The following is a 63,085-nucleotide window of genomic DNA, read 5'->3' as shown; positions in this document are numbered from 1 at the left end:
TTCAAACACTGTTTGTTTAGAGAATTTAAGATGCAGATTGGAATTGAACAAGGATTCTAAATGTAAATTGTACAAAGATTTTGTCAACTGACATCTTCATAAGATTCTGTGATTGATGTTATTTCACCTGTACATGAAGTGTTAAGGTGAATGGTCACATCAACACAAATATTGCTGAAAAAGGAAAACTCATTAAAAGATACCAATACCTGGAGCTCTGCCTTATAGAGGTTGGTTTGTATGCTGACTTGAACACATTTTAATGTGATGTTTTTGTCATTCCAAATCAGTTACAGGTCTTTTACTGATTTTTTGTATGTATCGTTAGACGTAAGTAGTTCCCTCACTGGGGTGTGTCAGTTATAATATTCTGTTTTATTGCACCCAGATTTTGCATTTTAATGTTACAATAAAGTTTACTGATTGACTTCTGTGTGTTATTTGTGGTAATATCCCGATGTGCAGTGTATAATATTGGGTGTCCTTCATTAGGTTGGGCATTGCTGGTAATGTAATGGAACAGTGATCGTATTGACTACACACAGGTGGGTCAGAAATCTACATTGCTGCAAGATGCTATAAATAGCACATTTTTCCTGATCGGAAATATCTATGATAAAAGTTGATTCAAACCTGTGGCCACATACAGTTGTATGACAGATCAAGTTGAATCAATATACTTCTATTGGAATGAAAAAAATCCATGCAGTAGGTTTCTACAAATGTTTAAGGAAAAGAAAATCCAACTATTCGAAGTGCACCTCTTGTAATATTAAGGAAAGCTTTCATCATGTTTGTAAAGAATCTATGAAGTAGTTTTTAAGTTACAGGTTTCACATAAAAATATCTCTTTAGGAATGGATGGACAGATGTTGAGATTATCCCAAGGCAAATTCATGGTACACAGATGATTAGCACTATCATATGAAAAGAAGAATATATGACAAAAATATAAACATAAGAAAATAAGACACTATAACTACAATAAAAACATACAGGAATGGACATTTTGGTATTAAAAGTATGTGAACGTAAGGTATAACATGTATCACAGCTATAGTAAACTTGGATCAAAGGGATAAAGGAGGATAAGATTTGTGTATACCCAAGTATTAAAAATGCATCAAATGAAAAAATCGATAAAAAACTGACATGTATGATTTCTGGGCCCAATTTGTTTTCAGGATCGACATGCACAGTCAGCTGAGCTACCAGAAGACTGAAATATACAGCAGAAATTTGGCTCATTGTATTTATGATTTTATGTAAATATTTTATATTTATATAAACAAACAGGCTCCCACACCAGCTGTGGACATTACTCAGCCCTTACTCAGCAATGTCCCAGATAAAAGACATGCCTGTAAATAACAGTCCTAATCAAACAGCCCAGTGATCAATATTGTGAGCACCGATTTCCACCATCAGGGTATTTACTAACACTGTCAACCAAGTCATTCAACCTGACTGCCTTACCACTGAAGTTATCTCTGGCTTGGCACAAGGGATCAGATATAACATGAAATTCTGATGGGTTCAACATGTATAGATGCAAATAGAAGTTCATGGATATTTTGGGAGATTCTTTTAGCAAACAATTTCATTTTAACATTCCCTAACACATGATCCCAATTGGTTCCTCTTCAGTATTATAGAGAATGTTATATCTGTGTTCATAATATGTTTATGAATTCCTAAATGGCGCTAATTTCCAAGCAAGAGCAAGCGTTGTACACAGTATGAAATGGACATGAATATAATATTCTATTTATTTCAGAAGTTGTCAAATTGAGGAAAATATACCCATTCTAATATTGGACAGCTACCCATCATCATTGCATATAGAACAAGACATCACAGAAGAAACATGACGTCATTAGCATTGTTCATGATGTCACGTCAGCATGACAATGCGATTTTTTGCCCTAAAGCATTGTATGAAAAATATGAACCCAGGTAACAAATACTGTTACTAGCAGAATGTGGCACAGTAAACAGTGAAATAAGGATAGACAGCTATGCATGCACAGACTTATGTTCCACATACGCAGGTAACAAATACTGTTACTAGCAGAATGTGGCACAGTAAACAGTGAAATAAGGATAGACAGCTATGCATGCACAGACTTATGTTCCACATACGCAGGAAACTTGCAGAAGCATGCGGACATTACAATGATGACAACAATTATAAAGAATTCAAGTCTTAACTATTTTCAATATTCATTACATACAGATACTTGTTCATAAAAGCTTGAATCCATTATTAGACATGCATGACCACATTTACATTAAATTATCCTTCTTATGAAACATATTCATGTTTGCATGCACTTTATTTAAATTAAAACTGATTTATTAACTACATTCAGAAATCTGTTCACAATAGCATTGTCATGAAAGCTTATATGGATTAAACCATATTCAGTTTTCACAATGATGACATCTTACTGCATATTTATGAAATCATATTCTATGCTTATATCTTCATACATCAGTGTCTATATTTGCATGAGCTGCATACAAATTGATATTTTCTGTTTACATTAGAGCATCAGTGTCCATATTTACATTATCTACATCGAATGCATGGTTTGCGTTTAAATCCAAGCAACAGTGTCAATATTTAGTTAAACTGCATGGAACTTTATTCTGTTACAAGGGCTTGATTTATGAGGTGTTAACCTACTTGCACCTATTGCAACCAAAGATAAAAACCTAACTGCACCAGACAAAATTCCATTGGCAGTGCTTGTATTGTTTTATGGTAATGAAAGAAAAATGCTATAGGATTATTTAGATGTTTCATTCAGACATTTACTCACTCAAAAATTGACTTGCACATGGTGCAAGTTAGACGACAACTAGGTTGCATTTTGTACTAATGAGTTGCACCAGTGCAAGCAACAAAGCACCAAATCAAGCCTTGGTTACTATTACTATCATTGTCCATGTTTACATTAGCTGTCAAGAAATGGGTTATGATTTTCAACTTAATCCTAAACTCACCATCCATATTTACATCGGCTGTTCATAAATGGATATTGTATTTTTACATCCTAGCATCACATGTTCACATTTACATCATCTGTATATTTTGTAGCACATTTCTGTTCACTTCTTGGCATTAATGGCCATGTTTACGTAAGCTGCATATTGTCTGTTGTCCGTGCACATACTCACAATAACTGCTTGTAAACAAATACAACTGTCACATAGAAATGCACCTATCTGTTTACATCCTGGCCTCAGTGTCCATATTTACAATTGTTGCATAGAAATGCACACATCTGTCTACATCCTAGCCTCAGTGTCCATATTTACAATTGTTGCATAGAACTGCACACAGCTGATTACATCCTACCCTCAGCGTATATCTGTTTACATCCTATTTCAGTGTCCATATTTACAACTGTTACACACAAATGCAGATATCTGTTTACATCCTAGCTTCAGTGTCCATATTTACAACTGTTACACACAAATCCAGATATCTGTTTACATCCTAGCCTCAGCATCCATATTTACAATTGTTGCATAGAAATGCACCTATCTGTTTACATCCTAGCCTCAGTGTCCATATTTACAACTGTTGCATAGAAATGCACCTATCTGTTTACAATTTTTCCCTCAGTGTCCATATTTACAATCGTGGCATAGAAATGCACCTGTTTGTTTACATCCTAGTTCAGTGTTCATATTTACAATTGTTGCATAGAAATGCACCTATCTGTTTACATCCTAGCTTCAGTGTCCATATTTACAACTGTTACACGGAAATACACATATCTGTTTACATCCTAGCTTCAGTGTCCATATTTACAATTGTTGCATAGAAATGCACCTGTTTGTTTACATCCTAGCTTCAGTGTCCATATTTACAACTGTCACATAGAAATGCACCTATCTGTTTACATCCTAGCTTCAGTGTCCATATTTACAACTGTCGCATAGAAATGCAGATATCTGTTTTCATCCTAGCCTCAGTGTCCATATTTACAATTGTTGCATAGAAATGGACACAGCTGATTACATCCTACCCTCAGCGTATATCTGTTTACATCCTATTTCAGTGTCCATATTTACAACTGTTACACAGAAATACACATATCTGTTTACATCCTAGCTTCAGTGTCCATATTTACAATTGTTGCATAGAAATGCACCTGTTTGTTTACATCCTAGCTTCAGTGTCCATATTTACAACTGTCGCATAGAAATGCACCTATCTGTTTACATCCTAGCTTCAGTGTCCATATTTACAATTGTTGCATAGAAATGCACCTGTTTGTTTACATCCTAGCTTCAGTGTCCATATTTACAACTGTCGCATAGAAATGCACCTATCTGTTTACATCCTAGCTTCAGTGTCCATATTTATAGTTGTTACACAGAAATGCGCACAGCTGATTTCATCCTAGCCTCAGTGTCCATATTTACAACTGTCACATAGAAATGCACACAGCTGATTTCATCCTAGCCTCAGTGTCTATATTTACAAATGTTACACAGAAATACACCTATCTGTTTACATCCTAGCCTCAGTGTCCATATTTACAATTGTTGCATAGAAATGCACCCCTCTGTTTACATCCTAGCCTCAGTGTCCATATTTACAACTGCTACATAGATATGCACATATCTGTCTACATCCTTGCCGAAGTGTCCATGTTGACAACTGCTGCATAGAAATGCACATATATGCGTTCAGAGTTCACCAATTTTTCTTATTTTCATCATATACTGAATTCATGCCAATAATTGTATTACAACTTTTGACTCAAACTACACAGAACTAGACAGATAGTATTACAACTATTGACTCAAACTACACAGTACTAGACAGATTGTATTACAACTATTGACTCAAACTACACAGAACTAGACAGATAGTATTACAACTATTGACTCAAACTACACAGTACTAGACAGATTGTATTACAACTATTGACTCAAACTAAATAGTACTAGACAGATTGTATTACAACTATTGACTCAAACTACACAGAACTAGACAGCATTGCAGTTATTTACCAAAAATACATAGTACTGTTTCAAGTGCACATAAACAATATTTAGGAAATACTGCTTCATGTTTCTGTTTCAGCACATCATAGATTTCTTTACATTTGTTCAAAATTGTAAGAAATAGCAAATATTTGTTTGAGAATTTTAGTTTCTACAACCTGGTACATGTGTGAAGGTTGGTTTACTCTATCTGCTCTCTGAACATTTGAGATAATATAATTTTGTCTTACAATATCTTATTACTTGCAATGAAAACAATACAGACTTCAGCTGCAACAAAACCTTTTTGGGTTCAACTTTAAAACATAACATTTATGCAAAGATAGCTTTTCAGTGTCTTTAAGTCTCTATGTGCAAGCCAAAACACCAGCATCTGCATTTAACCAGCTATGATATGGACAAGAAATACAGTGGACAATTAGCTTGTCCTACTGCTATAACCACATTCTGTATTGCACATCTTCACATAACTGACGCATTCAGATTAAGTTGGATTAAGTGTATTCTGCAATAACAATATTTTGTTTACATCCTCATAACAGTGACCACATACACATTCATACATTACCATAACATTGACAAAAGCATATTCAATGGCATCCTGTGGTAAGTCTCTACAATTACACCTATGACATCAAACATTGTGAAAGTCTTAGTTTACAATATGAAAATATGAATGCATGCCATATTTTTACGGAAAACAGCTCCTTTATTCTTTAGATGAATTTCAGGGTTAATTATTGCTCCTTCATCGGGTGAATGTTAAGTCAGAGCACTGAGTGCAAAATTGCTTTATCTGTATCTATATACACCGACTGAACATTAACCTGATGAAGGAACAAGAATGAACTCTGAAACATCATATAGAAAGGAAGTTGTTATCCATGAAAATGTGTCATGCATTCATGTTCGTCCAGCTTCTAATGGCCTTTTTAGGACTTTCCTGTTTAAGTACATATATACTGGATACATGAATCACAATGTTGTGTATGTGTACCATTGTGAAGCAATACAGTGTTGTTTCTGGTATTCATTATCATACAGAATCAAAGGACACATAATGACCTCCTTGATCCAGCCTGACTGGGGTATACAATGTCTGTATGTATACAATGTCTGTATGTATACAATGTCTGTATCCCTTCCTCAGTGTATATCAGAGATAGTGGCAGTGGCCTGTAAGCAGACTCCAAGACAGATTTGCCATTTCTTCATTCTTCTCAGTTTGGTCTTCAGACTGTAACAGACATTGAACAAGCTCATTTTTCACATTTTGGTATTGAGTGAAATAGCTTTCTACAAGATAATGTTATGGGATGCCAGACAAATCTGAAGGTGTAATGTTCCAGTAGATCCTACACATTATGAGATAACAAATCCCTGTAGAGTGTGGAATGGGAAAACAGATGTGTTTTACTTGTTTGAAAAGAAATTGATAGTGCCTGAACTCAGAGAAAAAGTTTTATGCCTTGAAGAAGTGATCCAAAAATAATTCTGTCCCAAAGACAATTCCAAGCTACCCCAGGAGTATTCAGTGTTACTTTGTTTCAGCATTACTGGACAATTATCTCTTAGGTTGACAAAGTATTTCGTCTTTGGGTTTTTTTAGGTTACTGATGAATTTAGATAAGAAATGCAAACAGAACAAAGAATGCATACTTTGTCTACACTTTCCTGAAATCGTCTTCGCTTACAGGGGGGCCAGTCACCATCAACCATTTTCCCAATTGTCCTCTTTCTCCCAGAATAAGCATCATGTCTGATGGAAGAAAACACAGTCACATTCAAGAAGTCTAATTTGGTTGTCGATTATTCAAGACGTCAACACCAGTGATTAATAATCATTCAAAAAAATCTACCAAAACAGATTCAAAAGGGTTGGATAGTTATGGAGTTACAAAAAGTGAAAGGATAACTGAAAATCAGTGATGAGATCAGGCATTCATGAAAAGTCACAGTAAGCAAGTCTTGCTCTACCAGTATTACCTGCCACTCAAAAAACACAATCAATCAACAAGTTAAAATCATAAGCATTAATTCAGCTCTTCGACAATTAAACTGTGATACTGAAAAAATGTGGAATCTTATACTAGCCCAGATGTGAGTTGAAAATAATGGTGATTGTTTAGACTGTTTTGAATACCAACCAAGCTTGTCTGTAACTATACTGAGCGAAAAAATAAGTGATCACATGGAAGGACAAATGTTCCTTTATTTTCTACCAAGGTTTTTCAAAGAAATGTGGAAAAAACAAGGGAACACTTGCGCGTTTATGTGATCCTCTATTTTTTTTCCTCGGAATACATACCAGGTTTATGGTTTCATGTTGAAGGAATACTATACACAAAGCAGACATTGCTTACCTATTTGTCAAGTTATCGACAAGGTCCTGTCTTGCACACATGTCCACTGGGGTTCTGCCTTTTGATTCTCTGGCATTAACATCTGCGCCTGCCTTGACAAGCAGATCTATAGTGGAAGCCTGTCCTAAGAGGCACGCAAAATGTAGCGGGGTCATGTTCTTCTCATTCAGTGGTGAGACTTCAGCTCCACCTTGAAGCAGCGCAGCAACTACCTCCCAGTGTCCCTGCATGCATGCATTGTGGAGAGGAGTGTTGCCATAGCGATTTGGAACATCTAACCTGACTCTGGCTGTCATGAGCATCCTCACACACTGTGTATGTCCTTCCCAACAAGCCTCATGGAGTGGTGTGCGGAAGTATTTGTTTTGAAGACATACATTTGCACGTAGTGCTATCAACAATGACACAATTTCTGTACGTTTGTTCTCAACAGCATCAAATATTGGTGAACGTCCATGCTTATCTGTAACTTCAAAATTTGCTCCTACTTCCAAAAGCAATTGGACAATGTCTTTGTTACCATTTCTGCAGGCAATATGTAATGAAGACAGTCCATCTTTGTCTTGGGACCGTATGTCAGCTCCACACTCCACCAACAATTTCACAATGTCGGGAGCTTCTACTCTACAGGCAGTTAATAATGGCGTGTCCCCTGCCATGTTCTCATGATTCACATCAGCATTGTGCTGCAGTAAATGTTTGACAACGTTGAAGTGTTTCCATTCACAAGCCATATGAAGGTATTTACTGAAGTAAAGTGTATGGTTACACCTTGCTGAATCCATCTGAAAATTTGTTTGTCTTAGGTTTTCACGTACCCAAAGTCTGTTAAGCAGGATGCCTAAAATATCTGCATACCCCTTTTCACACACTAATTGCAATGGTGTTTTTCCTTCTTTGTTTTCAGAAAGGATGTCACATGTTAGTTTCAAAACCTTAATGATCATATGTTCAGATCCTCTTGAACAGACTACATGAAGAGGTGTTTCACCTACTACATTCTCTAGACCTGCACTGGCATCCCATTTCGCCAGCAGGCTGATCATTTCTTCATTGCTGCTAGCTGAGGCAACATGTAGTGGGGTGTTAAGATTCCTGTCCAGTGAGTTGACTCTGGCTCCAGCCTTCAGTAAAGCATCAGCAGCATCTGCAGACCCACTTTGGCAAGCAAGATGAAGTGGGGTTCTTCCATTGCATGATCTGGACTCAAGATTAGGTCCGTATGACAGAAGAAGAAGCATGATGTCCAGATGTCCCATCAGACTTGATATGTGCAAAGGTGTGTAACCTTCAGTATTAGAAACATCTATCTCTGCCCCGGATTTGAGCAATTCTGTAGCTGTCATGGTGTTTCCGTGGAAACAAGCAAAGAAAAGTGGTGTTTCTCCATGCTTGTTCGTAGCATTCACATTATATTCTTTTAGGAGAATCATTGTTACATCTTTGTTTCCAGACCCAGCAGCAACATGGAGAGGAGTGTTGCCATATTTGTTGGGTTTAATGTCTTCTGCAAGACATACTTGCACCATGTCAGAGATTCCTGATTTACATCCCAGATGCAGAACACTGTTTCCTGTATTATCTAGTGCTTGAATGCTACAACCACATTCCTTGAGATATGTGACAACATCCACATGTCCACAGAAGGCTGCTTCATGCAGTGCTGTTCTCCCTGTGTTGTTAACAGCCTTAGTATCTGCACCGTGTTGTATGACTATCTCCACCATATCCAGAAATCCTCTGTGACTCAAAATATGGAGTGGTGTGTTCCCTGTGAGGTCTCTTTCATCTACCTTTGATCCGGCCTGGAGGAGACAGTGAACAGCTGCCTTGTTTCCTTCAGTACATGCTATATGTAGAGCAGTTTGATTGACATTATTGCGTTCACAGACATCTGCAACTTTGATGAGATGACTAATTTCTTCTGACCAGTTTATGCATGCAGCAATATGTATGGGTGTGTTTCCTTCTAAGTCCTTACAACAAAGTGCTCGTTTCAAAATATTTCTATCAGCAACTGTTTCCAGAATGCCCCGAAGAACAGGTCTACCAGAGGCACATGCAATATGGAGCACCGTTTGTCCTTGTTTGTTAACTGAGTCTAGCATACCTCCATTAAGCAGTAGGAGTTTAAGAACCCCTACATGTCCATCTCGGCATGCATAATGCACTGGTGTGTCACCATTTATATCTTGTGCACATGTATCTGCCCCTGCTGTTAGAAACATAGCTACAATATTTTCATCTCCCAAATGGCATGCCAAGTGTAAGATTGTTTGTTTTTGTATGTTAACAATGCTAATGTCTGCCCCTCTTCCTAGCAGCAACTCCACATTTTCAAAACACCTTTCATATGTAGCAACATGCAAAGGTGTATTGCCATCCATGTCCTGAGTCATCATCATCTTCTTGGAAAGCTGTCTGTCTAGTATTGTGTTGAACATGACATGAAGAATGTTTGCATTGCTACACCCTAAATGTACCGGGGTCTCTCCCAGTTCATTTATTTCACATGGTGACCAGCCTGTGGATATGAGTAGTTGAACGATCTCTGTCTTTCCTTCATCACATGCCACATGAAGGAGACTGTTACCTGCCATGTCACAGTTGAACTTTACCCTGCATTTGAGGTATAAAGATAAAAAGTCTACCTGATTTTCACGACAGATGTGCCTGACTGACTCACTGTTTAGATGTGTATAATGTCGTGAACATATATATGAAAGGTCACAGAGACTGGTTATTTTATATTTGTCATTTTGTATTGCCAAATCCAGTGGAGAATTACCAGAGTTGTCCTGAATATTTATATCAAAGTCATCTTGAATTAACCACTCTGCAAGGCGAAAGTGCCCCTCCACACAGGCACAGTGAAGTACAGTCCATCCAGCATTGTCCTTTGCTAGTTTGTCAACACCTTTGTCAAGAAGAAAATGAAGGATGCCCCCTCTCCCATTTTCACTGCATATGTGCTGAGGCATTTTCCCATCCTTTGAGCAAGATTTATGTACATTTGATCCACAATCAACGACCTCTCTAATCCAGTTCAGGGGAGTATTGTCAGATTCACACAAGATATGGAGCATGGTTTTTCCATTCACATCTGCAATATTAGGGTCATCTTTCACTATCTTGATAAGACACTCAAGTCTGTCATTGTCCAGTGCAACATTAACCAGTGGCCTCATGTCACAGTGTTGTAATGAGGCGCCTGCACCATGGTGAAGTAGATCTTTTATTATGTCAAGATGACCTCGTGCACATGCAACTTCAAGGAATCTGTGACCTGTGACATGTAGCTGAAACAGTGACTGACAGTTTTGAAGGAGAATCTTTACAACTTGAACATGGCACCAGAGAACAGCATAATACAGAGGAATATTTCCGTTTGTGTTTTCTGCTAGTGGGTCTGCTCCATTCACAATCAGCTGTTCTACAACACTGACATGTCCTTGAGAACATGCCCGGTGTAGTGGTGTGTTTCCACGGTGTCCCTTCATCTGAACTGAAACACCCATTCTTGACAAATATGAAGTAATATCTGTATGGCCATTCTCACTGGCAATAAAAAGGGCACAATTGTTTTGGTTATCAAGATGGTTGACATCTATATTTTTTTCTGTCAGGAACTGTACCACAGGAAGATGCCCATTTCTACAAGCAAAGTGTAAAGGTGTTGATGAATGTGAATCTCTGGCTTCAATGTCTGCATTTTTCTCTGAGAGAAATCTGACAATTTCTAGATTTCCGCTCCTACAAGCAAAGTGTAAAGGAGTTGACAGCTCCGTGTCTTTGGCATCAATGTCTGCATTATTCTCTGAGAGAAGTCTGACAATTTCTAGATTTCCGTTCCTACAAGCAAAGTGTAAAGGAGTTGACAGTTGTGAGTCTCTGGCATCAATGGTAGCCCCTGCTTTTATTAACACAGTAACTGATGCAGTGTGACCTTCATCACAGGCATGATGAAGAGGGGTTTGACTTTCGTTATCCGTAACTGATATGTCTGCATCATAATTCAAGAGTGTTTCCAAGATACGGAGATCATTGTTTTCAGCAGCCACATGAACTGGGTAGTAGCCATGACTGTTTTTGCTGTTCACATTTGCACCCCTCTCACACAGGATACAAAGACACTCATGCAGTCCTTTCATACATGCATGGTGTACAACACTGTTGCTTTCATCATCACACATGGACACATCTGGGTACACCTGACAGAATACCTTGAACATCTTGCGATCATTAAGGATACTCGTGAATGGTATGTCTCCTGCACTATTTTCTATGAATACATTAGCCTCATGTTTCAGTAGAACTCTTAGTACATGAGTATGTCTATAGTTGCACGCAACATGAAGAGGTGTCTCATTCTTTGCATTTGTAATGGAAGGATTCAAGCCATTCCTTATTAACGCTTCAACAATTGTGTCTTTTCCACGCTGACAAGAATTTGACATTATTAGGAATTGTTGATACTGGGTGTAGGCCACCACTGGTGTATGTTCTAGAAGCATATTCACAAGCTGCATATGGTTCATCAGGCATGCAATGTGCAGACATGTCATTTGTTTCTTGTTTTCAAAAGAAACATCTGCTCCAGCATCAAGTAAGATTTTCATGGTTTCAGTTTTACCACGTCTGCATAGATGATGAAGACAAGAATTGCCATTTCGGTCAATGTTAGAGACTTTGGCGCCATGATTCAAAAGTGCTATCATTATGTGTGTATATCCATGCTGTGATGCTATCAGGAGTGGGGTTAGGCCATTCAGACCACAGCTGTCTGCAGGTGCTCCTGCATCCAGTAGCATTTCAACAAGTGAGAGTTCTCCTCTTCCACAGCACAAACTGAGACAGGTTTCACCAGCAGTATTTGAGATTGACACGTCTGCTCCTTTATGAATCAGTAGTTTAATTACCTCTCTGTGTCTAAACTTGCATGCCAACAGAAGTGCTGTTGCTCCATCAGCCTGTCTTGCATTCACGTGAGCTCTGGCTTCTAGAAGAATTTCTACAATTGATGTAGTTCCATTTTTGCATGCAATGTGCAAAGGAGTCATCAAACAGTCATCAGCTTGGTTGACCTCTGCACCTTTGCTGATAAGCAGACTTGTAACATTTACATGGCCATACTTACATGCCATGTGCAAAAACATTTTGCCACTTTGGAAGAGAGGAACACCTAAATGGGCAAGCTTTTCAACAACATTGGGAAGTCCCAGCATACATGCGATATTCATAGCTTTTCCACTGTTGTCATGATTGCTTGCCCATGCATATCCCACATCTATTAATGTATCCAAGAGAAGAGCATTCTTCATGTCCAGCAGCATTGTCATTACACCATCAGAAACACAACACCCATTTTGAATGAGGTTTTTACATATACGAATCGAGGGGCACCACGATTCCAATTGTCTTGTGTTCAGTGCACTTTGAAAAATGTCACTGATAATCTGGTAAATAGCAAAACAACCCTTAGTTGCAACTTCCTTCAAAAGTTTCAAGAGTTCCTCTTTGCTCCAATAATTTCCAAATATTTTGTCAACATATCTCTTTGCTAACAGCACCAGTGCATGTCCATCACAAAGACAAATAGCCATCTTAAAGAGTTTAGGAGCTATAAAACTAAGATCTGTCTTAGAAGTAATAGCATCTCTCACCACGTGTTTATGACCATGCTTCACTGCTAGATCAAGTGGTGTCTCTCCATTATTATTAACTGCACTAAAGAAGGTAGATGGGAATTTTGTAAGCAGCATCGAAATCTCATCTCTGCAGCCTGTAACACAACAATGATGTATTACAGTATTACCAGCACTGTCCTGCTTACTGAATACATTACACAGTTCTGGTACTACTTTTATTCTGTCAGTGAAACACTGAAGTATGCTAGCTGGTCTGTTGTCACGTCTTGTCTTGCTGACTATCAATAAAACTTTGAAAATGTAGGACACATCCACAGATTTGTCAAGCAGAAAGTTCAACAACAGTTTCACGTTCTCCACATGTCCCCGTGCACAGGCATTCCCCAGAGCTCTGCCACCATAATCAGACTGTGATAAATCCAGCCCATTCTCCAACAACAGTTTCACGTTCTCCACATGTCCCCGTGCACAGGCATTCCAAAGAACTCTGCTACCATAATCAGACTGTGATAAATCCAGCCCATTCTCCAACAACAGTTTCACTATCTCCACATGTAACCATGCACAGGCATTCCCCAGAGCTCTGCCACCATAATCAGACTGTGATACATCCAGCCCATTCTCCAACAACAGTTTCACTATCTCCACATGTCCCCGTGCACAGGCATTCCCCAGAGCTCTGCCACCATAATCAGACTGTGATAAATCCAGCCCATTCTCCAACAACAGTTTCACTATCTCCACATGTCCCCGTGCACAGGCATTCCCCAGAGCTCTGCCACCATAATCAGACTGTGATACATCCAGCCCATTCTCCATTAACAGTTTCACGTTCTCCACATGTCCCCAATCACAGGCATGCCCCAGAGCTCTGCCACCATAATCAGACTGTGATACATCCAGCCCATTCTCCAACAACAGTTTCACTATCTCCACATATCCCCGTGCACAGGCATTCCCCAGCACTCTGCCACCATAATCAGACTGTGATAAATCCAGCCCATTCTCCAACAACAGTTTCACTATCTCCACATGTCCCCAATCACAGGCATGCCCCAGAGCTCTGCCACCATAATCAGACTGTGATACATCCAGCCCATTCTCCAACAATAGTTTCACTATCTCCACATGTCCCCGTGCACAGGCATTCTCCAGAGCTCTGCCACCATAATCAGACTGTGATACATCCAGCCCATTCTCCAACAACAGTTTCACGTTCTCCACATGTCCCCAATCACAGGCATTCTCCAGAGCTGTGCCACCATAATCAGACTGTGATACATCCAGCCCATTCTCCAACAATAGTTTCACTATCTCCACATGTCCCCGTGCACAGGCATTCTCCAGAGCTCTGCCACCATAATCAGACTGTGATACATCCAGCCCATTCTCCAACAACAGTTTCACTATCTCCACATGTCCCTGTGCACAGGCATTCCCCAGAGCTGTGCCACCATAATCAGACTGTGATAAATCCAGCCCATTCTCCAACAACAGTTTCACTATCTCCACATGTCCCCAATCACAGGCATTCCAAAGAGCTCTGCCACCATAATCAGACTGTGATAAATCCAGCCCATTCTCCAACAACAGTTTCACTATCTCAACATATCCCCCTTCGCAGGCATGCTTCAGAGCTCTGCCACCATAATCAGACTGTGATAAATCCAGCCCATTCTCCAACAACAGTTTCACTATCTCCACGTGTCCCCATGCACAGGCATTCCCCAGAGCTCTGCCACCATAATCAGACTGTGATACATCCAGCCCATTCTCCAACAACAGTTTCACTATCTCCACATGTCCCTGTGCACAGGCATGCTCCAGAGCTGTGCCACCATAATCAGACTGTGATACATCCAGCCCATTCTCCAACAATAGTTTCACTATCTCCTCTTGTCCCTGTGCACAAGCTCTATCTAAAACTATACCACCACAATCAGTATGTGATACATCCAGCTCATTCTCCAGCATAAGTTTCATTACGTACATATGTTTTTCTTCACAAACTTTCCTGAGGGCTAAATCGCCTGAAGAATCCAACAGCAACATTTTCGTTTCCTTTGTCATCAACATACATGCGATGTTGTGCCTGTTTTGTTGGATAGCTGTCAGCAGTGGGTGATGGGCATCAACATTTACCGACCTTTCTGCATCATACCTGATAAGAAGCTGTACAATATGGGGAAAGCCTGCTCTACATGCTTTGTGCAGAGGTGTGTCAGATCCATTATACGGTACTGGGTAACCCCACTTGTGTAGCAATGCTTCCACCACATCTTTATGACCGAGTTCACATGCTATATCAAGTGGGAGGTAGTTATCATAGTTCAGCAAAGAGCAATCACAATCGAGATCCAAGAGAATTTCAACAATATTAACATCTCCTATTTCACAAGCTAAATGAATTGCTGTATTTCCGTCAATGTTTCTCTCAGACATAATTCCTCTACAGCCTGCAACCAAAAGTGTGATAATGTCTTTGTGTCTATGAATGCACGCACTGTGTAAAGGAGTGTTGTAACTGACATCAACGACATGAACATCTGCTCCATGTTTAAGCAAGTAATCCACTGTACTAGCGTGTCCTTGGGCTGAAGCAACAGAAACTGATGTGGATTCAGCTGGTATTGCTGCATCATCCATTTCACCTGTAAACTGCTTGTTTATGTCAAAGCCATGCTGAATCAGAATAGATGCAACAGATGAGTTACCATAGTAACATGCCAAATGGAGAAGAGGCAGCATATGAGTATCAGTCATGCATACTTTATCTGTCTCGTTGATACTGGGTAAAGATCGACACTTTGGTTTGGTTGAGTTGACTACCTCGGAATCTATTGTTTGTATTATCGTCTCTAGAAGGGAGGAATTTCCTGATATACAACAACCTACAATACAATCACAAGTGTCCAAGTCTGACAGAAACACAGCCACTGACTTATACAGTTCTACATGCTTTCCTATTGACAGCCAGTGTGAGAAAGAACCACCATGAACACTGTCAGAGGTCTTGATCAAGTCTTTCAGAGTGTTTCCTTGCATCCCGCTCTCGACCTCCTTCATTAGTTGAACACAGAATGCGTGAGATCCGCATGCCTCATGTGACAGGACAAATGCAAACCTTTGTTGGAGTATCTCATGTGAAAATCTCCTCACTAAAAGGGGCTGATGGAATCTGTTCAAAGTGATGAGAAACTTTCCACAGGAAAAAGAGTGTCCATCCAGCAGTCTGACATGTATGTACAAGAACATGATATCGATGCTGTCTATGTAATCTGCCAAATGATCTGTAAGTAGGAAGCTGACATTTGTAATTGCATCAAAATTCTGAAGTGCAAACATGCCTTCTGATTCTGTCAGTAGATTTCCTCTCATGTGATTCAGCGATTCAGTAAACATGTTATTCAGTTTCATGCTATCGACTCCTGACAAGGTGCTTGCCCATTTCATATGGGTTTTAAGCAGTGGGTTGTCAGATGCATCTTCAACACATGACAGTCTGAGTTTGCCACCTTGAAGACAAATGACTATCAGTACAGCAAAATGGATCTTGTGATTTTGAAATAACATCTGGCACTGTGACTTCAGATCTGCTGATGGCTGTAGATCTGGATCTGAAAGTAGATTATTGTTTGATGAATTTTCTTGCTGTCTTGTTAGGATGTAAATGTTCATGTGTTGTTTAACTTTAACTAACTAACTAATAGTTTAACTAACCCTAACCCTGTTGTTTAACATTGCACTAACAGCAATATTCCAGCTATGTGATAGAGGCATGACTGCCCAATCCACCTGGTCACCACTTAGAACCAGGTTAGGTTCTAGGGGTCTCTTCTGACCTTGAATCCTAATCTAAGATTTAAGTTCATGGTACCAAAAATTACTGGTCCTACCAAAAATACACATACATGTATTACCCTTTGATAGAAAATATGTTTTTCACTAGACTGTAGATCAAAGAAACAAGCAGGGCCATGAAGTCGTTGACCATGAGTAACCAGTCAACATAATGACAGCCATCTGAAAAACTGGTTCCTGACGTTACCAGTATTTAAATTACTAGGATGCCGAAACAACATATGGTTTCAACATGACAATGTGTGACGTAATTTGGGGCCATATATCCAACTATCCTTGGCCAGTCAACATCTTCAGTGTAAGAGGATGTAAGAGGTCTGAAAGTGAAACAGCAACAACACTGTCAGATATACTGTTGACCAACCGAGGTCAAATGAACGGTATTAACTCTATGGTGTCCTTCAGGGGACAATCATAAGGAATACTGTTGCAAAAGTACAATGTCAAGCCCCACAGTGGTGCTCAAGTGTTCCGTGTCTTTCTAAACAGGAGACCAGGACGAGGACAACATGCCAAATGATGTCGTCAGGAGGCTTATGTCATCAAGGAGGAGCATTTATACTGTCTTTGATTAGCAGTTTAGTTACCTGGGCCTTGTTCCACAAAATATTTGTGGTGCTATGACTGTTGTATGTTAAAGTACGGGAATTATGATGTTTTGTTCAATATCAACTTACCTAGCAGTGGAGATTGAATATCAGTTGATTTAGTTCCTGTAGCTGGGATGTCATGTCTGTGTGAAGACACCTCTGTGTGTGTATCAGTTGATACAGACCCTGTAGCTGTGATGTCACCTCTGTGTGAAGACACCTCTGTGTGTGTATCCTCTGATACAGATCCTGTAGCTGTGATGTCGCCTGTGTGTGTAGACACCTCTGTGTGTGTATCCGCTGATACAGATCCTGTAGCTGTGATGTTGCCTGTGTGCGTAGACACCTCTGTGTGTGTATCCACTGATACAGATCCTGTAGCTGTGATGTCGCCTGTGTGTGTAGACACCTCTGTGTGTGTATCAGCTGACACAGATCCTGTAGCTGTGATGTCGCCTGTGTGCGTAGACACCTCTGTGTGTATATCCGCTGATACAGATCCTGTAGCTGTGATGTCGCCTGTGTGTGTAGATAATTCTGTTTGTGTATCAGCTGACACAGATCCTGTAGCTGTGATGTCGCCTGTGTGTGTAGATAACTCTGTATGTGTATCAGCTGATTTACCTCCTGTAGCATATTCCAACTCATTATCCAGAACAATAACATCCTTAGTTGATGGTGTTAGTATGTCATTTGGCATTACAGCCTCAGAAGAGACTGCCTCTTTAGATTCAGACAGGTATTCATCTGTCATACCCTTTATCATAGTGGCAGCACATAAGACCCCAGCAGTATTTGACGGTGGTGTGTCAGATACTTGCATCAGCTGCTCAGTGTCTGTTGCAAGTCTTTTGTTTTGTCTCTCAGTGCCCACAGAACTAATCTCTCCAACTGGCTGTGGTGCATTCTCCATATCTTCCACCAAAAGGTTGTCCACAGTCATCTGCGCAGCCAACATCAGCCTGGTCTTTATGTACTTCCTGTACCCATTAACATGGTAATTCCTCATTACTGCCGGATGTACGCCCGATAACAAGGCCTCAGCAGACTGAAGTAATGAACAGATTAGACTTCCACTAAGAAAGTGAAATCCCAAATATGACATATGTTGCATTTGACCACTTTCTAAATGGCATCGTGTAATCATAGCTTTCGGCCTTGGGAGCCGTGCCAATTTACACTCATCAGAGGGGCACACAAGGTACGCAGTCTAGACTACCAGTTGTCCGACTTTCATTTTTGTGGAAGTCGTGGTGGCTGAGCGGGCTAGGCGGCTGACTTTGTGTGCTGGCGATTAGGTGCCTGACTCTGAGGGTGCGGGTTCGAATCCCGGATGGGACTCAACCGAAAAAAGTACTAGAATTTGTACTTTACTAAGAAAGTGAAATCCCAAATATGACATATGTTGCATTTGACCACTTTCTAAATGGCATCGTGTAATCATAACATTGTATTTAGTCATGACAGTGAGAATACAGTCGTATGAGTAGTAAGATGATGTAAAGTGAGTCTTGTTACCTACCATAAGGACATACACTCCACAGCTGCTGCCATCAGTTTGGGGGAAGACAGGACAGTGAGACACCTGCCACTCTCTCAGATTCTCTCCTGTCTGGGCACTGCGGTGCTGCATATACTTCCTGATGAGTCAGTAGAGTTAATGAAGTCTTTGATCCGTATTACACTTATATCACAAACATGGAAGGTGCAAAATGGACGCAACAGCACCCATTCAATCACTCATAACTTTTAATGCCAACACATTCAAATATGACAATGAAATAGCTACTTTTGGTTCAGTCAATCATACTGACATTGATACAATTGCACAGGAAAGACCAACCTGATGTAGATAACAATAAATAAAATACCTGAGTACTGATATTTTGATCTACAGTGTCTCCATTTTACAGTTAAAACGGACAGTCCTGTCTGCATTGTCCTGTCAACAACATACATACTGATGATAAAACCTAACACTAAAGCCTTGATGTCATCTAACAGAGGAACATGCCCTGCAGACTGTCGTTTTCAGGGGAAACAAAGGAAATATGCCTTCATTGAGCATGATCTGAAATATTGCCAGACACCAAACATGTATGAGCCCTACTGCTGGTAAAGCCACTACCAAGTATCATGACATTTTGAAACAAAATGAATAATGGTGACACGTCAATAGAATCTTGAAGAAAAGGGTACATATACTGATAGGCAAAAGAAACTTTCTGTTGCAAAATGTATCATAATTTCCACATATAAAATCATTATCAAACGCAAATTGTTCCATTGTTTATGCCCCAAACATGACTTTGATTACCACAAGCAACAATGTCAAAATGCATCTCTTTACCACTTTGGACGAAAAACAACAAAATAAGGGTACAAGAAACCACCCCCAGTGCCAAACAGACTGCATTTCAGCTAAAAAACACTTAACAATGCCATGGTTAACTCAAGAAGAGCAAGAGAGGGCCATCAGAATGCTGCAGATGGGCGCCACTACGGGTGATGTTGCAAGAACGTTCCACTGTTCAGTTGTTATCGTCAGGAACCTTTGTCGACATTATCAACAGACTGGCCAGACCTCAGACACACCTAGGAGAGGCAGGCCAAGGGTGACAACTGCGCAGGAAGAACGCCACCTGCGGCTGTTGCACCTGAGAAACCGCTTCATGACAGTGACATCATCAATGGTTCTCAGTCACCCAGTCGGTTGATGGAAGGCAACAAGAAGACTACGTGCCAGTGGTATCAGGGCCTACCGACCGTATCAGGGAATACTGCTGACGGACAGACATCATTATCTGAGGGTGCAGTAGTCGACAAGAGTTAGATGTTGGCAACTCCATGAATGGCGCCAAGTTCTGTTTTCTGACGAAAGCAGATTCTGTATATCTAGAGGCGATGAAAGGGTTCGAGTATACAGGAGAAGAGGCAAAAGAACAGTTTGCTGCTGCATCCAGAAAGCAGAGCCGTATGGTGTGGGAAGCGTTATGGTATGGGGTGGCATTTGAGGTGACCAAAAGACAATTGGTTGTCATCAACAGTTCTTCGACCGGCAGGTCTGTCATTCCTTCAACAACAACAACAAAAGGGGATATTGTTCTAACAGGACAATGCTCGACCATACCTTGCAAGGGTTATGAAAAAATTCTTTCACGTAAACAACATTCCATGGCCTGCATGCTCTCCTGACACATGTTATTGAGCACTTGTGGGATCACCTTTATCAACAGATTCGACAGAGAGAGAAACCACCAGTTACAGTACTTGTCGAAGAATGGAGGCGTACACCATCTGACGTCATCAGACGCCTCACCACTTCCATGAGAAGACGCGTGTTTGTGTGTATTCAAGCCAGAGGTGGACATGCTCGCTGTTAATGACTTCAAATCCCAGATTGCTGTGTTTCACGTTTGGTCCGTCTGACAGTTAATTCTCTATTTTGACCCCATGTTGACCAAAATTGTTTAATAAGTTGAAGTCTCAGTTAAAGTTGAAATTTTTATATTGAACATGTACCTATGTCATTGCTTCACAAATTACAACATTAAAATTTCACTTTGTTCTTGTCGTTTTGTAAAGCTATCAAATTGTACCAGGAGAAAGTTTCTTTTACCTGCCAGTTTATATGTTGTGTCCCACTCTTTGTGCACAAATTTATATTCCATTTTGGCAATGACTGACTCAAAGATCTTTTTGTAAGTGGCTTCCATAGAGGCCATACTGAAATTCTGAAATATTTGAAACAACTACGATATCATCACTAGAGGGAACATGTCTGCCAGTGTTCCACTTTATAGGGCCAGTATTTTTTTAGGAGATATTCATAACTGATGACTCATAATGCATGACAGGCACTGAAACAGCCTTTCACTTCAGGTGAACATGATAAACTGACATTATCTTTCCTACTTACATCCAGTGATGTACCAGGTTTGTCTGAAGGTGGAATGAGGGACTGGAGTTGATGACGCTGATGGTTCTTTCTTTGACGTTGGCTGCCACCAGGACCCAGTGACTACTGGAGCACACTGGCATTAAAATCCAGTCATAGCCAAGCAGGTGCACCTAGAATCAACAATCTTGGTTTCATTCTGGACTAAATTGTAATCGCCATGTCAACATGGCGATCCCTTCAAGTGGGCTCTTTGAATTTCAGGAGCTGCTTGTCAAATATTGTTAGAAACTGGGACAACTCCAAAGTATTAAATTCTTAAATGTTACAGTATCCATTTGACAATTAGAAATGACAGAATCTTTAACCCATTTTCTCAAGAACATCTTGGTAAGAGTTGCTTAATTCAGACTGATTCAACCGGTACAGTCTCACACCAAAATAGTTGACATATAATACGGTCATGATACAAAGAGAGACAAGCTTGGTTTCAGTATCAAACTAGCTTATCTTTGTCACCTGATTATTCCTCATATCTCACTGGGCAGCGACGTCAATGTCTTTGTTGACAATCCAGTTTTAGCAGATTTAATGACTTTTACAGCCATCAACAGTGTTGAAATTGTTTGCATGGAAGACGAGTGTTTACCTTTGGGAACAGCCACTCTGTGTAGTTGTGGTTCTCCCAAAGCACTGCCAGAAAGCATTCAAAGACAAACACCTTTCCACCATACTTTTGATTATATTTCATAGTGAGAAGGTGCAGATATGAATGAATCACCTGAAACAGAAATATTGGTTTTCATAAATTGGATAGACAATATACATACACAACCCTAAAATATTGCAATTCTTAAGTGAAAAGTCCTTGCACACAGTTAATTAGAGACATCAGGTACGAGGAAATGTTGAGACTGCTTACACTGTCATCCAACCAGGTTGAACCTTCCAGTCTGCTGATGTCTTTTCCTGAGAAAGTGTAGTTTCCAATGCTGTAATTAGCCCCAGTGTCTACTTCTACACAGAGAGGTGCAGTCTCCTCCATGTGGCTAGGGTGTGAACGCAGGGTCTCCAGTAGTGAGACCGGGTTACATTGGCTGCTGTAGGCCCCAACAATCACGGCTGCAAGAAGATCTACAGATCCAGGTTGCACCCCTGGCAAACACTGTCCATGCATTGTTCTACTCAAGAAGTTTCTTGTCGTGTTGAAATGTGCAGTCCATGTAGATTTAACTTGTGATATGAATGATGTTGCAGATTCAGGCATAGATGTTACACAAGGAAATTGACAAGAGCAGCTTTGATCACACTGAGCTGGTGCTATCATGACAGAATGGCTAGAGTGATTTGGTTTTGGAATACTGACAAGCAAACAGTTCTCATCATCTTTTTCACTAGCTCCTCTTACATCTCTTCCATTGCAAATGGTTCTAGAACACTGCCACTCATTTTCAATCACAACCAATTTGTCTTGAACTGTTTTGAATTTCCCGCTTGTTCTCATATATTCAATAAAAACTTCCAGTGTGCGTGAGTCAGTACCTATTACAAAACTGGATGGCCTTGCAATATTTTCAGATGGAGAATCTGGTACTAAATCTTTGTTTGGCAAGGTGTGATTCCAAGTTTTGGTTGTTTCGTTGATCTTGATGTTACTGGCTTGACTGCTGGAGGATACACCCTGATCTTGAATGTATATAACAGAACTGTATGTATGATCTGTTAAATGTTGTGCAGCCATGAGTGCCTCGGATCCTGTACGAGTGTCTGCAGCTGATGTTTGTGAAGACCAGCCGATACATCTATGTGTTGCCTGCACAACATTGTCTTCAGCACTGGGCTCAGGATAAACTTCCTCCACATCATCTATGACAGAACATTGTTGACCAGTGTCTGTGCGAACACATCTGGGATTGCTCAGGAATTTTGAGGTGTTATCTTCATTCCCTATTCCTTCAAGAAATTCCAAACTGATCAGGCTTTTGCCATACATGTTCTCATGATGAGCACTTGTTTCTTCCTTAGATACCATCTCACTGTCAGCATCTGTTCCTTTCTTAGATACCATCTCACTGTCAACACCTGTTCCTTCCTTAGATACCATCTCACTCTCAGCATCTGTTCCTTCCTTAGATACCATCTCACTATCAACACCTGTTTCTTCATTAGATACCATCTCACTGTCAACACCTGTTCCTTCCTTAGATACCATCTCACTCTCAGCATCTGTTCCTTCCTTAGATACCATCTCACTGTCGACACCTGTTCCTTCCTTAGATACCATCTCGCTCTCAGCATCTGTTCCTTCCTTAGATACCATCTCACTGTCAACACCTGTTTCTTCCTTAGATACTGTCTCACAGTGAACACCTCTTTTATCTTTAAGTAATGGGATCTCCTCTTCCACTACACTGACAATTCCTTTAACTACATCTTTCACCCTTTTGGTTTTTTTAACTTTTCCTTTACATATATTTTTCTGTCTTTCTCTGAATCGGATGTTCCTGATCTGTTCTAGTGACCGGGGCTTGTTGATCATGGGAGCTGAAGATGTCCCAGCATCTTTCTCCATCTGTCTGTATGTCGCAATTGCTCGAATTGAGTCGTTCTTGAAACATCGGATGATGGAAGGACGGAGACGTGTGTATATACGAGTAGGGTCTCTTGAGTTCCCATGGGGCAAATCTTCTGCCACAGAGTGATCTCCCAGATACTGGAACAGGACAAGATTGTCACTGTCTTCAAGCAGAATGTAGGCATGCTTCTTGAATCGGTTATCTTTGCCATGACTTGTCCTGATGACAAAAAAAGACTTGTTGAACTTTGGGTTCCTCTTGGGCTGCTTCCTAGTGCCATCATGGTGGAAATGGTACTGGTCACACTTCCAGTCATCTGGAGGAAACACAACCATATATATCACCCTGGCTGTTGTGTACATCGTATTCAAATCATCTGTATTAAAACAAACATGAGTATTAGATGAATCTATTCAAACTTCATTACCTGATATATACACATGGAACTTAATTAAGCACCCCACTATCTTAGAAAAGCAGTAGGAACTGGAGCTGTCACAACATGCTTCCAGAAAGGCAGCCTGATTGTCTTATGAAAGATTGAATAACTGACTACAAACAACAAAATACAGGTAATATGTTAATAAGTGAGACATGCCATCACTGCTGATTTTTGTGGAAAAAACAGATCTTTTCATAAGTATTGTCCTTGCACAACTCATGATGAGACAGGGACATATCTCGTTGTAAAGGAGCCTTGAAATATACCAGGGTATTTGACATGAGTACCTCATGCCTGGATGACAGTCTCCACCCTTCTCCTCATGCCACCAGTAACCTTTTGGATAGGTTCCTGAGCCAGCTGCTGCCACCCCTCATGTAATACTGCCTCCAATCCACCATTCAACACTTTGAAAAGGATGAACCTTTGCCTGCAAACGACTACCAAGAATGTTTCTCATGTGCTCAGTGAGATTCAGATCAGGGTTCTTTGCCGGCCAAGTGAGGATCTCAATAGCAATAGTCTGCAGAAACTCCCACAGCATGAGAACGATGTGACTGAGTGTAGCCATCCATGAATATGGAGTAGATAGCCAGTGTGTGGTTATCAAAATGTGGCACAGCAACTTGATCCAAAATATCCATGATGTACTACTAGCCATTAAGATTTCCTCAACTTAGAGTCATGGGATACAATCACAACTGTGCGTTCCACAAGAGGTACAGTAGGATAAATGTTCCTTGGCACCTAAACCGTGTTAATGCGCCTCCAAACACTTGAACGACCATCTGTTACATGAAGCAGGAAGCTTCTTTCTTCTCACCAATGGCTTCGTTTCTAGATCTGAAGACTCCAGTACCTTTGTCAAAAACACCTCTGCAAACATTGCCATTGATGATCATGAGTTAAGAGTTGAATGACTAATGACCCTCCCGCACTTCAAACCAAGAATCTGGAGATGGTTACACATGGTTGTCTTTGAAAAAACATCTGTTGGGCACACAGCAGCTGCTTCAAACGAATGTAAGGGTTCATGCCTCAGGTAATGGGCCATGTGGTTACGTACAACAGGCCAAACTGCAATATTCTGCTGGAGTGGTCTTCCTGCATTGTGCTGGCCTTGGTTGGTCCTTAACACTGCCTGTTTGTTGGTGATAAGCTTACAGATGTCAGAGTGGCAGTTACCAAGCTGATACCCGATTGACCTGAACGTCATGCCAGCTTCATGCACTATCTGACATCTCAGTACTAACGAAAGTCTTCCCCTTTCCAGGTTAGCATGTATGGATAAAACAGATGGCATATTCAAAAGTTTTATATCCTTGGAGCACCAGAAAGTTATGATGTTTTTCATGGTATTAGAGGATAGCATCACTCACATGCATGTGGGCCGCATTTTGGCAAACACACCCTTTAAAACTGAAAACAAATTGCTCTTTATTACCTAAAATGTGCCACGAAACAGTAGCATCCTTGTCATCATCATCATCATCATCATCATCATCATCATCATCATCATCATCACCAATAGGTACATCATGAAATATGTTAGGTGGTGCTTAATTAAATTCCATGTGTAGACAGGAAAAATGGTCTTTTGAGTAAAGACCTGACTGAAAAATAGATCATAATCCATTAATTCCTGGTGATTATCATAGGGTCTTTAATGTAGGATGTAATGAGGCTTAGTATCACAAAACAAGCAAGAAGACATAGAAGATTACATACATAACACATTCATAAATGCTATCAGTCACTAATACACTGAAGCTCACCTTTTTTGCTTTCTTCCGTGAAGTGATAGAGGAACACATCCCCTGCCCTTGGCTTGACAGGCGGCTGCCTGATGACCCGTGTCCAGTCTGGGTCATGTAGAATCCACAGAACCTCATCACTGGTGAAGGACGTGTCCTTGTGGGTGTAGATCATGCTGCAGAGGTCAACTCATAGTAGGGTTCTGCAACATTATCAGATATGTCCTTCCATGTTTTGAAGATTTTGAGAACAAAAACTCACATATGAAGTTTTAGGTATTATTAAAATGTATATGTTCCGATGTGTACACAGTGAAATGAGGACATAGGAAAGCATAAAGAAAGACAGTTGGCCGCATCACATGGACATCAGTGGAGGAACTGGAAAATGACTACCTACATGCAAATTCATAACTTTCACCTACCCTTTTATAATAATAATAATAATAGGCTATTTATATAGCACCTTTCCACGTCACAAGGATATGCTCAAATCGCTTCCTGAGCTCCAGTTGAAATATATACAGCTGGCAGGTACAAATGGTGATAAGTCACTTGTAACGGAGAAATAAATGAGTCTTGAGTCGTGATTTGAATGTACTTAGAGAAGGAGATGATCTTAACTCAACTGGAAGAGAGTTCCACAGAGACGCTGCTGCATATGAAAAAGTTCTTGAGCCAAATGATTTTAGATTATAGCTTGGGACAGCAAGTAACGTTGTGATTAGGGCAGGGTTCTTTCTGGAGAGTAATGTGTCAGGAGGTCCTGAAGGTAGGAAGGTCCTGAGTTGTAGAAAGACTGATAGGTGAGGCAGAGAATCTTGAAATCAATCCTTTCACAAATACCGAGCCAGTGTAGAAAGTTCAGAATGGGAGAGATGTGGCAGCGTGGACTTTTCATCAAATATTCTCTTAAGAACATTGTTATTGTAACATGTAAAGCATGGCAGCATTTGGAAACACAGATCATGAGATGTAGGGTGATTTTACAGAATTAAGGCCTGTTTGAAAAAGAAAAATGAGACTGACAACATATGTGAGTCCCACTACCAAGTAATTATATGATGATCTTCACTGCCTACTGAGCACAATTGGCAAAATATAGACTGCCATAATTATCCTTACTATAAACCAATGATTTCTCACATTTGGTAGAAAAATGGAGTAATTGCAATAAAGACACTTTTCAGTGGTTATAAACAGGTCAGCAGTTTATCGCTGTTGTGGCCATACTGAAAACATCATATGAACCCTTTAAACAAATTTAGCTGTCACCACTGATTGGAACAAGGCGACTTGTAAATCTTGTACATTATCCCTGGTTGGTTGGAACAATCACATGGCGTTTCAAGCTTGTTACATTGGTTGACCCCAAGACATGTTATTCACAACGCAGAGGTTGCTGAGCTAAAAACTCATTTCCCTATCTCATACTACCCATACCTTACTAAAATGTTAGGTGTCCTTACCGTATCATTTCTGAGAGAATGTGGCTTTTCAAAAGAACAAAAAAAGTAATAGTAGATATTTAAATGACATCCATGAACACATCCTGGTTCCAATGAAATTTGTGCGTGAGTTTATTTTTGGTAATTCTCTGTGCGTATAATAATCTTTGTACATGTTGCCTACTTGTGTGTACATGCATGTGTGTATATGTACGTACTTGTTTATATGTATGGAAATAGACAGATAGAATTCAAAAGATGCCTGGTATGAGCCATATCATATGCATATATACTCACTGTATTATTAGCTTGTACACCTCCTGCGCGGAAACATATATACACCCCGTATGTGTATCACAATTCTTATATCAGTTGGTGAAACTACTTACCGATTCTAGGTTTAGGTGTATGACAGCTGACAAGAGAAAGATCAAGTTCATTGTATTTCGTAAATACTTTGCATCACGTTGCCCGGAAGCCTGGCTCAGAATACCTTCACTAAAAATACAAATAGCTGGGGAAACCCATCTATTTTTAGATACACATCACCGCGAAGATTTCACATGGAACTGTTTACAAACGGATTAAGAAAACACATAAATATCAATATTGTTAGTAAACTACAATACACAATTATAGAAACACAACGGGATAGACAAGATCTCCATTTGTCGTCATTTGAACGTGGGCTGAATTCATCTGATCGACAGTTCTGTATTTACGAAAGTGCACGTCATAAAACAAGCACCAAATCGAATGACGTCTTTTTTTCTGAGTGTAAACTCAACTGTACATTTCTCCAGTGTGTATGTAATGTAAAGTAATGTCCAAAACGTTATTTTTTCCGCACAAGAAGTAGAAGGAATATTGCCCCTTGATTATATTCTGTTTCACTCTCCCGTCAACATAAGACATGCTTGAAGGTTTCAAATTCCATAAATATTAAAATCATCATCGTCGTCGTCGTCATCATCGTTGACATCATCCTCCATCCCGAAATTAAATTGTTATTAATAATTTAAATTATTAAAATATACAGAAATAATTAATATAAACAAAGAACGTGCATACGCGTTACAGTTGTTGTTGATTGACCATACAGAGTTTGTATAAGTATTTTCCTAACATGAACAAAGTATATATGTTTGAACTATAAGGCCTGGAACATTAAATCCGCACATCAGCTTGAAGATTTGGTTCAAATAAGAAACGTGCGATACCGGTGTACTATATGACACACTTCAGAAAGGATCCGAGATATACACGCAACTCGATCGGTCGATGAACGTAATTCATAGCATATATTGCGCAATCAGGCATAGATAAAGAAGGTGATGTTTAAGACCAGCTGAACAAGGTTCAAGAATGCTAAAAGCGACTTACAATATCTGTCCGAGAAATATAAACGAATGTGTCCTAGCTATGTCAGCAGTAAGTTAAGCGGCTGATGCAGTTAGCTTGAATTAAGTATCCCTCGGCGACAGTAACATAAATTACACGTGAGGATCCTGGTTAGAACAGCAACTGTATGTATTTGTCGACTAGATCTAGAGGGATTGGGTGGTTAGTGGTCAGCCTAGCTGAATTCCGTGGTTGATGGCGTCAATCCTATGACTCTGTGGTCAAAGCTCAAATATTTGGATCTACAGACTGAGACCGCACTAAGAATGAATAATGCTCAGTGCGGCGTAAAAAGCAAACCAAATCAAACCGCACCTAAACGTAATTGCCGGTGATTCAGTATTAGCGTGGATATAGCCTAGGCCCAAAATTTATAGGGTGATTTTTCTCTCAATATTGAATTCTGAAAATGAATACTGTTCTTTCATCTACCATGTTTTGTATCGAATTCTAGCCTCCATCAAAACTTCATGTTCTAAGTTATAACAATTTTAGTACCTAGCAGAAACACAGGACGTTTTCTCCGAGACTACACTTGAATCTATATCTGGAAATATATTTTAAGTGATAAGGTCTGTCTAGTTTTCCTCGGGAGCCGGTGCAACAGCACGTGGATTTATAACAGTTACAATGTCACAGTGTTCATGAATAGTGTCCGACCCTCTGACAAATCTGTCAGATTTGCCAATGGTCAGACAGAGGTCCCCAACCTGTTTGCCCCGGTGTCTGACTAAATATATTGCAATGACTTTATCTGAAGTTGTTATTTGTGGCATGTGACACTTGTTCACTGTTTATAAATTTATGTTTACTTTGAAACACCATTCGTAAACACTTATGTCGTCTGCATTTATTTTTCCATCTAACCTACCGACACAGCAGGGTGGAATGGTTCTGTTCATTCCACTGTTGAAAACTTTGCCTGCATAAAACTGACAAAGAACTTTAATTCCACATTAATTTAAATGCCGATTCACTTTTTACACTTCCAGTGCAAAGGTATTCTCACTGATGATAAAGCCGTGTCTCTCGATGAGCCATTCCTAGGTAATTGAGACGTCACACACACATCGTCAAATATTCACCAAGCAGACGATAGACTGAGTCACGTGACAGTAGGCCGATGTCGGGTACGTTCCGACGAATATGATACTATTTTCGAGCGACCTTCACATTTCATATATCTTGGCATTTTCCACAAATGTACACAACAATAAGGCTGTTTGAATCGAAGGTGATATCGCTGTTCGCAGCTTAGATTATAAAAGGGACGCCACTCTAGACAGAATACCAAGGGCAGATAACCTGCAGTATACAACACTGCTAGCGTGAGTCAAAGTTTTGGTTGAGACCACGTATGACTAGAGTTGTGACGATATATCGTAGTATCGATAATCGTGATACTTAATCGAACGATAAATATTTCGATACCTTTTTGCGTATCATGATACGTATCGTTGACCTCAAAATTGGTAATTGTCGGAAATTTATATCAATATTTACACTGTTACTTGATATCAAAATATACGTTTCTAAAGCAAATAACTGATGATAGCAAATCGTGATGTGTATCGAATCGTACCGTATCGTTCCTAGATATCACGATACGTATCGTATCGTTACTAGATATCACGAATCGTACCGTATCGTTCCTAGATATCACGAATCGTACCGTATCGTTCCTAGATATCACGAATCGTACCGTATCGTTCCTAGATATCACGAATCGTACCGTATCGTTCCTAGATATCACGAATCGTACCGTATCGTAAAGTTTCTGTATCCTCACACCACTACTCATGACTACAAGGTGCCTTTGAACATGTCAGTGTTCACGAATGGGGTTTCAAAGTAACAGGACATTGGGTTCTGTAAGTTGCAGATGTCTGTCTGACCCACCGAAAATTCACATGGACCTTAAAATAAGATTAAACACTCGTTTCAGAAGACAGAAGACAGACGTCGAAGACATATGGGGTGCACTCTGTTTCAGAAAGGAAACGTAGCCCAACGAACGTCGTAAGTCAGTAAAGGCGCTAAGTGTCGTAAGTCTATGTTTAAGCATAAGAGATAAGACCGTCGTCAGTCTATGTTTTAAGTATAGGAGATACGACTGTCGTAAGTCTATGTTTAAGTATAGAGGCAAGGAATGTCGTCATTCCCTGGATTTAATGCCAATGTATATTCAGTTAACCGCTAAACACATAGCTGCCCTTTCTATCGAGTGATGGCTTGAATGTTCAAACGTGATTAAATTTAGTGTTTGCTTCATATCCATCTTACAGGAGATAAGAGACGGGGAGTCAAATATTTTCAAGAATGGGGTATTGCTAGAAAGAGGCTGACAGTGACACAAAAGTGTATGTAAATATACACTGTATGTAGTACTTTATACACGTGTTTCGGCTTTACAATCATAGACATACGAATTGCTGATGCATCCGCCTGGGTCTCGTTCCGCAAAGCAGTACTCCCACACTTTATCTTACCATCGCCTTGCTGAACGAGGGCTAAGGTGATCGGAACTTCCACACTTTTGCATTGACTTACGATCGCCGAGCGTGCCTACGCATGACACTAAACTGAGTTACGGACATTGGGCACATTCTCACCTCAGTTAAACGCAGTGACAACTTCGTGTGTCCCGGAGGCTTGTTCCCACGAGGTAATAGCCACAATCCCGCCACCGTAGACCCACAGCCAGCCCTTCTTAAATACAGCAAGGTCTGTGACATCATCTAGTATCTATTTATATCGCCAACAAAGCTTTGAATGTAATACTGATCCGCTTTCTACACTGAGTTTTATGTTGTACACAACAGGAGTGATCGCATTCATGCATTCGTCAAAGAGGTGTCTGTGTCCTCTGGTAGAGATGCGTCATCATCGATCCGAGAAGTACACTGACGTTGCCGCTTTAGTCTGATGTAATACAGTATGGTTCAAAATTATTGAGAATTGCTAAAGCATTTCATATTATTAAACAAGAACAAATCAGATAAAATTGAATGTATTGTGAAAGTGAACTGACCTTTTCATGTTGTGTAGGTAACAATTTAATATTTTATCAAGTCTCCTTGAGCTTCACGGGACAGTCTAAGACGGGTAGGCATACTTCCTATCAGAGAGGTTAGTGTCTCGTGAGTTATGCTGTCCCAGTATCGGACCACTTCTCTCTTCATGTCTTCAATTTTTGTCAACCCCTTTTGATTCACACATTCCTTCATCATCCCCCAAATGTTCTCAATGGGATTTAAGTCAGGACTATATGCAGGAAATGGTAATGCAGTCACATTTTTCTCCTGAAACCACTGCTTGGCATGTTTTGCGGTGTGTTTAGGATCATTATCTTGCTGCAAAATCCAGTCATTTCCATAAAACACATGTGCACTTGGAAGGAGAAAATTATCTAATATGTTAGTGTAGCGTTGACTTGTCAGATTTCCCTCAAACACACACAGCGGGGTCGTTCCTAATAAGGATATCCCTCCCCATACATGAAACTTTGGGCTGTATTTAGGTCGTCGATACAACGGTGCTGACGCAGAATTTGTCCATATTTTCACATTATTGGGATATACCCATATTGAGCTTTCATCAGTAAAAATCACATTTTCCAAGTCAAAGTTTTCATGTGCCAAACACCAGTGAACACGCCTGTCTTTATGTTCTTGTTTCATGAGAGGAGAAGGAATTCCAGTCTTTTTCTCCCATCCAAGATCAATCAAATTTCTTCTAACTGTAAATTTTGATACAACTGTTGATCCCCTTTCTATCATTTCATACCTGATGTTGGAGATGCTTGCCCTTTGCTTTTTAGACGCTAAAATTCCCAGCCGGACGCGATCTGAGAAGTCCAATTTTCTGGGTCTCCCTGCTCCTTTCTGGTGCCCAAAATCCTTTCCCTCTTTAAAATTCTTCCTAATCCTATACACAGTAGAAAGAGGAGTTCCTGTTCTCTCTGCCAATGCATTTACATCATCAATTCCTTGATTACACAACTCAAAAATCAACCTTCTTTTATCTTCAGCAGACATTGTTGACAGTGCTGAGGAAAATGACGTCTGCTACAAATTCAGGGGAGGTAACTCTAATTGTACTATACTCAGTAGGCCAAGATGAGTTACCTCCCTTATACCATTACTTAGTTTTAAGTATCAGTGAATCAGTTGAGGTGTTAGGATAGCTCAAAGTAAGAAGAAAAATTCTCAATAATTATGAACCAGACTATATATACAGGATATGCAGGAGGCATGGGTGGGTGGAGGTGAGGTGAGATGGGAGTGAGGTGAGGTGAGGTGAGGTGGGGTGGAGCGGAGCGGAGTGGAGTGGAGTGGAGTGGAGTGGAGTGGAGTGGAGTCCTCAACAAGGTGATCACATAACAAGGCCACCAGTGGGAAGGAAGCAGTCGTATGCTTGAAAGACGAACGATCTATTCCTCCAACTATCTGATCTAAGTAGTGACGAGCATACCGCACTAGTTATGTATGGGTATGGGTGATTGAATGGGGTGGTTTCGGGATGGGTGAGGCGTGGTTGAGTCTACCAAGCATGATTACCTGTTCACCGTTACAGATACTGCGCTTATCCCCATGTAATACAAACCAATAATAGCGACCTGAATCTATGGTCGGTTGTTTAACAGCTGTTATCCTAGGTTAAATACAATTCTGAAATTTAAATGTTCAACTGGCAAGGAAACATTATGAGCATTCGCAATCTAAATTTAACTTTATTTGATTTAGATTTTGGCTTAAAGTGAAATTCATCGGTACGTTTCACTGTAAACGGACTGTGGTTAGTGTCAGGGTGACGTGTATTTCTCGGACCTGGAGAAACGCTGTGGTCTGAGCGCGTTGTTGAGAACAGGGACACGACGATAGAAGCAACTGTCGTGCAGGAAACAGCAGATCAACATCGACCACAACGTTTATTCGGGTCCGAAATACAGATACTGCCACATGGCCAGGACATGTAGCTCGGTTCCAGTGTGTCAGTATCTTCAGGTGTCTACTGGACCACCTTGGCCCATGGCTGGTCAGGTGATGTATTGTTTAATATTGTTTCATCATGGCAGTAGTGCCTTACACAGACGTTTCCTTAAGGTTTAACTAAATGTTTTAGTACAGATAAAGTCATTTGAGTAACTATGGTTTTAGGCATTTCAGCAATATTCCAGCAATATCACGGCGGGGGACACCAGAAATGGGCTTCACACATTGTACCCACGCGGGGAATCGAACCCAAGTCTTCGGTGTGATGAACGAACTCCTTAACCTCTTGGCCACTTGTTGTTGCCTTTCCTGGAGCTTGGGCCTCATTGGATAAAACAAGAAATGGTGTACTGGGGGCGAAGTAAGCCACGTACGCACACAATTTCATGAAATACATTGTGGAGAAGATATTCTTATCGATCCGAGTTTCGTTATTCTTTGATACCATCCACGGTGGACAGTGGCGTAGCTACACCTTAGCACAAACAGCACGTGCTTACACTTTAGAACTAAAAATAAACTTTGTGACTGATGATTGAACTTCAATTACATTCAACTTGTCATGTCTCCTGGGCGGTTTCCGGTACAGTACCGTGTCACACTACCGCAATAGTAGTAACGTGTCCGAGGATCATTTACAGATAAAACATGCCTATGTCTACGATGTGCAATAAATCATGTCTTAAAACTGGCTGAAACTTCTGTCCAAAATCGATTGGTCTACAAGCAACATAGATAATCTATTCATTGAAATTGTTTTACACCTTGAGTTTGGTATCTTTTGTTATGTGCATAAACGAGTGAGAAATCTGCAGTATCTTCAACGGGCGAGTAATAAAGTATCAGTATCTGACTCGTGTACTGATTTCTCTCCAATAGTTAAATAAGACACACAGAAACCTACAGTCTGTTCAGAGTCGGTAAAATATTAAGACTGGGTCCGCTGGTATTGATACTGGGTCATTTACAGTAAGTGTATTTACAATATATATTTGGTCAGGATCTGCTTGAGTTTGATCCACTAGTCTGGAGTTTATTTTCATAGTTTGCATGCTTGCTATTTCTTTTATGTTTGTCTTAACGTTAGCTCGTGTTCAGAAGAATGTTTTACTCTTAGATATGCTATAGTCTCCTTTCTTCAAAATGTTTCCTCAGTTGTGCTTACACTCAGTATTGTCCTGGCTCCTGGTGGATTTGTGCATATATTTACTCCACCACCGACAGCCAGGACAATGAAACTAACACCAAGTACCTAAGCAAAGGACACTCCCTGCCCGAAACGATAGTCGCCTGAGTCAGATCACTACGTTTGTTCTGATCCGTGAAATACACGTGGCCTTGACATCTTGAACCGGCCTCTACGAAGTTTGTTGAATCTATTATTGTATGACGCCGCATTTGGCAATACTCCAGCTATATAGCGGCGGTCGGTAAAAATGCGAGACTGGGGCAGACAATCAAATGATCAAAAGCATGTACATCAGTCTATTGCGATGCGTTATCATGTGTCCACCCGATCTCATTAGTCTCTTTTCACAAGCATGGCTTACTTAACATCAGTTCTAACCCGCATCTTCACGGGTCGCCTCTGAAAAGCAAACGAAACACTTCCAACCACAGGGTTTCAAATCACTGTTTGAACAACAATTCTCAAAAATAAAAATCTGTACGTTTGCAATCGTACATCGTCTGAACGAAATCGTTGACGGGATGAATATTCTTGAACATTACACTACTACAATCGTAACGTATTTTGTGTAATGGCATCCATACTCTCCATTCCTTAAAAATAGAAGAGCCGAGGCACATTATTTTTAAGGAATGGAGAGTTACGAGGATGTTCCTATTGTAAAATTGACCTCATGGCAGTTCCCGGGACACTGAATGGAGAGAGGTACCAGAACTTAAGCCAGAACGGTGCTGTTGTGCCTCGGACTGATAGCCATGTCGTCACACGCCCAGTCTTCGTGGACGGTAATGCCAGGTCACAGCGTGCTCGAGCTATTGTTCAGCATCTCCAACACAACGCCATTGAGATATTGAGACACTACCATGGCCCGCCATTGTCCAGAGATGAATCCAGCTAAGTATTTGTGAGATAATTTGGGAATAGGGTGAGAGCAAGGGATCCTCCAGTTCAGAACATTCAGATACTGAGTCATGCATAATTGCACTGCATGATGAGTGACAGCAGATCCCCCAACAGAGAATCAGACGTCTGGTGACCAGCATGAGACGGCGTGTAGAAAATGTTACAAAAGTGCCAGGGGGTTACACCCAATCCTGAGTTAGCCGTCATTGTTGACCTTATTAGTGTTCGACATGTCTGAAACGTGAGCTGTGTTGTGCTCTGCTGTAACGACCTCGGCAGCCATACTATTTTCACGGTGACTTAGTAAATTTTGGTTTGTTGCTATGAAACCCTCAATTGGTGTTCACATTCGGTCTAGCGTTCATAGCTTTGTGACCGAACGCTCAGATGAGACCATATAAAGTTCAGTTTAATATGTTTTTCTAAGTACCATTTCTAAGAAGGCTGAAGTCCCAGTTTTACTTAGTGAAAAATAATGGATGTTGCGATTTACATTTATCACATTAACGACAAGGTGTATATATCACAACAACGTGTAGTGTTCTTGGAGGAATGTGATGCAGGTCTTGGGTGTTCAACAAGTTGGTGAAAAACCAGGGGCACAAGGCTGCCATACTGACACACCTGTGAACACAAGGCTATGATGCTGATGCACCTGTGGGCATGAGGCTATGATGCTGACACACCTGTGGGCACAAGGGTACAATGCCAAATCAAGTGGGATTCTCTCCAAAAATGTTTACAACAAAGAGAGTACTTGATAATCATTTTATTTAACTTTATCCACATGTTACATTGCCCCAGAACATCTGGCAGTTCATCTGTCTACCATCGATTTCCCTTCTTCCTCTTCTTCTTGTTGGCCTGAGCTGGCTTCTGTTGCCTGGGCCCGTTAAATTATTAAAATATACAGAAATAATTAATATAAACAAAGAACGTGCATACGCGTTACAGTTGTTGTTGATTGACCATACAGAGTTTGTATAAGTATTTTCCTAACATGAACAAAGTATATATGTTTGAACTATAAGGCCTGGAACATTAAATCCGCACATCAGCTTGAAGATTTGGTTCAAATAAGAAACGTGCGATACCGGTGTACTATATGACACACTTCAGAAAGGATCCGAGATATACACGCAACTCGATCGGTCGATGAACGTAATTCATAGCATATATTGCGCAATCAGGCATAGATAAAGAAAGTGATGTTTAAGACCAGCTGAACAAGGTTCAAGAATGCTAAAAGCGACTTACAATATCTGTCCGAGAAATATAAACGAATGTGTCCTAGCTATGTCAGCAGTAAGTTAAGCGGCTGATGCAGTTAGCTTGAATTAAGTATCCCTCGGCGACAGTAACATAAATTACACGTGAGGATCCTGGTTAGAACAGCAACTGTATGTATTTGTCGACTAGATCTAGAGGGATTGGGTGGTTAGTGGTCAGCCTAGCTGAATTCCGTGGTTGATGGCGTCAATCCTATGACTCTGTGGTCAAAGCTCAAATATTTGGATCTACAGACTGAGACCGCACTAAGAATGAATAATGCTCAGTGCGGCGTAAAAAGCAAACCAAATCAAACCGCACCTAAACGTAATTGCCGGTGATTCAGTATTAGCGTGGATATAGCCTAGGCCCAAAATTTATAGGGTGATTTTTCTCTCAATATTGAATTCTGAAAATGAATACTGTTCTTTCATCTACCATGTTTTGTATCGAATTCTAGCCTCCATCAAAACTTCATGTTCTAAGTTATAACAATTTTAGTACCTAGCAGAAACACAGGACGTTTTCTCCGAGACTACACTTGAATCTATATCTGGAAATATATTTTAAGTGATAAGGTCTGTCTAGTTTTCCTCGGGAGCCGGTGCAACAGCACGTGGATTTATAACAGTTACAATGTCACAGTGTTCATGAATAGTGTCCGACCCTCTGACAAATCTGTCAGATTTGCCAATGGTCAGACAGAGGTCCCCAACCTGTTTGCCCCGGTGTCTGACTAAATATATTGCAATGACTTTATCTGAAGTTGTTATTTGTGGCATGTGACACTTGTTCACTGTTTATAAATTTATGTTTACTTTGAAACACCATTCGTAAACACTTATGTCGTCTGCATTTATTTTTCCATCTAACCTACCGACACAGCAGGGTGGAATGGTTCTGTTCATTCCACTGTTGAAAACTTTGCCTGCATAAAACTGACAAAGAACTTTAATTCCACATTAATTTAAATGCCGATTCACTTTTTACACGTCCAGTGCAAAGGTATTCTCACTGATGATAAAGCCGTGTCTCTCGATGAGCCATTCCTAGGTAATTGAGACGTCACACACACATCGTCAAATATTCACCAAGCAGACGATAGACTGAGTCACGTGACAGTAGGCCGATGTCGGGTACGTTCCGACGAATATGATACTATTTTCGAGCGACCTTCACATTTCATATATCTTGGCATTTTCCACAAATGTACACAACAATAAGGCTGTTTGAATCGAAGGTGATATCGCTGTTCGCAGCTTAGATTATAAAAGGGACGCCACTCTAGACAGAATACCAAGGGCAGATAACCTGCAGTATACAACACTGCTAGCGTGAGTCAAAGTTTTGGTTGAGACCACGTATGACTAGAGTTGTGACGATATATCGTAGTATCGATAATCGTGATACTTAATCGAACGATAAATATTTCGATACCTTTTTGCGTATCATGATACGTATCGTTGACCTCAAAATTGGTAATTGTCGGAAATTTATATCAATATTTACACTGTTACTTGATATCAAAATATACGTTTCTAAAGCAAATAACTGATGATAGCAAATCGTGATGTGTATCGAATCGTACCGTATCGTTCCTAGATATCACGATACGTATCGTATCGTTACTAGATATCACGAATCGTACCGTATCGTTCCTAGATATCACGAATCGTACCGTATCGTTCCTAGATATCACGAATCGTACCGTATCGTTCCTAGATATCACGAATCGTACCGTATCGTAAAGTTTCTGTATCCTCACACCACTACTCATGACTACAAGGTGCCTTTGAACATGTCAGTGTTCACGAATGGGGTTTCAAAGTAACAGGACATTGGGTTCTGTAAGTTGCAGATGTCTGTCTGACCCACCGAAAATTCACATGGACCTTAAAATAAGATTAAACACTCGTTTCAGAAGACAGAAGACAGACGTCGAAGACATATGGGGTGCACTCTGTTTCAGAAAGGAAACGTAGCCCAACGAACGTCGTAAGTCAGTAAAGGCGCTAAGTGTCGTAAGTCTATGTTTAAGCATAAGAGATAAGACCGTCGTCAGTCTATGTTTTAAGTATAGGAGATACGACTGTCGTAAGTCTATGTTTAAGTATAGAGGCAAGGAATGTCGTCATTCCCTGGATTTAATGCCAATGTATATTCAGTTAACCGCTAAACACATAGCTGCCCTTTCTATCGAGTGATGGCTTGAATGTTCAAACGTGATTAAATTTAGTGTTTGCTTCATATCCATCTTACAGGAGATAAGAGACGGGGAGTCAAATATTTTCAAGAATGGGGTATTGCTAGAAAGAGGCTGACAGTGACACAAAAGTGTATGTAAATATACACTGTATGTAGTACTTTATACACGTGTTTCGGCTTTACAATCATAGACATACGAATTGCTGATGCATCCGCCTGGGTCTCGTTCCGCAAAGCAGTACTCCCACACTTTATCTTACCATCGCCTTGCTGAACGAGGGCTAAGGTGATCGGAACTTCCACACTTTTGCATTGACTTACGATCGCCGAGCGTGCCTACGCATGACACTAAACTGAGTTACGGACATTGGGCACATTCTCACCTCAGTTAAACGCAGTGACAACTTCGTGTGTCCCGGAGGCTTGTTCCCACGAGGTAATAGCCACAATCCCGCCACCGTAGACCCACAGCCAGCCCTTCTTAAATACAGCAAGGTCTGTGACATCATCTAGTATCTATTTATATCGCCAACAAAGCTTTGAATGTAATACTGATCCGCTTTCTACACTGAGTTTTATGTTGTACACAACAGGAGTGATCGCATTCATGCATTCGTCAAAGAGGTGTCTGTGTCCTCTGGTAGAGATGCGTCATCATCGATCCGAGAAGTACACTGACGTTGCCGCTTTAGTCTGATGTAATACAGTATGGTTCAAAATTATTGAGAATTGCTAAAGCATTTCATATTATTAAACAAGAACAAATCAGATAAAATTGAATGTATTGTGAAAGTGAACTGACCTTTTCATGTTGTGTAGGTAACAATTTAATATTTTATCAAGTCTCCTTGAGCTTCACGGGACAGTCTAAGACGGGTAGGCATACTTCCTATCAGAGAGGTTAGTGTCTCGTGAGTTATGCTGTCCCAGTATCGGACCACTTCTCTCTTCATGTCTTCAATTTTTGTCAACCCCTTTTGATTCACACATTCCTTCATCATCCCCCAAATGTTCTCAATGGGATTTAAGTCAGGACTATATGCAGGAAATGGTAATGCAGTCACATTTTTCTCCTGAAACCACTGCTTGGCATGTTTTGCGGTGTGTTTAGGATCATTATCTTGCTGCAAAATCCAGTCATTTCCATAAAACACATGTGCACTTGGAAGGAGAAAATTATCTAATATGTTAGTGTAGCGTTGACTTGTCAGATTTCCCTCAAACACACACAGCGGGGTCGTTCCTAATAAGGATATCCCTCCCCATACATGAAACTTTGGGCTGTATTTAGGTCGTCGATACAACGGTGCTGACGCAGAATTTGTCCATATTTTCACATTATTGGGATATACCCATATTGAGCTTTCATCAGTAAAAATCACATTTTCCAAGTCAAAGTTTTCATGTGCCAAACACCAGTGAACACGCCTGTCTTTATGTTCTTGTTTCATGAGAGGAGAAGGAATTCCAGTCTTTTTCTCCCATCCAAGATCAATCAAATTTCTTCTAACTGTAAATTTTGATACAACTGTTGATCCCCTTTCTATCATTTCATACCTGATGTTGGAGATGCTTGCCCTTTGCTTTTTAGACGCTAAAATTCCCAGCCGGACGCGATCTGAGAAGTCCAATTTTCTGGGTCTCCCTGCTCCTTTCTGGTGCCCAAAATCCTTTCCCTCTTTAAAATTCTTCCTAATCCTATACACAGTAGAAAGAGGAGTTCCTGTTCTCTCTGCCAATGCATTTACATCATCAATTCCTTGATTACACAACTCAAAAATCAACCTTCTTTTATCTTCAGCAGACATTGTTGACAGTGCTGAGGAAAATGACGTCTGCTACAAATTCAGGGGAGGTAACTCTAATTGTACTATACTCAGTAGGCCAAGATGAGTTACCTCCCTTATACCATTACTTAGTTTTAAGTATCAGTGAATCAGTTGAGGTGTTAGGATAGCTCAAAGTAAGAAGAAAAATTCTCAATAATTATGAACCAGACTATATATACAGGATATGCAGGAGGCATGGGTGGGTGGAGGTGAGGTGAGATGGGAGTGAGGTGAGGTGAGGTGAGGTGGGGTGGAGCGGAGCGGAGTGGAGTGGAGTGGAGTGGAGTGGAGTGGAGTGGAGTGGAGTCCTCAACAAGGTGATCACATAACAAGGCCACCAGTGGGAAGGAAGCAGTCGTATGCTTGAAAGACGAACGATCTATTCCTCCAACTATCTGATCTAAGTAGTGACGAGCATACCGCACTAGTTATGTATGGGTATGGGTGATTGAATGGGGTGGTTTCGGGATGGGTGAGGCGTGGTTGAGTCTACCAAGCATGATTACCTGTTCACCGTTACAGATACTGCGCTTATCCCCATGTAATACAAACCAATAATAGCGACCTGAATCTATGGTCGGTTGTTTAACAGCTGTTATCCTAGGTTAAATACAATTCTGAAATTTAAATGTTCAACTGGCAAGGAAACATTATGAGCATTCGCAATCTAAATTTAACTTTATTTGATTTAGATTTTGGCTTAAAGTGAAATTCATCGGTACGTTTCACTGTAAACGGACTGTGGTTAGTGTCAGGGTGACGTGTATTTCTCGGACCTGGAGAAACGCTGTGGTCTGAGCGCGTTGTTGAGAACAGGGACACGACGATAGAAGCAACTGTCGTGCAGGAAACAGCAGATCAACATCGACCACAACGTTTATTCGGGTCCGAAATACAGATACTGCCACATGGCCAGGACATGTAGCTCGGTTCCAGTGTGTCAGTATCTTCAGGTGTCTACTGGACCACCTTGGCCCATGGCTGGTCAGGTGATGTATTGTTTAATATTGTTTCATCATGGCAGTAGTGCCTTACACAGACGTTTCCTTAAGGTTTAACTAAATGTTTTAGTACAGATAAAGTCATTTGAGTAACTATGGTTTTAGGCATTTCAGCAATATTCCAGCAATATCACGGCGGGGGACACCAGAAATGGGCTTCACACATTGTACCCACGCGGGGAATCGAACCCAAGTCTTCGGTGTGATGAACGAACTCCTTAACCTCTTGGCCACTTGTTGTTGCCTTTCCTGGAGCTTGGGCCTCATTGGATAAAACAAGAAATGGTGTACTGGGGGCGAAGTAAGCCACGTACGCACACAATTTCATGAAATACATTGTGGAGAAGATATTCTTATCGATCCGAGTTTCGTTATTCTTTGATACCATCCACGGTGGACAGTGGCGTAGCTACACCTTAGCACAAACAGCACGTGCTTACACTTTAGAACTAAAAATAAACTTTGTGACTGATGATTGAACTTCAATTACATTCAACTTGTCATGTCTCCTGGGCGGTTTCCGGTACAGTACCGTGTCACACTACCGCAATAGTAGTAACGTGTCCGAGGATCATTTACAGATAAAACATGCCTATGTCTACGATGTGCAATAAATCATGTCTTAAAACTGGCTGAAACTTCTGTCCAAAATCGATTGGTCTACAAGCAACATAGATAATCTATTCATTGAAATTGTTTTACACCTTGAGTTTGGTATCTTTTGTTATGTGCATAAACGAGTGAGAAATCTGCAGTATCTTCAACGGGCGAGTAATAAAGTATCAGTATCTGACTCGTGTACTGATTTCTCTCCAATAGTTAAATAAGACACACAGAAACCTACAGTCTGTTCAGAGTCGGTAAAATATTAAGACTGGGTCCGCTGGTATTGATACTGGGTCATTTACAGTAAGTGTATTTACAATATATATTTGGTCAGGATCTGCTTGAGTTTGATCCACTAGTCTGGAGTTTATTTTCATAGTTTGCATGCTTGCTATTTCTTTTATGTTTGTCTTAACGTTAGCTCGTGTTCAGAAGAATGTTTTACTCTTAGATATGCTATAGTCTCCTTTCTTCAAAATGTTTCCTCAGTTGTGCTTACACTCAGTATTGTCCTGGCTCCTGGTGGATTTGTGCATATATTTACTCCACCACCGACAGCCAGGACAATGAAACTAACACCAAGTACCTAAGCAAAGGACACTCCCTGCCCGAAACGATAGTCGCCTGAGTCAGATCACTACGTTTGTTCTGATCCGTGAAATACACGTGGCCTTGACATCTTGAACCGGCCTCTACGAAGTTTGTTGAATCTATTATTGTATGACGCCGCATTTGGCAATACTCCAGCTATATAGCGGCGGTCGGTAAAAATGCGAGACTGGGGCAGACAATCAAATGATCAAAAGCATGTACATCAGTCTATTGCGATGCGTTATCATGTGTCCACCCGATCTCATTAGTCTCTTTTCACAAGCATGGCTTACTTAACATCAGTTCTAACCCGCATCTTCACGGGTCGCCTCTGAAAAGCAAACGAAACACTTCCAACCACAGGGTTTCAAATCACTGTTTGAACAACAATTCTCAAAAATAAAAATCTGTACGTTTGCAATCGTACATCGTCTGAACGAAATCGTTGACGGGATGAATATTCTTGAACATTACACTACTACAATCGTAACGTATTTTGTGTAATGGCATCCATACTCTCCATTCCTTAAAAATAGAAGAGCCGAGGCACATTATTTTTAAGGAATGGAGAGTTACGAGGATGTTCCTATTGTAAAATTGACCTCATGGCAGTTCCCGGGACACTGAATGGAGAGAGGTACCAGAACTTAAGCCAGAACGGTGCTGTTGTGCCTCGGACTGATAGCCATGTCGTCACACGCCCAGTCTTCGTGGACGGTAATGCCAGGTCACAGCGTGCTCGAGCTATTGTTCAGCATCTCCAACACAACGCCATTGAGATATTGAGACACTACCATGGCCCGCCATTGTCCAGAGATGAATCCAGCTAAGTATTTGTGAGATAATTTGGGAATAGGGTGAGAGCAAGGGATCCTCCAGTTCAGAACATTCAGATACTGAGTCATGCATAATTGCACTGCATGATGAGTGACAGCAGATCCCCCAACAGAGAATCAGACGTCTGGTGACCAGCATGAGACGGCGTGTAGAAAATGTTACAAAAGTGCCAGGGGGTTACACCCAATCCTGAGTTAGCCGTCATTGTTGACCTTATTAGTGTTCGACATGTCTGAAACGTGAGCTGTGTTGTGCTCTGCTGTAACGACCTCGGCAGCCATACTATTTTCACGGTGACTTAGTAAATTTTGGTTTGTTGCTATGAAACCCTCAATTGGTGTTCACATTCGGTCTAGCGTTCATAGCTTTGTGACCGAACGCTCAGATGAGACCATATAAAGTTCAGTTTAATATGTTTTTCTAAGTACCATTTCTAAGAAGGCTGAAGTCCCAGTTTTACTTAGTGAAAAATAATGGATGTTGCGATTTACATTTATCACATTAACGACAAGGTGTATATATCACAACAACGTGTAGTGTTCTTGGAGGAATGTGATGCAGGTCTTGGGTGTTCAACAAGTTGGTGAAAAACCAGGGGCACAAGGCTGCCATACTGACACACCTGTGAACACAAGGCTATGATGCTGATGCACCTGTGGGCATGAGGCTATGATGCTGACACACCTGTGGGCACAAGGGTACAATGCCAAATCAAGTGGGATTCTCTCCAAAAATGTTTACAACAAAGAGAGTACTTGATAATCATTTTATTTAACTTTATCCACATGTTACATTGCCCCAGAACATCTGGCAGTTCATCTGTCTACCATCGATTTCCCTTCTTCCTCTTCTTCTTGTTGGCCTGAGCTGGCTTCTGTTGCCTGGGCCCGTCAGCGCCCCCTGAAGCCCCTGTGGCGCCTGCTGAGGGGGAAGTCGGTTGACCAGGCCGGGGGGAACTAGCAGCACTGCCGGTAGGGGACTTGCCCATATCCCTACAGAACATAGCAGTGAGTCTTATACACCATAGAATGGAAATGAAAATTATCCTGGTGCACAAACATACAGGTGGATGGTTTAGCCTGGTGTTGGGAGATGCAGTACTTAGCTCTTATTTTAACCATGTTAGAAATTAACATGATTTTGACTATACTGTCAAAAAAATAATATGACAAAAAAGCATGAATTGCTGATTACAAACTGCACCTCTAATTTCTCTGTAACTAAATTAACTGTGGAACCAGACATGTAGTATGAAAATTTGCATCTGAGAATTTAGACTAGTCATGATTCCAGATCATGGCCTCCTAATCAACACAGATCTGTCAAGAGTCACTCTCCTAGTCAGGCCTCCTGGTCAACACAGATCTGTCAAAAGTCACCTCCTAGTCAGGCCTCCTAGTCAACACAGATCTGTCAAGAGTCACCCTCCCAGTCAACACAGATCTGTCAAGAGTCACCCTCCTAGTCAACACAGATCTGTCAAGAGTCACCCTCCTAGTCAACACAGATCTGTCAAGAGTCACCCTCCCAGTCAACACAGATCTGTCAAGAGTCACCCTCCTAGTCAACACAGATCTGTCAAGAGTCACCCTCCCAGTCAACACAGATCTGTCAAGAGTCACCCTCCTAGTCAACACAGATCTGTCAAGAGTCACCCTCCTAGTCAGACCTCCTAGTCAACACAGATCTGTCAAGAGTCACCCTCATAGTCAACACGGATCTGTCAAGAGTCACCCTCCCAGTCAGGCCTCCTAGTCAACACAGATCTGTCAAGAGTCACCCTCCCAGTCAGGCCTCCTAGTCAACACAGATCTGTCAAGAGTCACCCTCCTAGTCAACACAGATCTGTCAAAAGTCACCTCCTAGTCAGGCCTCCTAGTCAACACAGATCTGTCAAGAGTCACCCTCCTAGTCAACACAGATCTGTCAAGAGTCACCCTCCCAGTCAGGCCTCCTAGTCAACACAGATCTGTCAAGAGTCACCCTCCTAGTCAGACCTCCTAGTCAACACAGATCTGTCAAGAGTCACCCTCCTAGTCAGGCCTCCTAGTCAACACAGATCTGTCAAAAGTCACCTCCTAGTCAGGCCTCCTAGTCAACACAGATCTGTCAAGAGTCACCCTCCTAGTCAACACAGATCTGTCAAGAGTCACCCTCCCAGTCAGGCCTCCTAGTCAACACAGATCTGTCAAGAGTCACCCTCCTAGTCAGGCCTCCTAGTCAACACAGATCTGTCAAGAGTCACCCTCCCAGTCAACACAGATCTGTCAAAAGTCACCTCCTAGTCAGGCCTCCTAGTCAACACAGATCTGTCAAGAGTCACCCTCCTAGTCAGGCCTCCTAGTCAACACAGATCTGTCAAGAGTCACCCTCCCAGTCAACACAGATCTGTCAAAAGTCACCTCCTAGTCAGGCCTCCAAGTCAACACAGATCTGTCAAGAGTCACCCTCCCAGTCAGGCCTCCTAGTCAACACAGATCTGTCAAGAGTCACCCTCCTAGTCAGGCCTCCTAGTCAACACAGATCTGTCAAGAGTCACCCTCCCAGTCAACACAGATCTGTCAAGAGTCACCCTCCTAGTCAACACAGATCTGTCAAGAGTCACCCTCCCAGTCAACACAGATCTGTCAAGAGTCACCCTCCTAGTCAACACAGATCTGTCAAGAGTCACCCTCCCAGTCAACACAGATCTGTCAAGAGTCACCCTCCTAGTCAACACAGATCTGTCAAGAGTCACCCTCCCAGTCAACACAGATCTGTCAAGAGTCACCCTCCTAGTCAACACAGATCTGTCAAGAGTCACCCTCCTAGTCAACACAGATCTGTCAAGAGTCACCCTCCTAGTCAGGCCTCCTAGTCAACACAGATCTGTCAAGAGTCACCCTCCTAGTCAGGCCTCCTAATCAACACAGATCTGTCAAGAGTCACTCTCCTAGTCAGGCCTCCTAGTCAACACAGATCTGTCAAGAGTCACCCTCCCAGTCAGGCCTCCTAGTCAACACAGATCTGTCAAGAGTCACCCTCCTAGTCAGACCTCCTAGTCAACACAGATCTGTCAAGAGTCACCCTCATAGTCAACACGGATCTGTCAAGAGTCACCCTCCCAGTCAGGCCTCCAAGTCAACACAGATCTGTCAAGAGTCACCCTCCCAGTCAGGCCTCCAAGTCAACACAGATCTGTCAAGAGTCACCCTCCTAGTCAGGCCTCCTAGTCAACACAGATCTGTCAAGAGTCACCCTCCCAGTCAGGCCTCCTAGTCAACACAGATCTGTCAAGAGTCACCCTCCTAGTCAGACCTCCTAGTCAACACAGATCTGTCAAGAGTCACCCTCCCAGTCAGGCCTCCTAGTCAACACAGATCTGTCAAGAGTCACCCTCCCAGTCAGGCCTCCAAGTCAACACAGATCTGTCAAGAGTCACCCTCCTAGTCAGGCCTCCTAGTCAACACAGATCTGTCAAGAGTCACCCTCCCAGTCAGGCCTCCTAGTCAACACAGATCTGTCAAGAGTCACCCTCCTAGTCAGACCTCCTAGTCAACACAGATCTGTCAAGAGTCACCCTCCCAGTCAGGCCTCATAGTCAACACAGATCTGTCAAGAGTCACCCTCCCAGTCAGGCCTCCCAGTCAACCCAGATCTGTCAAGAGTCACCCTCATAGTCAACACGGATCTGTCAGGAGACACCCTCCTAGACTGTTAGCAGATCTACCCTACTAGACCCTACTAGACTGCCTGCTTCTACCAAGCACCTGTCCCACCCTGAAGTTTCAGCAGTACTCACATGTCAGCAGCAGCTCCTGATGTGGCCCCCTGAGTTCCTTTACCTGGACAAAAAGAAGGAGATGTAATTCAGCCATATTCCAGGCTAGTGTGTAGTCAGTACCAGACAATCCAATCCACTGTGACACCCTAACAAACCATTCTCCATGCTTAACCACTGAATTCATTTGTTCACCCCTTTGGGTTGAGCTGAGTCGGGTTTTACTTCACATCTTCATTATTCTAGCCATATAGGGACGAGATCAAGTTTTCACCCATTACCATTCTAAGTTCATGGCCCAAAAGAGTCTGGCTTTCATTTCACCACCATTTAAAAACAGAACATGTCACAGCATCGAATAGAAAAGCAAGCATTTTGGTATTCTTCCTATGAAACTACAATTTGTGATACAGGTCAATTCTCCTCAGAAAACCTACGATCAGGTGCCCGCTCACACAGGAAAACAGATCATAGAGAGAACAATCCACATGTGGTTCCAACTCTTCTGTACAGTAAGGGACCAACTATGTAATATTCTCGGATCAGACAAAATGTACATAATTCTTCTGCTTTTATCATGTAAAACCGGAGAAAATCATTTGTGTTTTTAACACCCTACCACACAATATCAAGTGGTTAGCCAGTAAAGGGTGGAATTTCTTCTGATATAGTACATGCAATCTTTGTTTGTGGATTAAGTTTCCATTCAGATAAAAAAGCTCACATAGTGACCAATCTTTGTTGTCAGTTAGACGTGTTTATACACCTCATGCTCTGGCAGGGACCTGTGGATGACGACACGTTGGGAAAGTGGGCATGCTTACCAATGTCCTTCCTCTTGTCTTTCCTTTTCCCACGGTAGTATGACCTCTCGCGTTTTGGCAACCAGCGCTCAGGGTCAAGGTCAGCAGCGGAATCAATGTTCTTTGGCAATTTACCTGATACAGGAGAAATGACAAGTCAGCACAGAATCACAGGAATTGAACCAGGGTATGTAATATATAAAATACATTACGGAGAGTTCCATGTGTAGTGACTCTGCTTGCACTGAAGTGGAGAATAACAATTTTCATACAAAAACCTAAAACTGTCAAACAACCCAAATGTTAACACATCAACAAGCAGATTAATTACAGAGAAACCATGTCAACAATTCATGATAAATGTCCTGTGGGATAACTGTCCGTATGCCCCATGGAAGAGGGGAAGTAAGTTGTACCCACCCTTCTTCTTCTTTCTCTTCTTCTTCTTTATGAGAGCATCTCCCGACCTGAGAGAGAAAGTAAATGTTGTAACACAAACTAGCCAACCAATTAGACTCCTGGCAGGAGAGATAGGAGTTACAGATAGACAAATATGGTGCTGAAGAGTCAAGGGTAATTACCGTTACAACCATTAACTCCATCACATCATGGAGTAGTAAATGTTTGTGGATAAGTTTGTTCATGAGTTTAGCAAGAGCCATCATAGCAGTTCATTTCCAGGTGATTAGCCTGTGTTGTGGCTGAAGATATGACCCCCACTTCGGTACAACACTGTATATAAATATCACTTCTATTCACAATCAACTTGAGCGATATGATTGCCCTAACCCTTCCTCACCTTTGCACACATTATTCCTAAATCAACTTCCCCACTATAATTCCATTCTCACAGAACCTACAATAATGTACCATGCTAAATGGAAGAAATCCAATGATGTAAACACCCTGGGCACCACAAAAAATGAAGATAAAGACCACAAAGGGACATAATCCATAGACTGCAAAATGAAGACCACTCGGGCAAAAAGGCCAAATACAGAACTTGAGAGGGAGTACTTACCCTCCTGGGGATGCCTCAGACTTGAGTGTCTTCTTCATGTATTTAGGTCCGAGTGTACTGAAGGCTGCCTCTAAGGCATCAACATCAACACTCTGGGCTATCTCCTCCACTGGGGGCAAGTCTTTGCTCACTCTGACATGGGTTAAGGGGCACATATTTTGTCTAACAGTTTGCTGTCATCCGATTTTTTGCCTGGTATACTTCTGCGATACTTTGCTGCAGCAGTGAGTAAATGAGTATAGTTTATGCTGCCTTCAGCAATATTCTGGGAATATCACTGCAGGGAACACCAGAAACAGCCATACCCACTAGGATACCCCTACACTGCTGCAACAAGGAATGGTGATAACCCAGTTATCAATTGCTATATTTGCTTCACTTTAACTGATAATCCTTTCTTTCCATGAACAAAGGAACAGTAACAACCCTTCTTAATCTCCGTTTCCTGTAACGATAACAACTGCATGATATGGAATCACAACTACTTAGAACAATATCAGGCAATAAGTGACTCAATGCCAGAACAACTAAAGGCAATAGCTCTGTGACTTATTGCCAGAACAACTAAAGGCAATAGCTCGGTGACTCAAAGCCAGAACAACTAAGGGCAAAAGTTCTGTGACTTATTGCCAGAACAACTAATGGCAATAGCTCTGTGACTTATTGCCAGAACAACTAAGGGCAAAAGCTCTGTGACTGATTGCCAGAACAACTAATGGCAATAGCTCTGTGACTTATTGCCAGAACAACTAAAGGCAATAGCTCTGTGACTCAAAGCCAGAACAACTAAGGGTAATAGCTCTGTGACGTATTGCCAGAACAACTAATGGCAATAGCTCTGTGACTTATTGCTAGAACAACTAATGGCAATAGCTCTGTGACTTATTGCCCGAACAACTAAGGGTAATAGCTCTGTGACTTATTGCCAGAACAACTAAAGGCAATAGCTCTGTGACTTACTGCTGGAAGAAATAAGGGCAATAACTCTGTGACTCAACACAAGAACAACTAAGGGCACCAACTCTTTGACTCAATGCCAGAATAACTAAGGGCAGTAACTGCTGTGAGGTAGGATACTGTTGAGCCTTGGCCTGATTGAACTGGGAGTATGCAGAGATGAGTTGTGCCAACACACGTGGATCATTCGGACTTGATCTGCAGAGAAGGAATAAGAGTGAGTATTTATCTGGTTTTAAGGGTGTTGACACTGGACACTGCGTGCCAGCCTTCAGATGCTGTTCAACCATCTGGGTTCGAGGACGTCGACACATCTATATAGGTGTCTTAGTGTGCTAAGATTCAGATGTGGTTCAACAGAACTGATAACTCACGGAATAGTGCAGGTCTACGTTACTGTACAGAGTTATGACTGTGATAATGCTAAGACATCTTGATTAACCAAGTCATACACACTGTATGTTCAGTACATGTACAACCATCTCATTTTTGACTTACTGTAAGCCAAGAGTTGTTGCAAATTTATTTTGTTGATGATACAGTTTCTGCAGTAACAGCGCTGAGAAACTTTAATGAAGTAGTTACATATTTCAATAATATCATTTAATTGTACCTTAGGTGATCATTGCACAACATGTCTTTCTTGAAACCTATCAGATCATGACTTACTTGCGAAGATCCTCCAACATCTTGGCTGCCTGCTCAGCATTGCCATTTTTCAGTTCGAAGTTGGAGGCAGCTCGGGTCAAGGTCAAGAGGTCAGCTGACTTGGGCTGCAAGGAGGCGTTAGCTGGCATTATAACACAATGTTGATTATCCATTCAGTGTACACTTTGTTCTTTGTCAGTATCTCTACCTCTTAGCATATATCTCATCAAGCACAGAATAAACTAACTTACTTCTCTTTCCTTTAAACAACTGTAAATAAAAGCTAATATATCAATTAGAGCAATGTGAGAAAGACATTAAAATGTATCCAAGAACTGTAAAATCATTAGTTGGAAATCAATAGTGTCAGCAATTTCAGTGTTCACACTGATGCCGTGATGACAGCTGTAACAAAATATTTTACAGCTGAATATAATTTGAAGCTATATTTTCAGCCTGACTTTCATCTCAAACTCTTTATGAAAAAGAGGATGTGATATACTCTTGAACAAACAAGGGCATAAAGACTTCAGTCTCACATGAGTGACATTGTTTAACTACACCCAGTGACACAGGTGTAATGTCTAGTTTTTAGAGTAGACCTTCTATATGTTCAAGTCCAACTTTTGTAATTTATGGATTCAATTTCCATAAATAGTCTGTCATGTAAAACAATACAAACGAAAGCTTAGTAAATTTTCAACATTTCTTTTATTTTGCACATTTTTCAAAAGTTATAATACTGCATCCAGTTTTACTAGAAACACGAAATGACCATATCGGAAGGTGTCATGATGGACTCTGAAGGCCAAGGTCACCTTGGACAACTGACCTCATTTTTCTTGTACCAAGCTACAGCCTTGATGAGGACCTCGGAGGCAGCATCCTTGTCTTCCTGACTGAGGTACAACGTCACCAGAGCGGACACCTAAAACACCATGTCGCAACATGTACCACTTACACGATTGTCACATGTATACTTTAGGCTGGAAGTCATGAATGACATGACTTACAATGAACCTGTCCAAAGCATGGCCAACATGATAAAGGCTTGGGTAAAAACTAGGACAGTTAATCTACTGGTTTCCAGGTATATGTTAATCTTAAATACATAAAACAGAAAATATCTTTTACTGATTAGGTTCTTTGTTAGTTGTTTAATGACACACGTAAAAGACAAAAGGATGTAAACATCTGAGAGGGGACCAGAAAATCCAGCGATCAATATCATGAACAACAGTCTACATCATCAGGGTGCAAGTAAATAAATTAACCAAGTCACAGAGTATGGCCATCCAATCCTTTGGATCCAGCATTGCTTGCTAGCTGGATAGGCAGAAATTGGACCTTTATGCATTTATGTATATGACAGGTGTATGTTCATGTATATGACAGGAGTACTAACTATGCCTGGTCTGTAGGTAATGTCTCCAAGAGTCTTGAGGGCATCACACGCCTGGTACACAGCACCCTGACTCAGGTACAGCTGGGCAATTACCAGCTGAATACTGAAGCACTGGTCTGGGTGAGACTTGACGTACGTCTGCAACACAAACATGAGTTAGGTCATCTCATGAGGAAATCTAGACATCATGTAGGGAAATATCTCTCAGGATATCTGGTAGGGAAATATCGGTTAGTACATCATGTAGGCTAATATCAGTTAGTACATCGTGTAGGGCAATATCAGTTAAGACACTGTAAGGAAATATCAGGACATCATGTACGGAAACATCAGTTAGAACACTGTGTAGGGAAATATCACTGACCTGTGTTTATGCTCCACACACTAATCCAGCACTTTACAGGATCTGTTTCAAATCTACACATTAAAAAGTTTCAATGATTTTCAGTTGTCGCTTGGACACTTGTTAGTTGGCATACCTGCAGACAAGCAACAGCTTTCTTAACGTCCTTGTCCTTGACATACTGTGCAGCCTGTATCAGCACTGGGGTGTCAATGTCCGGATACTGCGACATCAGCTTATTTGCCAGATTGTGACACAAATCTCCCTGAAACGTTCAAAGACAGATTTTGTCAGTTGTGTTCAAGGGAGGTAACTCATGACACATCACGTAACTCACCAACAACTGGTTTTTAACAATCATCAACATTTCAACTGACTGACTGAGTATGGTTTTATGCTGCTTCTAGCTATATTCCAGCAACATCAAGGCAGGGCACAAAAGAAATGGGCTTCACACATTGTGCCCAAGTTGGGATTTGAACCCAGGTCTTCAGTGTGACTAGCCAACACTTCAACCAATAGGCTACCCTACTGCCCCAACATTGTAACAATCCAACTACCATAATGTCCTCATGTCAACAAATACTTCCAGACTGGATCACATGACATAGATCATGTGGGAGGCTATTTTTAACTTGTATCACGACAGATAGCAGGGGTCAATTTATAAGTATTATCTACAGTACAATTACATGGTAGTTTACCTTAATCCTAGTTAACATGTGTTTTCGTTACTGATGAGATGTTCTCTCACATGCCAAATCCTAATGAACAACAGGAGTGACATGTGTCCCTAGTGTTTTGATGGCTAATTAATCAATTCACACCAAATGCCTTCCGATAGATTAAGAATGGAATCTCATAGTCGTGCGGTAAACGGTATTGACGTGACACATACACATGCACATTGCACAGGTCTCTCCGTCCGGGTAACTGGATAATTTTTCAATGGAAATCTAAGGGAAAGGTTTGGAAATTCGCCATCTAGGGTCCGGTTAAGCAAGTACAATTAATGAACGTAAGTTTCGTTTCACATATAAATCGTCCGGAAGGCGGGGTTTCCGGATATGTGGTGTCCAAGTAAACGGGGTTCGACTGTACTTCAAAATAGTTAACTAATGATGACAGTGAATCTGCAGGCCGAAGCTGAGCCAGTGAATCTGCAGGCAGTTGGTTATTAAAGCCCTACAAGTTTACCTCTTAGTCTAGAAACATTCAGCTAAGTTTAGAGACCCCTCCAGGTTTGGCTGTTATTCCAGACACCCCCAACTGCTCACTATTACTGTAGAGTCCCAAGGGGAAAAGGTAAGTCACCTGGTTGGAGTACAAGTGAAGCAGACACTGGTTCAGCTGGATGTTTGTCTTCTGGTTGGACGTCAGCTTGTGCTTCAAACTGTCTCCTGTGGCAGCCTTCATCTTCCTCTTCGAGTCGAACACGTTCTGGTCCTGCATATACATTAAAAAAATATGAAGCTAAGTTTGTTGTTCTACCCTGAAATCTCCTTGAGGTATCAGGATGAAGATGCATTCATAGGTGATGAGACATTTACAAACCCTCAACAAACCCTCAACAAACCCTGTGTCATGGTTCACAAGGTGACCCCTCTGAATTTCTCTCACATGGCACTGACATAACCGAGCACTACTAGCATGTGTGTGAAGCCAGCGCTGGAGGTGACGTCTGCTCACCTTGTTCAGAGTGACCATGTTGTTGGAGGCCACTGCCACCAGGCCAATGTCAGAAGGTTTGTTCCTCAGGACCTGGTTATACAACTTGTTGGCCTCGGTGTTTCGGTGGAGTTGCTGCAGCACGTATGCCAGCTGCACTCTACAAGGTCAGAATATTTAATACTAATAAGTTTTGTTTTACACTCCCCCTTCAACAAGATTCCAGCAATATCATGGTGGGCACACCAAGAATGGGTTTCACTCATTGTGCCCATGTGGGGAATAGAACATGCTCGATGTGACAAGAAAAGACCGTAACCACGAGGCCACCCCACTAATTAGAATAAGGACAATTTTCCAACTGACATATCTTGAAAGTAAGATGATGAACTGATAAGTGATTATAGGAAGTAAAGTCGACGAGACATATCTCAAAAGGGACTAAGGCCCAGACATGACTAAGGCATCACTGTCACAATTACTTACCTAATGATTGCCAGCTCCTCTTCCAGTTCATCTTCTGCCAATTCGGGATCATTCTTTAACGCAACTGCGGAACACATCTCAACATGAATATCACCAGTGCCACAAAGTGAGCACAGAAGGTACTAGACAACCCTACAGTGAAGTGTTAACAACACAGTCAGCATTACTCAAACCTGTACAGATCTAGACCAGACGACTGTACCTGTAATCAAGGAAGCCTGATATTGTCATCCAGAAAGTCATTCATTCAACATCAGATCTTCTGTGCCTTTATCAGGGGTTACTTGGACCTTTGTTTTAATATCAGATCTAAGCTGTTAACTTGCACCCACCTTCAGCACTGCGGAGTTTCTCCTCAGCTGTTTTGTAATCGCCTCGGCCGATGTAGTAACATGCGCTGTTGTAGCTGATCTCATAGGAACCCTCCAAACCAGGGTCATCCTAAAACAACAGACACTTAGCATAATGGACAGAACACACCTGCAGGCAACAAAATATACCTGAGGGCTTCAGAACACTCCTGTATTGAACAGAAAACACCTGGATTGCACAGAACACACCTTTGTTTCAAAGAACACATGTATTGCACGTGAAACACTTCTTTTGCACAAAACATAACTGGATTGCATGGAACACAAGGACTGTGCATAACACACCTGTATTGCACAGCACACACCTGGATTGTATAGCACACACCTGGATTGCAGAGAACACGCCCCCATAAAACAGAACACATCTGCATTACACAAAACACTCCTGGATTGCACACAACACATCGGTATTACAGATTACATATGCATTGTACAGAACACATCTGGACTGCACACAACACACATGTACTGCACACAACAAACCTGGATTGTACAGAACGCATCTCAATAGAACAGATCACTCATGCAGAATTCAGTCTAGCTTGTATTTTCTACTAATTACCCACATTGCACAGTCAGTGAGTGATGGGCATGTCCAGTCTGCATCTCCTGGTATCATATCATACTTAGGATACAAATCATAAGATCAGGGATGGCATCAGGTGAAAATTATTTCAGAGGGAAATCAGATTTGCATATTAATTCGTGAAAAATTGCCATCCCTGCTTTACAAAGTTCACCAACCCTTCTGCTATTTCCTTGAAGTTTTTTCAGATTTTCATTTTGACAGTTACTTTCTTCAAGCCATTTCCCCTGAAATTATTCCTCACTTCTTTATCGGCATCACTAATTAACGATTCTTGATGATGGGTAAAAATTTTCACCACATTTCGGTAGATTAACCGCTGAAAGAAACTTTCGCCATTTGCGCCTCCATCTGCATTTACTGATGTATGTCTAAATGGGGACTCTTACCGGCTGCACTGACCAAATTGATCCAATCATGTGTTAGCTTAGAAAGCAGATAGGAAAGTGGAAGCACAGCTTTGTTTACCAATTTTACGGGACGCAAAATTCTGAATATTGATAGCCCAACAGACACAGATTTGGGTACTTGACGCTGATAGCAGCAGGACCTCGCACCCCCCAAAAATTTTCTCCTTGGATTCAGAAGCTCTAGAGTGACTGATCTACATTTAAATCATTCCTGCTAAATGGACTGACCATACTTCGTATCACGACAAGCCATGACAAACATAAAAATGTTAAAATCTCATGTTAGCAAAGGAAGTATGAATAAACGTAAACGCTGACATTACTGTAATATGGATGTATCTGTGGAGATACACCATCAACATTTACAATATCCTGATACAATAACGTTGACATTGCAGTAAAACGGCTGTATCTGTGGCGATACACCATCAACATTTACAATATCCTGATACAATAACTTTGACATTGCAGTAATGCGGCTTTATTACTCACCCGTTGGAGATACTGCAGTGTAATATTTTTACGGCAATATTGCACTAGTGTAATACTGCTTGATGCATGACATCAAAATGGTTCAAAGTTGTGACGTCACAATGCTAATGAGGATGTCGCAATTTCACTAGACCTTGCTTGACTCGCGGAAACCTGAGAGTCCTCACACTAGGGAATTTCGCGGCAGTTTCTGTCAATTTATGTTGGCAAGTAATAAACAGAATACTAAACTCACTTCCGTGAAATATCATTTTTTTAAAACTCATTAAAGACTTAGTATCAAACCAGTTTTTGCTCATTTGATACCAAATCATTAACTCATTTAATAAAAATGGTATTACATGGAAGGTCGTTTAGTATCCTCTATGTATCTGTGGCGATACACCATCTACATTTACAATATCCTGATACAATAATGTTGCAATACACAAACACTACTCACAACATCAACGCCGTCCCACATCTGCAGCGCTGCCACAACAGCAGCGAGGTTGGTCTGTCTCTCGTCATCGAAGTCATCCTGGAATGAGATAGGTCAGTGTTACTGCCAGGTCAAGCGGGAGATCATGTGTACATGTACACACTTTCAAAGTTCATAGTAGAATAAAAACTTAATGTCCTGAAACATACACCCTCTCATGCCAGCAACTCAATTCTGAAAATGGTAAATTCCTTGTGATGCTACACAAAGTAGTACCGTGATGAAGAATGACAAGCACATGTTACTTCATACTATGCTTTGACACAACAAGAACATCATTATGTATTGTTAAGATGAGGTATAACAATGACCAATGGCATTACCGATGTTGCTATGAACTTGTGGTCAAGTTAACCACTTTTTTCAACATCACCAGGCAACGACAAGTATCTTGTAAAAATAAAATCAGTGACATAAGATGAGAGTTTTGCTTATTTCAGCTATCATTTAAAACACTGACAACAAAGTAACTTGAACTTGTCAGATGATTAATGTGCAGAGAAAATTTATACATTATGGGAAATATTTAGGTCCCAAAGGGTAAGCGTGTGTGTTGGACATTTCGTGTCAATGTTCGCAGATGAAGAAATTTATGACTATGTCAAACCAAGCACACCATGACTTAACTACACAAGGATTATAATAATCTGGCTGCATAATGGATTTAACCCCACAGAGATAAGTCTGTCAAAACTTTTATCACTGGGCCAACCCCATCCTCAATATCTCCAGGGCACATGTTCCGATCAATCACCACCATGCCTTGGATGCATCTATGGGTTTATTGCCTCCCTTTGCTGGCTGCATATTCTCACAACAGACAATCAGCTAAGCGGTTGTTACAACCGAGCTTGCCAGGGTCAACAAACAGAGTGGTCGCAGCTGTGAAGGTTTGTTCGCAGTGCAACTTAGATTTGTGGGGTTATCAAACAGACAAACTGACAGGTCTGAAACTTTAAAAAATATATATATGCAAGAATTCCTTCTTTCAGAGAATCTCTGCATGTTGTGCTGCCAAGTTTAAACGGTTAGGTAATTCAAAAAGGGAAAGTGAGATGTGTGATCACTTAACTTCCCAGTGTAGACATGTGATTCAGTGACTAGCTGAAAAGCTAACCTAGGGATGTATTTAAATCATTGGGCTGAGTTATAGATGCACCCAGCAGAGACCTATCGGTACATATAAACTTGAGATATCAAGGATGGGCCAACCCCATGACCATTACAATTTACAAGTGACAAATAAAGTCATGTTCAGCATATGGTTCCTTGGTAATGTCATGAACTACAATGCTGGCACAAATTACATATATTACACATACAAATATACAAAAAAATGTTACAGAGCCATTATCCGAAATGGTTGTGATGACAAGTGACCTACAAACCTGCGAGTTCTTGACGATATCTCTGTAGAGGTCGTAACACTCCTCATACTCCTCAAGGCGATACAGCTGAAGAAGATCAACAATCATCACATCTGTTGTCATAGTGACACCAACATCTAAATCAGTCACACCATAATGCCTTTCTAACCAATCCCTAATTCAGCCAACATACATTAAACTTGGACCATACATCCATTATGGTTACTACTTATCACAGTGGTACTATGGAACACACCTGGTTAAACAATAATCATGTTCGACATGATGGCGTCACATATCATCAGAACAGACAAAGTAATGCATAATGTCCAAATTATGATTTCTGCTTTAATTTCGTTTCTGGTATTTAGAGTACTTAGGGTAGGTAGAGGAGTGTCTGACAGTATTAACACCAATAAAATTCAATGCCATAAATCAGAATTTATCATGATAATATCCCTGTAAAGTTATATTTGTACCGTTATTTTCCGAAGAAAATTTTGTGGTGATGTCCCATAACAAATACCAATGATGAGGCCGTGACCTTGTAGTTGATGCAAGACGCACCCATGAAGATCTTGGTCAGACCTGATCTTCAGTAACCCACACTTGTACTAGGAGGCAACTAACAGGATCAGGTGGTCAGACTTGCTGACATGATTGACACATCATTGTATCCTAATTATGCAGATCAGTGCTCATGATGTTAATCACTGGATCATCTAGACCACAGTTGATTAATTACAGACTTTGGCCATAAAGCTGGAATACTGCCGAGTGTAATGTAAAGCTAAACCCATTCATTAATAAAAGCGCCACCCAGGTTGTGATGACTGTCTGTATATCAAAATAATACCAACTACCTTGAACATTATGATGAAGACAAATGAAACTATTAGAAGTAGGTTGGTTCCAGCAAATACAAATGGCTGACCTCCTCTAGGTCAATGGGTCTGTTACTTACAACTTGTGCAAGGAGCTCCTTGCTGCGACTGTCTGGGTTGGTGATGGAGCGGAGGGTAGTCAATGCTTCATGGGTGCGGTTTAGGCGGTACTCGCAATAGGCTTTCTCAAACTTCAGATTCCTGTTGAAGATACATTCTTCAGTGAATGTCATTGTTATTTTCCAAAATAATCTACACCACAGCCTATAGGACATGGTAGAACATGGTCATGAATCAATGAATAAAATGTTTACACTTGCCCTGAAGAATGTCTAATATCACATGTAAAATGTTCAAAATAAGATACGAATAAAGAATGATGATGACTTTTTCATCATGTTTATGGATAAACAACTTCTTTAAAACGATGCTTCAACATAAATTCTAACGACATTCATGGTAATCAAGGAAACAATTCCTTTCCCAAAATCAAAAATAAACCTAGTTTTAAATTTAGTGTCTAGAATGCACTACAAACTTAATACAACCCTCAAACCATACAGATTTCATTCCGTAACAACGGGTTTTGTGATATGTTCAGGTCATGTCACGTGGTCATGAGCTTATCATGAGGTCAGAGAATAGAAAGCAAACAAAGGAATCACATGTTTTAAATTGTTTTGAATATTTGTATGTCGCTTGGTTTCAACAAAAGATGCCATTCTTAAATATGTGAGTTCCATTTTACCAAACAATGAGCCTCTATACAAGACTCACAACTGCAGTTTCTTGTCCTTGTGTATGGCAGTCAGAGCTTCATCGAAGCGATCCAGAAGAATAAAACTGACCACTTTGCACTGAAATGCCTCTTCCTCTTCTGGATTCTGCTGAAGAACTGTACAACACATGATACAACAAAGATCAAATGAACGTATCATTCAATTCAACAGATTTTACAGACTTGACAATGACTGCCTTAAATGTGTATTGAGTGAGTTTAGTTTCATGCCACATTCAGCAATATCCCAGCTATATTCATATAGGATATGCCCCCAGTTTGTAAATAATCGCCTCTGAACAATTCAGTGAGCAAAAGCGTAAGCATCTATCGGCATAATTGGGAACTGATGACAACCAAGTCAGCGAGCCTCACCACCAGATCCAGATAGTCACCTCTTACGATAAGCACAGTCGCCTTTTATAGCAAGTATGGGTTGCTGAAGGCCTATTCTACCCTGGACCTTCATGGGTCACAAGTTGTATAGAATGAATACACCAAATACAACAATATATCAATGTATATCACTAGAAATCTCTTTTAGTGGCATTTAGCATGTTTAGAAATGTTCGCAGATGTGGGAGAGATTTTTCAACTTTTTTACTGATCTTAATGGATTTATCATTTACCCTAGATCAAGGTGAGAAAAGCTTCTGGGAAACATACTGTGATAAGTGATTCAGCTGAAGTTAAGCAGTTGAATGATATCACTTTTACTTACCATTTTCATCAAGCTGATACAATTTCAGAATTGGCAAACTTTCTTACATGAAGGTGTGTCGTATGAATAAACACACTTCTCAAATAATCTATTAGTATGATTAATGAATATTTGACAAGTACTGATTGTGACTGGTTATTTGTTGCTTTGGTGGGGCGTGCTCACTCAACAAATCTGCCGAATTACCTACATTCTGTTTGTTTAGGGAGTAAGAATCTCATTTAATCTTATAGTTCAGGAAAACACACACAGAAATGTACATTTCCTACATCAACAGCAACTGCCTTGTTGAATTCACAAAATTTGACTGTTTACACCTGACTAACCATATGGCATATGTTGATTACCATAGGAAGTACCGGCCATCAAACCGAGCTCTTGTGAAAACACGCAGTCGACTTCCGTTGAAACGAAAGCCATAGTTTGTGAAACTTACTTTTATTCGCAGCCTTAATGGCTCTTTCATACTCTTGTTTCTGTCCAAATCGGTTTAAATCGGCATAAAGAGCAGATAACGTTCCTCCTTGGCCTTGCTGTGCCATGTTGGGAAAATGACTCGATTAACGGATCCAAGTCTTATATACGCTATTGACATTAGCTGGAATAACGAGTGTCTGCTTTTGGTCTCTTTAGATGAAGAGTAAGTCACGTACGAGTTATACCCCTTTGTTAAATGGGCGTGACCTTATTATAGGATTTGACACGCCACAGAAATGTAACGCTATACTAAACCAGTAGATCCACATTATCTCTCCATATATATGGAATACATTTTAATGTTTAATGCAAGTCTAATGAGATGTTTGTGTTTATGAATTTCTGGTTTACAACTAACTGTATATGACCACACGAATTTTGACGAGTTACGTTTTGTCAAATATTTAAACACAAGTTTGCACAAGTTTTGGTCGTCTAATCTTTAGTACCTAAAACCCACAAATAAATACTTCCAGGAGCACATTTTGTTTTGCCTGTCCACTTGGATTTGCGATTTTAGTTGCGCTTCCGTCGAAACTGAGGCGCCTTCGTGTTCAGAAAGTGCATGCAAGTGTGAGCGTAATACAAGGAAGATCTTTGAATTTTAGAAGCTGTTACTGTAAAAGGTAATCGAGTTCCATGGATAGTCAACTTCTTTATTGCAATGAGTGCAACTTCTTTACTGCAACACACTAGATCTATTATATGGTCTTTGGTCCGACGTTTTAGAGTAGGTACTAACACCGTGACAAACAGTTGGAAAGATGGTGAATATATCCATTACTGCTTGCCGAGTATAAACAGTTAACAAGGTTGATGTTCACTGGATGCCTGAAGGTGATTGGAGCAGAGTGGGCTGAAGTACAGAGAGATTAAATGTGAGTAGAGTAGAGTCTATACAACTGATGAGTTTAATGTGCAATGAGATAATTCGTAAGTAGCTTGAAGCACACAGTTGTGATTACAAGGCACAAAGGGAAACACGGAAACCATG

The 63,085-nt window shown here is 40.9% G+C and overlaps 1 protein-coding gene and 1 pseudogene across 1 annotated transcript; both read right to left on the bottom strand.

Annotated features, from left to right (window-relative positions):
• Positions 1 to 4,721: 4,721 nt before the first annotated feature.
• On the bottom strand, positions 4,722 to 27,637 carry LOC137265106 (uncharacterized; annotated as a pseudogene).
• A 17,548-nt stretch (positions 27,638 to 45,185) lies between these two features.
• On the bottom strand, positions 45,186 to 62,222 carry LOC137266387 (signal recognition particle subunit SRP72-like). Its single transcript, XM_067801885.1, has 19 exons — positions 62,051 to 62,222; positions 60,893 to 61,010; positions 60,196 to 60,316; positions 59,253 to 59,318; positions 57,826 to 57,903; positions 55,857 to 55,965; positions 55,525 to 55,588; positions 55,060 to 55,198; positions 54,685 to 54,816; positions 53,507 to 53,635; positions 53,028 to 53,165; positions 52,455 to 52,550; positions 51,644 to 51,747; positions 51,095 to 51,172; positions 50,018 to 50,149; positions 49,417 to 49,463; positions 49,018 to 49,131; positions 48,215 to 48,257; positions 45,186 to 45,425 (listed from the first exon to the last, which is right to left on the bottom strand). The coding sequence occupies exons 1-19, from the start codon at positions 62,154 to 62,156 to the stop codon at positions 45,257 to 45,259; spliced, it is 1,983 nt and encodes a 660-aa protein (XP_067657986.1). The 5' UTR covers positions 62,157 to 62,222; the 3' UTR covers positions 45,186 to 45,256.
• Between the last annotated feature and the right edge of the window lie 863 nt (positions 62,223 to 63,085).

The sequence above is a fragment of the Haliotis asinina genome, chromosome 15 (assembly GCF_037392515.1).
Source record: "Haliotis asinina isolate JCU_RB_2024 chromosome 15, JCU_Hal_asi_v2, whole genome shotgun sequence".
Lineage (NCBI taxonomy): Eukaryota > Metazoa > Mollusca > Gastropoda > Lepetellida > Haliotidae > Haliotis > Haliotis asinina.
This window is presented reverse-complemented; position numbering and strand designations above follow the sequence as displayed.

Coding starts and splice junctions, on each gene's coding strand:
- LOC137266387 (XM_067801885.1), bottom strand. CDS start 62,156: ATGGCACAGCAAGGCCAAGGAGGAACGTTATCTGCTCTTTATGCCGAT. Junction 60,317..60,892: donor AAGGACAAGAAACTGCAGTT/GTGAGTCTTGTA, acceptor TATCTTCAACAG/GAATCTGAAGTTTGAGAAAG. Junction 50,150..51,094: donor AATCAGGCCAAGGCTCAACA/GTATCCTACCTC, acceptor AACCCATGTCAG/AGTGAGCAAAGACTTGCCCC.